This window comes from Carya illinoinensis, chromosome 5, assembly GCF_018687715.1.
Source record: "Carya illinoinensis cultivar Pawnee chromosome 5, C.illinoinensisPawnee_v1, whole genome shotgun sequence".
NCBI classification, from domain to species: Eukaryota; Viridiplantae; Streptophyta; class Magnoliopsida; order Fagales; family Juglandaceae; genus Carya; species Carya illinoinensis.
Genome location: NC_056756.1, coordinates 38,950,501 through 39,022,589, shown reverse-complemented (window position 1 = coordinate 39,022,589; position 72,089 = coordinate 38,950,501). Strand labels below are relative to the sequence as shown.

General features: G+C 33.3%; 4 protein-coding genes across 4 annotated transcripts; all 4 read left to right on the top strand.

Annotated features, from left to right (window-relative positions):
- The first annotated feature begins 33,569 nt into the window (after positions 1 to 33,569).
- On the top strand, positions 33,570 to 34,296 carry LOC122311406 (RING-H2 finger protein ATL1-like). Its single transcript, XM_043125956.1, has one exon. The coding sequence runs from the start codon at positions 33,596 to 33,598 to the stop codon at positions 34,139 to 34,141; it is 546 nt and encodes a 181-aa protein (XP_042981890.1). The 5' UTR covers positions 33,570 to 33,595; the 3' UTR covers positions 34,142 to 34,296.
- A 4,372-nt stretch (positions 34,297 to 38,668) lies between these two features.
- LOC122310332 (RING-H2 finger protein ATL58-like) lies at positions 38,669 to 39,205 on the top strand. Its single transcript, XM_043124227.1, has one exon. The coding sequence runs from the start codon at positions 38,669 to 38,671 to the stop codon at positions 39,203 to 39,205; it is 537 nt and encodes a 178-aa protein (XP_042980161.1).
- A 23,702-nt stretch (positions 39,206 to 62,907) lies between these two features.
- Positions 62,908 to 63,660, top strand: LOC122311629 (RING-H2 finger protein ATL1-like). The gene has a single exon (XM_043126248.1). The coding sequence runs from the start codon at positions 62,958 to 62,960 to the stop codon at positions 63,501 to 63,503; it is 546 nt and encodes a 181-aa protein (XP_042982182.1). The 5' UTR covers positions 62,908 to 62,957; the 3' UTR covers positions 63,504 to 63,660.
- Positions 63,661 to 67,772: 4,112 nt separating this feature from the next.
- Positions 67,773 to 68,306, top strand: LOC122310331 (RING-H2 finger protein ATL38-like). Its single transcript, XM_043124226.1, has one exon. The coding sequence runs from the start codon at positions 67,773 to 67,775 to the stop codon at positions 68,304 to 68,306; it is 534 nt and encodes a 177-aa protein (XP_042980160.1).
- Positions 68,307 to 72,089: the final 3,783 nt, after the last annotated feature.

Sequence of the window (72,089 nt, the reverse complement as noted above, 5' to 3'; positions counted from 1 at the left end):
ATAATTTACGTGTCTTATGCACATGAGATGCATGGCATAATATGTACATAATTATAATTTCTGAATCTGAACATAATGGAGAATGACATGATCGTGTGCTATGTTTGCATAATCATGACATTCGAGATACATAAACATTGGCTTTCAAAAAATGGCTTTAATAATAATTTATCTAAGCTAACATGTGATGGTCCTAATTCAAAATCAAATGATTTACCTCGTCACGCTGCTTCCTTAATCTCACTTTTTAACTCGTCACCTATACACGGTATTAAATGTCACTAAATCTGTCAATGAAACGTGTCCTAATATCTCACTTAATTAAATACATACTAGGAAATTTAATCTAACAAAATATTTAGTTATATATTAAAATTAATAACTACTAATATCATATAATTATTTAAACAAGAATATCATATCTAGTCTTTCAGATATAATCTAGTAAGGAATATATTTTTATCTAAATCTATAAAATAACGGTCAGATTATTTAGTTCATAAAATAGACTTAATAACACTTCATATGAAAAATTCTTGGAAACAATTATTATAGTCTAATAATAATTTTTCTCAAAAATATAATCTATCTCAAGTTAAAATTCACATTTAACTTAATATTCACTTACCTAACTCAAAACACAATTTCAATTAAAGACCAAGCCCAGCCCAACGACAAAGGCCCATGTAAATCACAGGCTGATCATATAATCAAACCCAACCTAAATACAAGGCCCACATATAAACCAAAATTAAACATAAGGTATTGGAAAAGAAACGTACTCAATTTCAAAAGAAACGTACTCTATTTGGCAATTAACTAAGGGCATCATTGTAGTTACAGTAGAAAAACCTACCCTTCTGCAAGTGTAACCGACTAATTAGAAAATTTGTTTCTTTAAAAACAACTGGCATTTTCTTGAGGGAACGAAGGCTGAGCGACAGATCCTTATATAATTGGTCCGAGGCAAGAACCATGGCGGCGCTACTTGGCTTCCCACATGTGGGGTGGACGATCTCTGCAGAGAGAGAGAGAGAAGTTGTTTTGTGCGGTTAACAGAGGTAACTGTGGAGTAAAGGGATGAGCAAGGAGATCTCGGCGTGGGCGTACCGCAGAAGCGCGAGACTGACGGAGAGTGAACCGGCAGCGCTTTCTGTGACTTTCTCGATGGTTTCCGGCGAGGTGGTGGTCGAACCGAGCTTCGACTACAAGGCTCCCCAACGAGAACTGCCGAGCGTTAGGGGTTGGCAACGTTACAGTGATTTGTTGTGGCGTGCTTGGAGGCTTGCGATTTTTTTTGCCGTGTAGCTTGCTGGACATGGAGGATGAGAGTCAGCATACGTGCAACGGAGGGACAATATTTATATAGATATACGTGTGTGCAAGCTTGCGGTTTGGGGTTTGGCATGGCGGCGCGAGTGCCATGTTTCGTGGTGGTTGAAGCTTGAACGTGGAGGAGCATTCGGACGTGGGGGAGAAATCCTCGAGCTGCTCGGGTGGTGCCGGTCGTGCGTGTATGGGTCTGTTGTGTTTGTATATTTCGTATATGTATATGGTGCGTATATATGTGTGTGTACTGCAGCTACCCAGGTCGAAAGGAAATTCTGTGCACGGGTTTTTACATGGGTTGGTATCTTATTGGGCCGTGAACTATTTTATATTGTCCAATAAATTGTAATTGGACTTTTTGAAATGGTCCATTAAATTTAATTTAGATCTATTAAAATTATTTATATCCCGATTTTAAAAGTATTGGGCCGGGTTGTTATAGCGTTCAAGTTCACTGCTACATTAGGTACTTTGGTAGAAGAAGTAAAATGTCTTTCGCAGTGACAGTCAGTGAATGCCTTGCATACCACTGTCAAACTTTTGAGGATATTGTCAAATTGTGTAGTATTAATTGTCCAATTGTTTATTCTCTGCACCAATATCTGTCACATAATATTCAATGTCTCGTAAAATGAAAGTTAAGGAAAATTCATAAATTTAGCAATGATTTTCGATTTTAAAAATTAAATTCTAATTTTCAATTTCCCCTTGGCAAAAGAAGTAAAATGTCTTTTGTAGTCGGGGTGGGCAGTGAGACCCCGCTGCACAACTTAGTTCACACCGTCTCGACCCATGTGGGGTGGGGGCTCCGTATCGTATGGGCGGGGGATGGCAGCCCCTATCTGCACAAAAGGATGTAGAGCGGAGTTGAGGGACGGAGGGGGCTAAGCCTCGCTTCGCATATAATATATATATTTTTATATATAATTGTATAAATTAAAATCCCTTAATAATTATATATATATATATTCATTTAGTTAGCTAAGTCTCCCTGTCCCCCCCTCCCAAATCCCCATTCTTCTCGAACACTCAACACTCTCTTTGTCTCTGCTCTTTCAAACTCCTCTCTAGTCTCTCTGTCTCTCTCAAACTCTCTCTTAGTCTTGCTCTCATTCTCTCCTCTCTTTTGTTGCTGCTTCGTACAATACACGAATCACAAACTAGTTCCAGTATCCTCTCTAGCCGTCTCAAAGGTAAGACTCCTTCACCAAGTTTCTCCATTTATTTTTATGAGTTTTAATCAAAAATTAGAGGAACGATGGGTTGAATCGGAGATTGAGGATGGAAATTTGTGAATTTGTGTACTGTGGATTCTTGGATTGTGATTTGGATGTGTATTGTATAATGTATTTGTGAATTTGTTCGAATTTTATTTTATTTTGGTAGTTTTTAGGGTTTTGGAATTGAAACCCTAAATTAGTTTAGGGTTTCAATAATTGAAACCCCTAAATCAATTTAGGATTGGAAACCCTAAATTGATTTAGGGATTGAACCCTAAATTAATTTAGGAATGGAAATCCTAAATTTATTTAGGGGTTTCAATGATTTGAAACCCTTAAATAATCGAAATTTTTCAGTTCAACCTTGTACTATCTTACTTCATTTTCGCAAAAACAGAGCATTATAAAGGACAAGTCATAAACTGCATCTTAAATTTGACAGTGAATTAACAAGAACGAAGCAAACACTAAGATCGATTAAAGGAAGGAGCATGTAGGTAATACCGTGAGGGAAACATTAGAGAGAGAGGGAGAGAGAAGACGAGAAGATGGCCTAGAGGTTGGGACGTCGAGACTGTGAGACAGCTAAGCAGCAAGGTGTCGTGGCCGTGTGGGTTAGCTTGGTTAGGCCCTTAGGGTTTTTTCTAAAATTAGAAAATGGGAGAAGACTGAAGATAGCAAGAGGAAGAATGCAAAAATGTAGTTTGAGGTAGTGAGGTCACTAAGGTGTGCGGCACAGGACTTGGGTCTTCACTAGGGTTTTTTTTTTGGTTTTTAGATAGAAGGGTAGAAATGTAATTTTAATTTTTTTAACGGGTTGACATGTTATTTACCTGTTAAGCAATCGTGTGTTAAATGGTCAACCCATTTTGATCTAAACTCGATAAGGCTAAACCTAAACCTTCTTTTATCTTATTGTGTTTGTGTTGGATTAACGGGTCGTGTCACATATTGTCACCCCTATAAGTAGACAGAAATAATGAGGAAGTATAACCATCGATATCGAGAACATATTGCATCAAGCACATAGGACTAAATCCCAAAGCAAACCTTGAAAATGATATTGAGAAACCCATAAGGAAGATAAAAAGTGAAGGAGATGACCTACAAAGGAGAAATTTCTGTCATACCTCGCACATCAATAAAGATATTCCTCACTTCCCACAATAGAAAATCAGGAAAGAACAGAATCGAAAAAGAATGGAAGGAAATGATCAATAATAAGAACTTAAGAAAGATCAAGAATTGAAGAAAGAAGCCACAACACTTCTCTTATTACTAAGAGATTTTCGAGGAATTTCTAACCTCCAAAACATGATCAAACTTCTAGAATTCAAAACCCCTTCTCTTTCAAGGCTTGGGCTTTTATACTCATCTAATACAAGACAAGAATGGCGACGTTACACTATACTCCACATATTACATTACGCACTCCATCAAACGTATCATTCCGCTTAACTACAAAACGCACCATTTACACTTCCCTACCGTTAATTCTGTTACAACCCATAAAATGAATAACACTACTTATCTCAACTCATTGTTTTACCTCCCCTACTTATACAAAGTCATCAACACTCCTACATCAAACTTCACAGCAACCCTGTAACTACATAGCCATACTTCACTTTACAATCCTCTTCCCTTAAAGGTCCTTGACCTCAAAGACCCTGTCACGTCCTCTTCATTCAAAGGACCTTACTCACAAGGTGTGGGTAAAGATCCCTTAACTTCCCCAACAATTCCCATGAGCTATCTTCAAGAGGTGTTCCTACCCACTTGACTAAAACTTCTATAGTAGCTTAGTTCCCAACTTTTTTCCTCATTCTCTGCAAGATAGACTCAAGTTCAGGTTGAATTTGACCTCGAGAATCCACAAGATGTAAAGTAGATAGTGGTATGATTTGTTGGCCCAATTTCTTCTTCAAACAAGATACATGAAAAACTGGGTGTATCTTTAAAGGAGATAGATTCATTTTATAAGCTATAGATCCAATTCTTTCAATCACTTGAAAAGGACCACAAAATCTTGGATCAAGTTTTAAGTTGTGGCACATGGCCATTGACTTTTCCCTATAGGGCTGAAACCTAAAAAAGATAATCACCAACTTCAAAGCTTCTGTCAATCCTTCTCCTATCTATATAGAACTTCATTCTTTGTTGCTATGCAATCAAATTCTGCCTTAACAGCTCCATCAACTGCTTCCTTGATCTTAACTGCTAGTCTGCTATTGCATTAGCAATGGTACCTGGAATGTAGGCCAACAACTTAGGAGGTAAATACCCATAAAGGGCCTCAAAGGGTGAAACCTTTAATGTAGAATGGTAAGTGGTGTTATAACATCACTCAGCCATAGGCAGCCAAGTACTCCACTCCTTAGGTCTATCTTTGCCAAAGCATCTTAAGTAACCTTTCAGATATTTGTTTAACATTTCAGTTTACCCATCAAATTATGGGTAATAGGCAGAGCTGAAGTTAAGTGAAGTCCCTTGCAGTTGTAAAATCTCTTTCCAAAATGAGCTTGTAAATATAGGATTCCAATCCGAGACAATGGATTTGGGTATCCCATGCAACTTGAAAACACCAAAAAAAAAAAAATGTTTCATCCATTGTACTTGCTGTAAAATGATAAGCAAGAAGAAAGAAATGGGCAACTTTAGTGAACCTGGCAATCACTATGAAAATAATATAAATTCCCTTTGATTGAGGTAGTCCCTCAATAAAGTCAATTGATATGTCAAACCATTGAGAGTTTGGAACTAGTAAAGGTTGCAAAAAACCAGTTGGAAGCAAGATTTCACGTTTATTGGTTTGATAAACATCACACTCTCGAACCAACCTCCTGATGTCTTTCCTCATGCCTTCCCAAAAAACATCTAGTTTAGCTCTTTGAACATTCTTGTGATACCCTACATGATCAGCTTGTAGACTTTAGTGGATATGGTGAAATATTTTTGTTTTAAAAGGTGACTTAGGAACCACCACTATCTTTCCTTTCCTCAAATGAAGTCCCTGCTGAATGCTGTAATGCTTAAGCACCTCTAAACCTTTCCAGAGCTTAGAACAAATATCACTGATGAAAGGTGAGAGTTGGTAAGATTGTTTCAATTCTTCAATCCATATAGGAGTTGGAAAAGTAATCAAAGTTACAGTTGCCATCTCCTCTTCAAACTTCCTTGAAAGTGCATTTACAACCTTATTGTCCTTACTTCACTTATAATCAATACAGAAATTATAACCAATCAACTTTGATAACCATTTCTGTTGAGTCTCTGCCCCCACTCTCTACCCAACAAATACTTCAATGCTTGCTTATCTTTTTTAACTTTAAAAGCTTACTCCAACAGATAAGGCCTCCATTTATGAACAACTAAAACAAGAGCCAAAAGCTTCTTCTTATACTTGAAGAACAAAAGAGCTTTGCCTTTTAAGGCCTTGCTCTAAAAAGCATTAGGCTGGCCTTCCTGCATAAGCACAACTCCTAGCCCAAACCAGAAGCCTCACATTCAATTGTGAAACTTTTGGTAAAATCTGGTAACCTCAAGACAGGAGTCTCAGTCACTGCCTCTTCAATCTTAGAAAAGCCGTTGTTGTTTCATCACTCCACACAAATGAATTCTTCCTAAACAATGCTGTCAATGGAGCTGCTATACCACTATAATGTTTTATAAACTTTCTATAATAACCCATTAGGCCCAAGAAGCCTCTTAAAGCTGTTAAAAAGTTGGAACTAGCCACTCCAACATGGATGCAATTTTGGACTGATAAGTCCTCACACCCGAACTCGATATCACATGGCCTAAGTAATCGATCTCCTTAAGTCCAAACTTGCACTTGGACATTTTAGCATACAAATTATTCTTTTTTAACACCTCCAATATTGATTTGAGATGATGTACATGCTCACCCACGTTTCTGCTATAAATCAAGATATCATAAAAAAAAAAAAAAACAACACAAACCTTCTAAAAAAAGCTTGAATATATCATTCATTAGGTCTTGAAAAGTAGCAGGGGAATTAGTACAAATTTGGGAGGAAAAAACCTTTTGAATAGGTATAGTACTCTTATGCACATTGGCAGCATCTTCTCCCATATCAAAACTACTCTTAGAACCTTACATTGCACTGCCTCTCCAAGATTTCCTCAAGGCCATTAAGTATTCCTCTTGGATTTTAGCAAGGCCAAAGTCAGCATTTAAATTTATAGAACTGAGCATTCAAATAGGCAATCAGATCTTAAGGCCACTCATAAAACAACTTAGCTTGTGTTTCTTAGACAAACTCTTTAGCCTATTTGACAAAGTTACAAATTGTGCCTTATAAACTGCCATAGAAAACACCTACTTTAAACAAGTTAAAGTCTCCATAGGGTCATCATAGGCAATAGGGCCAAATCTCACATAAAGGGTCTTCACAAAAGAATTCTAATTTGTAAAAATACCACAATCAATGGCATCTTGATACCACACAAGAGCTTCACCCTCCATGTGATATAAGGCCATCAAGAGCCTCTGATTCATTGAAGTCTAATGAAACTCAAAGTATTGGTGGCTTTAAAAATCTATGAAGTAAGATTAGACCCAAGTGTGGAAAGTCTAATGTAACCCCTTTAGGTAATGACCCCCTTTCATCATGATGACCTTCTAGGTAATGACCCTCTCATCAAGATTTTCATCCTTACCCCCAACAGAAAGAGTAGTGCAGAATTTACTTGCTGACATTCAACTAAAGAACGTAACATGTCAATAAGTTGGTCTAACCTACCTGTAATGCCATTGATAGCATGATGGTGTTCTTCCAACTGCTTCAAAATGCCCTTTTGCTATCTCAAGGTGCCTTCTTTACGTGCTTTTAAAGCTACTACATGTGTGTTCTCTGCCACGAGAGGATCGTCATCTCTGATACCAATTGTAAAGGTATTCCTCACTTCCCATGATAGAAAATAAGAAAAGAACAAAATGGAACAAGAACTAAAGAAAAGGATCAAGATCAAAAACTTAAGAAAGATCAAGAATAGAAGAAAGAAGCCACAATACTTCTATTATTGCTCAAAGATTTTCAAAGAATCTTAAACCTTCAAAAAACAATCAAACTTCCAGAATCCAGAATCCCTTCTCCTTTAAGGCTCGGGCTTTTATACTCATCTAATATAAGATAAGAATAATGACGTTACACTATACTTCACACACTACATTACGCCCTCCATCAAATGCACTGTTTACACTTCTCTACCATTAATTTTGTTACAACCCATAAAATGCATACCACTACTTATCTCAAAGTACCGTTTTACCTCCCCTACTTATACAAAATCATCAACATGATCAACACTCTTACATTAAACTTCAAAACAATCCTGCAATTACACAGCTAGACTTCACCTTACACGATCCCAAATAAACCAAGCTGAGATTGAGTTGTCCGTTATATCTTCCAATCGATTTGGGTTGGAACCGAAGAATAAGAAGACAACAATCTATAAGGTAATCTCCATTGTTGTAGGGGTTGAGAGTAGTGAGATTGAGGTAGGAAGAGGTTGTGGTCTTAACAGTGGTGTAATGCCGAAGCTTTTCTCTATTTGTATGGGGTTTTTAGTTGTCAAACAATAAAGCTGAGGATGGAAGGGCAAAATCCCCTCACAGACTTAATAGGCCCAATTACACGGTCCATGAGCCTCTTGGCTTAGAAAGGTGGGCCTTAGGCAAACGCCTCAAATAGGTTGTGGATGTTTATAATGATTTACATCACCCATAAGAGAAGACCTTATCAAATTCGTACTAGCTAAGATCTTCCAATATTCTCCCAAGACTAGATAAGGTTCAGATAACGAGAAAAATTCAAATAATGAAACTCAGACTTGATTTAAACTAAGATATCAGGTTGTTATGAGGCTCAAAGAGGTCCCTCCTCACTCTATATACACTCATCGATGTCCACCCATCAGGTACACAAACATCACCTCTATCTTTTATTGAAAGGATTGAGCAACTCATTTGACTTAGGCATCGAAGGAATTTCTATACCCTTCAACCCTTTTCAATGCTTTGGATGCAAGCTCGTGACTAGGAGTGTAAAACACATCCAAAACAAAGGAAGACTACAAGAATCAATACACTTGACACCATAGCAATACAAATTTAATAGCACCACATACTCAACAACAACAAATAGCAGCATACAAGATATTACGAGTCAAAAAAGCTGAGAAACCATTGATAAGTAAAGAAGTAGCAGAACATTATATCGCAATTATAATACATCAAATGAGATTATATGTTTGTATTTGAATAATATTTGGAAAAGAAATGAAATTAGATAAAGCCATCTCTATTCTAAAAAAACCCCTTAGTAAAACCACTCCAGACATTCTTTTCGCAACATAATTTTATTGCATGTGCCGAGAATTGTTAATTGTTTGTGTATCCCGCTTTACTCACATAATCCCTAAAACTTTTTAGACAAGTACTCATAACCCCAATTTGTTCGTAGAATTTTTAATCTCTCTCTCTCTCTCTCTCTCTCTCTCTCTCTCTCTCTCTCTCTCTCTCTCTCTCTCTCTCTCTCTCTCTCTCTGTGGTTCTCAACCTCAATAACAAAACACTTGAAGCAATCCGATACTTCAAAGTGATGAGAGATCAGATAGATATAACTGAAATGTAAGTAATTGAAGATAGAGATGAGAAAATAAAAGGCTTCATGACGTGCCTTCAAATTCATACATCCAAAATTTCAAAATGGACTAACTCCAAAGGATAAGATGTCCTAAAAGTCTTTCCAAAATGATTTTGACATGCTTTCCTTGCGAAGTAGGGCTCAGACGCAGGTAAGCTTACATTAGCTAGAGAAGACCTATAGCGAGAGCCCCCAATAGGTCTTCTCTAGCTAGTCTATCCATTCTATTTTTTCCTAGTGACCTAGTCTATCATGCCATGAATTAGAAACAATATCATCATCGTTTGAAGCCATAAAATAAAATGAGGAACTATCTAAATCCAACGTAAATAAAAATTTCAAAAGAAAATCCATGTCTATACAAAGCCACATCCAAATAAAAGTTCCATTGAGGGCCCAAAGTGAAAAGTAAAACCAAGTTCTAATATAGAAATAATAGAAAATAGATTACATTAAACACCAGGTAAAACACATCATGAAGAAGCCATAAATGCATCATGAGTTGGTAGGTGCCAACTTCAAGCAGTTCCTCTCGAGTTTTGTTATCCAATATAAGGTACTGTTTGTCATCTGGTATTATTTTATAATCTATTAACCCAACTGGATCTTGAGCTATATGTTTGGTTGCTCCTGTCTCTACAATCTATTCAGGGATGTAGTGATTAACAAAAATATGTGAACAAACATAACTAATGAGAGAATTATGTTTAGTGGATTCCTTCTTTACCTCAGTGCTTCACAAGCAAAACGTCTCACTTTTTCATAGTTACAACACTTTAGTTTTGATTTTTTTCTCGCCAGTGAGCTTGTTTCTACAATGCTTTTCTACTTCTGATCCCAATGTCCAAAACTATTTGCCACTTCAGAATATCTCCTACATTATTTGAGTTGAGGCTTGGATGCCTTGCACTTCCCAACTTGGGCAACAATAAGAGTACCATGGTGCACATCTATGCGCTCTGCCTTTAACTCCAAATAAAAAGATATATAAGCAAAAGTTTTAATATTCTCACTATTTGTAAAAGCAAGTTACATTTGCCGCCATGTTGACTAGGTGAAAGATTGTATCATAGTAGTAACTTGTTATTCATTAGGGAAATTATTGCTAGTTGCCTTTAGATCCGAATCGAGGCACACATCGATATCAAATACTTAGTCATTGTATGTTTAGGGTCCATAACATACTATTCAAATCTTAAATTAAGAGCACAAAGCCTAGTAGCTAATGTCCTCCCCAATAGGCAAAATTTAGCTGGTTTCACGTATCTTAGGTAGTTGGACAGTTTTCGAACTCTCCAATATGATCATTTTGTATTCTTCTGAGCATCGTAAAGCATGCGCAATGATATATCTTTCTTTGCCCAAGCCTAATAGGCTTTCATATCACAATGATATTGGGAAATATTTCCTTCCTAAGGTTGTATCATAAAGTGTGATAGATTTTCTAGAATCTCTTGTTCATTAAGAAGATATTGGAATTTTATATACCACGAGGCATAGTTAGTTCCATCAAGTTTCTCTCTTTTAGTAAGGTTAGCAACTACATTTTTAGTGACCATTATCACTACATTCATTGCATGAAATTAACATTAACACACATTTAATTTTATTCCAAAATCTAACTATATCATGCAATTCCTTCCTACATAGTGAAATCGAAAACTTTACAAAAAACCAGTAATCATCTCCCACTATATAAGTTAAAATACCATATCTAACTAATTTTGAATAAAATTTATAGAAAAGTTTTAAAAGCTCATAATTTATTCAACAAGTAGGAAAGATCTATATTGTTGCACTAAACACATTGCACATAGGCACCTCACGAAACCTCATTGGTAATTTGGCACATTATATTAAGGTGGCCTTAAACTTTATCTATAGACGTGAAACACAATTATTTATATAGTCTCGATAATAAAATTATATTCTTAATATTACATTTTTATAGAAAATTCTACTACAAATCTTATAAAAAAACAAATAAATAAATAGAGATGTCACATCACTGATATACTTATAAGCTATATCTTTTCCATCCACATAAAAATAAATATATGCATTACACATTAGCACAACAACTTATCAATGTCAACTCTATCCAATATAATTAAAAAGAAACTACCAATAAATTGAAACATACAATCAAAATGGTATGCATGATGGTTCAATGGATAAATGTCCCACATTCTCAACAAATGAGAAGGATTTAATAGGTCATCAAATCTATGGACATATATTCAATATATACATGCATTTAACCATATCAATTCAATACACACATACACATTTAATAAAAATGAAATAGTCTGTCTAAATGTTCATGTAACTCAAAATTTTGGATTTGAGAAAAAATAACAAGTGTCTCAAAATAATTTTTATTATAATCATTTTTGTAAAGATTTTACCTTAGCGTAATTTATAAAATTATTTTCGGGACTTAAACTAAAAAAGAATAAATATGTATGAATTTAGTAGAACAACCCAACCTGACACTTGCCAAAGTTGTCGAAAGAATGTTCATGTAAACCACTCCACGCTCCTACATGCGCCCCTTGCGCATGTGGGCTTTTTTTCCTACAACTAAACATTGTTCCTTTTATACTTGCCTCACGGAGAGAGTACATCGCCTCTGCCATTTTTGATATTTCTAGATATCCAAAAACAGTTTCTTTATCCAAATATGTATCTATGTCCATGCTAGGGGTAAAAATGGACCATAAGTTCAAGGGTGGACCACACTTTATAGGACTGAGAGTGGGTTTTACCAAAATGGTATTGTTCATCATCTTCTTCCTCAATCCAGTTTTCATTTTTTATTTTCAATTGTTACAACTTGATTTCAATTGGTCATAACTTATTTTAAGTCCAAATCAAGTGTATGATATATAAATTTTAAGTCTAAATCAAGCGTAAGTTACAAACTTAGAAAATAACATATGGTCAGTTAAAAGCAGGCTCAAAATGTTGGTCCAAACATTAACTCAAAAAATTGGGGTTTCAGATTTCTCATTCTATATACAATGAAATTTCACTTTTAAGGGATATATTTATAACATTATAAGGAATACATGATTTCGTTAAAAAACTTAATCTAAACATATCATAGTATAGCCTCTAATAAAAAATTTGAAACTCAAATAATCATGGCATATTATCAAATCATATGTTTTTAAACTCATTCCCAAATATTAACAACATGTAATCATATTCATAGGGAGCGAAAAAAAAAAAAAAACAACATAAGGTTTGATATAAATGTTATATAAGATTAATTAGAATGACCTCAAGTGGAGCGGAATTCCTACAAGCTCGAATTTTTACTCGTCTTATACATCAAATTGTTGTGATTGCACATCTACGTCACTTAGAATGCTATTAGAATCTCCTAAAATAATTTCACGCTTAAAGTTTAAGAGTTTAAAATGGTTGTTCTGGGAATTGTAGAGAGGGGAGTGGCCTTTCTTGGTACATTCACTTTTTCCACACTCACCATAAAAATAATTAAAACTCTTATTTTAAAAAGTCTCCCAATGGAGTGGTTGATTAACTTATTTAGAAGTTAATTAACTGCTTATAGTGGGTAGTTAATTAATTGCTTATAACTTCCACACCTATGTGGACACTACATGGCTTATGGGGTACCTATTTACTAACAAATCCAAATTCAAACAATGTTGCTTGAACTTGATTAACATATTTACTCATTTCAACCTAGTTCAAACTCAAATATCCTTACTCGAACTCGTTAAAAGTTTGACTACAAATATAATAATATGCAACTATAAGTAATAAGTAATGGTTATAAATTAAAATGTCTTATCATTACTTTTAATATAATCAAGAAAACCATATTGGATATAAAGTTAATAATATGATTCCTTAATGAAATACTATCAGCTTATATTGTACCTACGACAAATATGGCTTGTACTGGCAACTTATTTTCGGCAAGAAAAAGTTTGTTGCAAAAATTGACATTTCCTGCATAATCGACATTTTTCTACAAATATCATGCAACAAAAAGTAATTTATATTTTTTGCCATTTCATTTGCGGCCAACCAAAATAGGGAGGCAAATGAAATATAGTGTCTTATTTTTTTCTTCTTTTTATGGCCTCATTGCCTTATATATATATATATATATATATATATATATATATAAATTCAACTAATTGATGCATGCTGTTATATTTAGTACTATAGTGTCTAGAACTTGGACTGATACTTCCTATGGAACTTTAGCTTTAGTGTGGCCTTGAAAGTGATAGTTAGATGTCCTTTTTTTAGTAACTTATCACTTAAAAGGCTTGGTTGTTATGGTTACCCTGCACAATTTATTTTTATATGTTTCAATTCTAATTGTACCTTGAACATTAGGTGTTGTGTGATGTAGAAATAATAGCGCTTTACACACTAAATCACCCTATTGAACAAAATAGAGAGGCAGACTTCACTTTAGTCTCATAGAAAGCATATATTTCATCCTTTTTACTCTAAAATGATGACACCGGCTTTAAATTTTATCACATTTTAACCATTTTAATAATCTAGTGTTCTTTTTTTGTTAGTTGTAGTTGCTAGTGTCAGGACTTACATGCTACCAAATTTTTTTAATACACACCAAGTCAGAAATGTTTGTTATTTGAGAAATTCATCTTAGTTTATTTGATTTTCATAGCTTTTAGGTACTATAAATTTATGTTCTTATGTAGGGGATACTTATGTTATCTACTTTTTAATATGATTTGACTGGTATGCTGTCTACAGGAAAAGTCCCCTTAATCAAGTAAAGGTATTTCCCACCGGACTCTTTCTTTATAATTATATTCTAACTTTTCAAGAAGAAGTTATTTTCTAATTTTCATTTTTTATAATTACCTAGAAGCTATTTTCTTTGTTAGCTTGCAAGAAGCATTTGTTTATAGCCTGTGTTAGGGATTTAAATTGTCAACTCTTTCAACAACAAAAGTTCACCAAACAAAGTTAATGATTTTTATGGGATTGACATCTTTTAATATTGTATGAATTTGCTTACAGCACCAACAGCTATAGCATCTATCACTACAACTTATGCTATTCAATCATTAGTTAAATTTATTCAAAAAGCTTGCAGCGTACAGATGTTGTTTGGGTAGGCATAATGAACAAATGAGATTTCTATGTATATTGGTTATGATTTTGAGCTTGAGAATGGACCAACTGTGCATAGTTGTGCCGGTAGAATCTATTTTTTTCAATTGGGTGATGTAATATCTAATGTTTCTCATATCCATTTCGGCATGAGTAATTGGAATATAGTTAACATACTAGTATCTTATGTTTCTCATATCAAATTTTACATCAATAATTGAAATCTAGTACAACATGACAAAGAGCATAACTGCAATCTATACAGAGTTACAACTTGTATTTAGCTGTTCAATTAACAGAACTTTGGAGCATTTTTAGGAAACTTGATTTAGGCTTTCTTTGCACAAGAGGGATATATATATATATATGTTGGTCAAGAATAATGACTATAGAGTATATATGCATGTTGCTTTTGTCTTTACTCCAAATGCTTATTCTTCAATGACTTCATGTAGAAATTAAGTATGTCTCGATTTAGTAATTGATTCTCTTTGTTTGCAGATTTTTGGAGGTCATGTTTTGCCATGCAAAGTGACGTTATGTTAATTGTGTTGTGAAGATGCCAATACAAAATATAAACACAAGTTCTGGCAAGAGCAACACACCAAGGGAATATCACAAGATTACTAATAGCTATAGAATTTTTTGAAGATCGTTACCCTATCATGTTCTTTAATCTACGTAACTAATAGTGTTATTTTAGTTTCTATTTTTTATTTGGTTGAATTATAGTTGTTTTGATAATATTGAGTTGGTGAAATTGGTAGCACAATTTGTAGATGTTTATTTGAAATTGTTATATGATATTTTGTTGAATTTGGATCTTCATTGCATACAATTTATGTTTTTTGGCTTATATTAGGCCATTCTTTTCTACTCTTGGACTTGTTCTAATTTCATCGGTTCTATAGTCTATCATTTTTTATTTGGAATATTTTTTTCTATTTGCGGCAACAGGTTGTGGTTGCAAATATTTTTTTCTACCAGAGTAGGTTATTTCTGGCGATAACATATTGTTGCAAATAAATTTATTTTTGAGAGAGCCTTTCAATGTATGATGCTAGTATAGTAATTTGCAGCCATTGCTATTTATAGAGAAAAGGAATTATTGACAAAACATTTTGTCACTAAAAATATTTTGTATCAATATGTCAACACGGCCAATAAGTATTCCCAACAATGATGAAGGATTAGAACGATTTATTTTTGACAATTTTTGTTCATATTAACAACATATAGAGTTGCTCGAATAAGTACATTTTGCGACAAACTGTAATTTTGCATAAGATATTTAAATTGCCATTTTATTTTCTACAAACTTGCCGTCGATTTTTTACCCAAAAAAAGGTTTTGCGGCAGTTTTTTATGCCTTTTGTGGCAAAACTAGTCCCCGCAAAAAGCCATATTGGTTGTAGCTTGTGATATGTACTATTTATATATATATATATATATATATATTATAGTTAATCACTTGAACTTAATTTGGTAGCTGTTTCATGTTATAATCTATATAACAGTTAGAAAATTGATGTATAATACTAATGTTATACTATATAATACATAGTAAACTCAATTTGTAAAATAGTTTGTGTTACAAACATAAAATAGGTTGATATATTATACAACAGATTGTAATTATAAAATATACAAGTAATTACATAAAATATCTTCTATAAAAAGAATTATACAAAATATCCTATACACACTTTGGAAACATATTAAATATATTAAATAAAGTAACCTATAAATAAAATAATTACATATATAAAATACAACTAACATGTAATAAATATAACACATATATATATAATACATTTTACGAGTTTCAAAATGAGTTCAATGAGCTAAATAGAGTTTATACAAGTTTTGTTCATGAGCCTAATTAATCGAGTCAAGCAGAGTTTATAAGGGTTTTATCCATTTAATATTTAATTTAATATTAATTTTTACAAACATTTTATTTATTAAATAAACCGAGCCCAAGCATAGAGTTGAGCACAAAATGTTCAAGATCTCTAAGACCCTAGTTTGCACTTTTTATGGACTAGTACATGGTACATATATATGATTTAAAAAGTTTTGAAATCCCTCGGTTCGTTAGAGCTCTCTTTATTTAGAGATGGAAAATGCTAGTGTACGTGCGTTGTTACGTCGTCATAGCCAATCTTAAGAGAATATTTTAAATAGAGTTTTGTTATATATAAGTACAGTCACGTATTAATCTGTATACTAATACTGATTCATTCATACTTAAAATTTAAATTAATACTATTTTCAATAAAATCTACTTTTAACTAATCATATTATATTGATATATAGATTAATGCATAATTATGCTTGTAACTATATTTTTTCTTTTAAATATTTTTAAACATGCATATGCATGCAGTACTCAGCTTATGAATTCTTTTAAAAATGCACAATCCGCATGTTACGTCAGCATATATAAATAAAATAAAATAAAATATTTATATCTTCAAATTACGAAAAATATTTGAAAAATGAACTCGATCACTACATACCTTTCACCCAAACCAAGTGATTCTTATAATTTTATGTTCTAAATAATATTCTTATAAGTGAAATATAAATACATGTAATATTTTGGTTCCACGTGTTATATAAATATATATATAAATATATATATATTCAAATTATAAAATAAGTTTGTCACAATTAAAAAAATCGGCCCCATTCACTCAATCCAATATTCTAACGGTGAGGCAAAATTGAAAGACAAGTCGTGTACGGTTGTTAGGCAACAAATCATTTAAGTTACGTACGTGTCAATATTAACACCACTTACTAGAAATGTCAAAACGACAAATTTTAGCCTTTTTTGTTGAAGTCGTTGCATGGAGTTAGAAACAAGGTGGCAATGACGTGGAAGGAAGTGGGTATATATAGGGACAGATCAACTGCATTCTTTTGTTAAAGTCGTGGTAGTTGAGAACAAAGAAAATTCATGGACATTGTACATATGGACACATTTATTGTGGGGGCCACCTTATCACAAAATTTATGTACAAGAACGTACGTAATGACGGTGATGGAACGGTGAGGTGATTAATTTCACGTATAAGGGCATCTTTAATGGATTAATTAAAAGTAAATCAGACTTTTAATAAATATGAGATAATTTAATTTTTAACTATTTTACTTATATAAATCTTCATATTAAATTATTTATTTATTTTTTATATAATAATAAAATAATACTAATTTAATATATTTATTTATATCATATTTTATCATTATATTAATTATATATTAATTAATAATTATATTCTAACTAAATTATTGGTTAAAATATCATATTTTTAATAGTCATTTAATATTAATAACTATAAATATCTAATTAAATTTATCTAAAATTTAATATAAATGTCAAAGAATAAATTCAATATAATACTAATAACTCTTATTGACATTAATTGCTACAGTAAAAATTAAAGAAATTGAGAGTTTTCTAAAAAAATATTGAGGAAAGAGAGAGAGTGTTACAGAAAAAATAATAAACTAAACATTTGATCATTGAATAATTTATATCAAATTTGATTTTATTTTTACAAATACTATAACTAAAAGTCAAATTTTTTGATTTTACATAATCCATTGCAATCAATTTTTGGTCTAAAATAGCTTAAAATAGCATATTCAATTAAGAGTGCTCTAAAAATCTAAAATTATGTCCTTATAGCTTGTCTCTTGTCAGTTGTGTACACAGTGCATCATCTCACTAATTTGTAAATATTATTTTTTTTTAAATTTTTTTATAGATTTATGAATATATACTTCTACGTATATGCAAGTTATTAGAAAAAAAAATATTATTCATATTATTGACATGATATAATTAATTTATATAAAAACGTTGATTTAAACTTCTCCTATAAATTAAGTTTTGTGATATGTGGTGAAGATATAAGATTTGAATAGTTTAATTTAGAAAAATGGTTAGAATTTCAAACAATTACTAGTTTAAATCGAGAGTTCAAACAAACTTCACAGGGATCTCCATCTCTTAAATCGTGATGATCACAATCAAATGTAGACTTTCTACTTGCCACTAGGTAATCGAGTCAAGCTTTATGGATCTTTTAGTTCTTTCTAAGCACGTGGCAAGGCTCAAAATAATAACAGTGTTTAAGATCAAGGATTTAAAGAAATTTTCGAGGTTCCGTTTAGATATTAAGATAGTTTTTGATGATATATAAATAATAATAATAAAATAATAAATAATAATAAATAATTTGTAGATAATAATGAAATATTTAGAGAGATTTAGATAATGAGTTAAGTTGAAATAAAATGAAATGAAAATTAAAAGTTGAATAAAATATTATTAGAATATTATTTTTTAATATTATTTTTATTTTTTGATTTTAAAAAGTTAAATAATTTATTATATTTTATTTAAAAATTTAATAAAATTATAATAATTAAATAAAATAAATTAAAAATATTTTTTAATTTAAATAAGAGTTTTATAAATAATAATAAAATAATTTTTCTTGTTTATTTTTAAATAAAAATCCAGGATTATTATCTCAACTTTTTGGAATGCTTCTGATGTAATTAATGCTTTTGTCATATATTATATAAATATATATATTACATGTTAATTCTTATGTCAACGCTTCAATGTGTACTTTTGAAAACAGTACTGCCAACTTTTGACTCGAAAATAGTCTCTGATTTTGAGTGCTAGAATATAATATGCAATATTTATTTATTTATTTGCTATTTTCAATTCAAAATTATTGCCAACTAATAGTATTTATGTAAAAAAAAATAATAATAATATTTATAGTCATAATTATATAAGTATTTTTTTTATCAGAAAATAAACATAATTATATAAGTATTGTACAGTCTTTTTTAAAAAAATAAATTAATATGGGATCTATATAAAAAAAATTTTAACTTTTTAATCGTGGACTTCACTATTTTTTAAAATGATTACGCGATATTTATATACTATACAACTGTATGTAGCATTATTCTATATCAAAACCTTTCGATACAAGTACAAGAATTTGTACAAAAGGAAATGATTTATGTCCCAAGACATTCTTTCGAAAAAGTTATTTAACATATGTTTTTAATTATTTTTATTTAATAATTAATAAATTATTTTTTAATAATTTATAATTATTTTTAAAAAATATTTAAATAAGTTTTACTACATACAAGTAAAGTTGCGTACTAATCTGCATACTAATACTGATTCATTCGTTTTCAAAATTTACATTAGTATTGTTTTTAATAAAATCTATTTTTTGATCAATCACATTAAATTAATACACATATTAGTACACAGTTGTATTTACAACTAGATTTATATACTTGCTCTATTATTTCCTTGCCGTTATATAATGTGTACTTCATCAATTTAATAATCTAAAGCTCTCTAGTACTTCTCCAATAAATCATCCAACTTAATTACTTTGAGTCTTTTTTAAATTAACTCTGCCTCATCCCTAACGCTTTTCCAATTTTAAGAAATATTTCAAAAGGCGGACTTAATATATATATCTTCTATATATAAAAAGTGTGTATGAAACGGAAAATCTTGTTTTTCCGTTAAAGTTAACACCGTTTGTTTTAACGGTTTGACACATAAAATGAAGACATAAATGTTGAGAGAGATAACATTTAATGTTGTTATATGATTTATTAATCTCAATAATTATAATATTAATAGTTTATATAATAATAAGTAATTAAAAATTAGTTATTATATTTTTCTCTTTCTCCTTAACATATACACGTGTATTAGGTGCATAAGACGTGAATCCCTAAATATAATATACGTATATTATACGTTTCATTAACTCAAATTATTGAGTATTTCAAATTTAAAAATCTCATATAATATATAATATAAGTGTGTTTAATCAAAGTGTTTTTTTTTCCCATGGTAGTAGGGCATAGCTTCCGCTAAGTTATATTCCATACGTGGGCTTGCTATGATAGGCACGTGACAAAGGCCGTGATCCTTGAGCTAATCAAGAAAGAGTAAATTCGGCCAACAATTTCAAAATATATTTTATGATTTATATATATGCTATATATAGAAAATATTATACCACAAATTTTATAAAAAGATTATGTTTTAACTTTATGTTGTCCCTGATCGACTCAACCAACAACAAAATAAGAATTTCAATGTTGTCTCTATTGATTGTCTACAGGATGACATAAATTGATGAAATATAATACAAACATCAAACGACACATATTTTGAACTACCGTTTGTGTTAGACTTTTATTAAATTTTTCATATACATCTTTGCTAAAATTATAGATGTTATAAACATGTATTGGATTATATGATACTTTGAACTAATTTTTTTATTTTCTCCAATATGTCTTAAATTATTAAGTGACATCAATAATTTTTATAAAATATATATTATTTTTTACAAATAATTATTTCATAAAATTAGACAAACGTGCTTTGCACGTTACTCCCACCTAGTATATATATATATATTGATCATCCAATACCAGATTCCTTGTAATCTTATGCTCCGAATTTTTTCATAATTAAAAAAAAAAAACCATATAATATTTTGGTTCCATGTGCAGTACTCATATATAAGTTTAACACAGAAAGTATGAATTAAAAAATTTTGGTCACTTTGATCTCATCTTATATATAAGTTTAACATTTCAGAAAGCGTTTCATTTTATCTCATCTCCTCATTATAAATTTTTTAAATTATCACATAAAATATAATATTAATTTATTGTTCATTGATTATTAGGCCACGTTGATAACATTGTTTAGAAAAAAACAAAAGGAAGCACCTCGACCTTCTTCACAGAATTTGTGGAGAACAATAATATAATGACGGTAATATTGATAAAGCCACTAATTTCAATCACAAAAACTTAAACCACGCATCTACTTTTTTGTATTTGGATGGATACATCTAGACAAAATAACGCACCTACGATAATTACCATTCGACACAAATATAAAATTATACAAATAAAAAAGCATATTTTATTTTTTCCATTTGTTAATATAGATTTAAAATATTAATTATTTACATGTTAATGCAAAGAATATTATGTCATTCACATTGTTAACATGGGGTAAATGATTTGTAAGAGAAATTATTTTACATCTTTTGCGTATTAAATTATTTCATGCAAGAAGTTTAGGCATTTTGTTCACTCTTTATCTTGTCAACATTACATAATTAATTTGTAAGAGAATGTAATTTTAAATTTCTTTTACAAATTAAATCACATCATGCATGTTAATAGTATAGACATTCACCAATGCGGCTTTTCCTAGAATGTGGCAATGACAAATGTTCCTTGCAAATGGTTTTTTACAATGAAAATTTGACTTTTTGCAACACTATATGTTCCTTGCAAAAAGTCTTTTCCATTGTAGTGGAGTCTACAAAGTTGTCATTGCAGTTTGATACTTATTGTTGTGAAAACCAATAATAAAAAAAAAATAAAGTAAAAAAATAAATCAATCACACACAACACAAAATTTACGTAATTCAGCAACGTGTCTATATCTACGAAGATGCATAAAATCCTATTCCCTTGATGAATGTCAAAATATACTGAGGTGAAAATACAATGATCTTATGTCTGTATTATTCACAATGTACATATATAGGTTATGTGGCAGAAACCTTAGTAGATTCAATTATCAGATTATTTGCTCAATAAAGCATCAAGCGAAGTCTCTGTCTTAGCCCCACTCAAGCCAACTAACAAGCGAGTATTGAGTGAACTCTCTGTCTGAGATTTGTTCAAGTGCTATGTTGAGCAAAAGTCAAAACAAACTTTCGGCTTGCCTCCTCTTAGTCATAAACCAAGCTCCACAGCCCAACATTTAATTGATGCTGGCATTATTTTCTCACCTCTTAGGGGTTTGGGCAATGAATATGATCGTATGGTCCTCGAAGATCACTAGTCATCTTCTCACCCATAAGCTCCCATTTAAATTGAAATACGGTAATATTTGAGTCCTAATTCTTGTTGAAAAGGTTCTTAGAAGAGATTTTGGGTTTGGATTTGGGTTCTACCAAGAATGTTAACACTTGAGTAGGGGATATGATAGGTCAGAGTCCAGAAATAGGAATAAGAGAAAGTCAAGGTCTAGGCAGCAATCAACTTGCTGGTATTGTGGCAAGACGGGCCACATCTAAAGAGACTATCGGGATTTGAAGAAGACTGAGGATGATGCTGTGAACGTGGTGAAATATGTAAGCCTGGGGAAATCTCCTGAGGTTAGGGAAGCATAAAGGAGTCAGTTTTTCATTTCTTTATGAATTAAAATATGCAAGCATAGGGAAATCTCCTGAGACCATAGTGCAAAGCAAAGGTGAGAGAGATGGAGTGAGTAGGTCTGGTGATTTAGGGTTGTCTACAGCTACAGTTGTTGCTTGCAAGGCTTCCAGGATGCCCAGACCTCTACACATTTATTCACCCACCTTGAATTATATCTTTTTGACTGAAGGTGGTAAACCGTGGAACCATGTTAAAATCTTTTGAGATGGGAGTTCAAGTAAGTGGGAGTCAGGTGTAAAGAAGTTTACTAACATGGTTGCTTGTATTAATATTTTGCTAATTACAATGACCGAATTCTCCTTTTTTATGTGATATCCTCTTTAAAGATATAACACCTATATCTATATTAATCATATGTCTACTGTCATGATTATAGAAATCAATATAAACTCATTGTGCTCTGTGAAATTCTTGAATGTAGGTCACAAAGGTGTGTATTTATTTCTAAACTACATTGCCAAGGTTTGATGAATTCATGAACTAACATTGAACTTCAACCTTTGTTACTTCATTCAACATCTTAAACATGCAATTCATGGCCAGTAAATTGCAAGAATGAAAACTGAAATCATCAAATTGCAACTAATAAAGGATATTCAATACAACCATATTCACATCATATTAAAAATCCAAGGACTACATCCTATCTCTAGAATAAGAAAACTAGCAAGTCATAATTGATAAAACAATCCAATTATTTCTCAAATATAAATTCGAATTCAACATTCTTAATAACAATTTAGCAACTAAAAATTATAGAAAAAAAAATTTCATAATTATAGAAATCGTGAGCTTTGCTTCTCCTATTAGAATTATAGCTACTCCTTTCAATTCTCCTCCCCCAATTTCGTATCAATAATATGTTTATATATGGTAGAAAAGAAACCCTAAGTTTTTCCTGATTTCCCTTAAAAAATGACCTGACTTTTTAGACTTATTTTGGCATCAGGGTACAGGTTTTAGAAGTTCAAATTTTAGAATTATTATTAGAGACAAAGTTGTAGCCCTTTACAATAGATTCCCAAATCATTAAGAATCAAATCAATTGGATATGTGAGTAGGAAGTTATGGTCAAAATATTAAAATATATTCAGACTATCTCCTAACGTATTTTGAATTTGAATTTCTTGTGAATTCCTTTTGTAATTTCTTTTCTCTTTCTTCCTTTTTTTTTTTCTAGAAGTCTATTTATTTTTATAAAAAAAAAAAAAAAAAAGAAAGAAAACCTCCTTCCATATCTTCAGGCCATCTAATCCATTCAAAATCGATTCTATTTTTTCAATTTTAAATCAAAAGATACTCCTCATATATGCTGTTGAAAATTTAGAATTCTTGGCTTTCCGACTTCTAGCTAAATTTAGAACATCATAATGACATATTTTTGAGCTAGAACCTTCATGAATGTTTTAGATCTACTTCTCAGATTTTCAACGCACCTAAACTTGCTTTATTCTAACTTCTAGAACTCTAGATACAAGTTGAAAACTGAAGCAGGGTTTGGGCTGTAATAAACTTTCAGACAGATTCTAACTTCTTCATTTTTGCTAAATTTTGAACTACAAAACGGTAGAACCGGTTTTTTAGCTCTACATAAAAGTTTTAGGTCAATGTCTTAGATTTCTAACTAGCTAAACAAAACCTAAAACCGAGGTATGTTGCTACAGTTAGAACCCAAAAACTTAACAGTGTTATGGTTTAACTAGATCAGACCAACTAGGATTTGCTCTTTGAGCCTAGCCCAATTTCTACCTGTTCACATCATCCAAATTCTAACCTAATTTAATAATTAAACAACTATAAAATATCAAGAATTCTCAACAATTAAATAAATATAAAAGACACCTAAAATTATAAACAAACGAGTTAAGAAACATACAAAACACTCTAAATCAAAACAATTAGGACTAAGAAAATGTGTGAAATAAATTCTCACATCAACTTCTAAGGAGGAACATTGCACAAAAGGTGGGCACATCGGCTGAAAACTTAGTAAGATGGCAATAGGAGGAGAGATTAGTCACCTAAGTTAGAAGGGGGCCTCGGCTATTGGTTCTCTGATGTGTGCTAGGGTCTGTACGAGACCAGGTATTACCAGTGCAGTGGGAGATGTGAGCTACCCTACAGATATGTTGATTGAGGGAACTACATGTGACGAACTAGAGTCATGCACGACTTCAATTGGTCTTCTAGCTTGAATACAGGAGCTACAAAGGTGAAGGGCATTTGTTGGAGAGTGGTTGACATGTGGTTGAACTAGTCTCCTAGTGGGAGATTGTTGGGTTTATGGAGCTTGGTTTGTGAGCTGAGAAAACACCAAATAGAAAGTTTGCACGACGTCACTCAACAGGTCGCTCGATTGAAACTTAGGCAGAGAGTTTAATCAAGGCTCATTCAACACTTTGCTTAAGTGAATAATTCCAAAATGTTGCCTTAGATTTTTCACCACATCGTACATATATATATATGTTTTGAAACATAATTGTGAGGCATTTTTTAACATAGAAAGAAATAGAAGCACTAGGGAGAGAGTGAGAAAGTGTAAGGAGTGAAAATTTTCTTGTATTCTCACAATGTATTTCAAACTTCCCTCTCACAATGTAGACATATTATTGAAGCACATAAATTTTGTGTCGTATATGATTGATTTCTATTTTTCACTTTACTATTTCTTCCTATCATTCCAACACATCCTCTTTGTTTTTATTATATCAAAGGATCGATCCAAAGGGAGTGTCCGCATCGATCAGACTAAAGATGGTCTGTACCCGTGCCAATCAACTACATGATGTATGGCTACTTTTGTTTGTGAACAGGCTTTCATTAATTGGTTGCTAGCATGATTGCTTGGATCATCCAGTTCTTCATCTTGTTCATCAAGTTCTTATAAACCGCTTTCAACTTCTAATTTTGTACAATAAGGAGCCCTAGGTCCGCCTTTTATGTCAACTAGCCAAACGCCATTGCCATCATTTTCTAGCTGCCACTAGCTTTACTGCCAAGTCTCCTTTTTGATTAGGTTTTATTGATGTATAGAGTCCTACACCTATGATTCCAATTAATGACTTCAAGTACTATATTTCGTTTGTTAGTTCTTGTAGTCCTTATACTTGGTTATATCCAATCAAGTTGAAATTTGATGTAGATCAAGTTTTTCTTTTATTTCAAAAACAAGCAGAAATTTTTCTTGATGTCAAGATCAAATCTATACAAAGTGACCGGGGAGGTGACACTCTTGTCTCTTGATGCATTGTCCACACTTTTGAGTGCAAGTACTACTTGCCTGCCTTCTTGTTGAGACTAATTGATTCACTAGGATAACGCTTCACTAGGTAAACCTGTGTGATCTACTATATGGGCTGGTTTGGATTCAAAGATAAGATGAAACGCTTTCTGAATCCAAATGAGGCCTATATGTCAACTAGGCCTGCAACCTGGCCTTTTAAATCTGGTTTTGAACTCGACCCAACCCGAGGGATCTTATTTAGGGAGTCATCCCGAATTGACTCGATCAGAACAAAAGCAAATCGGGTTGAACCCCTATGACCTGACTTTAAAAACATGGTCGTTATCCATGCTTCCAGAAACATAAATTGGTTTAAATCATTCAAAGATTTACAGACCATGGGAGAGGAAGAGAGAGAAGTTTTCTTGGGATCGAAGGAGGATAAGATCTCAAGCTGAGAAGGTGAGGCATCCTCAAGCCTCGACCTGCCCAACACTAGCAGCAATGGCAGAGGCAGCATATCTATAAACAGTGGCGTTTAGCCTCTTCTCTTCTCTTCTTTGCATAGCAAACTCAGAAAAGCTATGCTTTTTGGCTTCTCTCTCAGCTTGTGGGCTCAGATCTGACTCTGATTTTGGAAATGAGGGTGGCTATACTAATGGTGGACAAGTGGTAAGGAATTTAATTTATGGTGGTTGTTGCAAGATGATTTTGGTAGGAAGAGGTGATGGCAAAAATTAATGGAAGAATTCTCTACAAGCAGTATATATAGGCTATTTTCCATTTTTGTGTTTTCCTCTTCTCTTCTCTTCTTTGCATGGCAAATCTAAAATTTTTTGCTCACCATTTTCTATTTCGTTATATTTTCTTTTTTGTGAATTTCTTCTTTTTGTTCATGCTTACTGATGTCACGCACCAGGTATTAGCCAAATAGGGAATTTGGTGCTCATATTGGGCAAGATGGCCTGTATGAGTTTGTTGAACTCGACGATGTCATTGTCGTTGGCGTCCATGTTGGCCAGAAGGACATGGAGCTGGTTGCCAGAGGACTTAAGGCTAAGTGAGCATAGAAGGCTGAGTGGGCGGCTACTGGCTAGGGTTTGAGGAATTTTGGATTGCTTGACACCAATTAATAAACCCGTTACTTAGTTGGATTGGAAACCCACTCAATAATACCTGATAAAATACATGTTAGCTCAGGTCAGCCTAATTGGATCCAGCGGGTGCTCGGGTCACATGAACACCCCTAATGTCAACTTCCTATGTTCCTTAACCCGCGTGCATGCATAATGTTTCCTCTATTAACAGTGTGCATGTGCATCTCAATACATGTATCGACCAACAGATCACCAACACCGGGCTAGTACTATAAGGCTCATCTTGCGCTATCCAAAACATATATATGCTCACCATGGGTCTTCAAATACGCCGAAATAGTAAATACCTCAATACAAATCTCAGCATATTTAGACTCTGTTGGGCAAAGTCTGAATTATTATCAAATAATTAAGCGAATATTCCATCTTTTACTATTCATTTAATTAAATTCGATTTGTTTATAATAGCCTTATTGTTGTGAATCAATCAGAAAAGAGAGAGTTTCAAAGATAAAGAGAGAATGAAAGAGAGCCATTCTAATTGATTGTGTGATATAACATCAATATACCCATATATATATGGTTACAAAAGTCTTAATTGACGACTACGACTTGGTCAATTATGAAGGCTAAATGTAATCATACAATATAAGATAGTTTATAACACTTCCCCTTTGGATGACCATATTTAAAGAATATGCCTCGTTAAAACCTTGCCAAGAAAAAAACCCTGTGGAAAAAAATCAATGGTGAAGGAAAAAGAGTACAATATTCATGTATACCACCGAGTACTTTAGGATTGCCCCATTAAAACCTTGCAAAGGAAAATCCAGTGGGGTAAAACCTTAACGAAGGAAAAAGAGTACAATCAGCACAAGTCTTCAAGACATTATTTCTCCTGAAAAGTGCATGATAATAGGTCTTAAAGTCTCCGCATTCCAATATTCTGCACAATCTTCTTAAATGTTGCAGTTAGTAATGTTTTAGTGAATAAATCTGCCAAATTATTATTTGACCGTATCTTCTTGATATCAATTTTAACTTTCTTCTCATGAATTGCAATAATCTTCTTGTGTGGATATGAAAAATAACCCGCATCTGTATATCCAACTAACTGTGGAATTGATTCATGTTGATAAAATAATCAAATATTTAGGATTTCAATTGCACTGAGATAAGGTACTTCAGGACTAAAAATTTCTTCATCGTCTTCACAGGGACGAAATGGATCTTTCTGCTCATCAAATTATCGAGCAACTATTGAAGTACTCAGAGGATGAGTTTTGTTTATATAAAAGTGCTTCAAGACTTTATAGTGAAATTCACAATATTGATTCAAGATCATTTTAACATTGAATTCACTACTCTTCTAGAGTTATGCTTTACTGAAGTTCTTGTAAATAACATAGTTAGTGAAGAATTTATCAATATTAAACCGCTAACCTCCTTTTTCAACAAAAACGGTGGCCAACTTTTTAGATCAGATGAGCACCGCAGGATTTTCAGCTCTTCTGTAGCTGTCAGGCGCCGTAGAGCTATAATGCTACATCTTCTTATCGCTTGTAGAAAGATGCTTCACGAGAAATGTTGTGAAATAATTTGTCATAATTTTCTCTATAAAAGAGATATTCAGCTCATCTTTATTCACATCTCATCTTCTTCACTTTTCTGTAATCATACTGCATTTTTACTCTGCAATCTCTTTCTACATTCTTACTCTACAATCTCTTTCTGCATTCTTACTCTACAATGGCTCAGCAATCTTCTCATGGCCAATACATGAGGTATTCTGCACTTCATTTATTAGTTGTTCCTACTTCTAGCACAGGTGCTATAATGCAATATAATAATGATCTGACTAATAAGTCAGATAATGAAGCTATCTATGAGCTTGTGAGTTTCGGTACCCGATATTCATCATCCATTGTCGCATTTTCTCAGTGACTGCAATAAAAAACTTGTGGGGTTGACAAACTCCATGAGAACATTTCTATCCTTCAGTGACTTCTTCTGGAGTCCAACATGAAGATAGAATCAATAAAGTAAGAGAATAGGAATTTAAAATCCTTGCTTAAATCTTCTTTTTGATTACCTACTCCTTTAGATAAGGATGCCATGCAGATTCTTAAAGAGCAAGAGCGTTTAAACAATGAGACAAAATGCTTCAAATTTCTGTAATTTTTCTTCGATATAATAAAATAATATTACACAAATATTCACATTTGTGTTTCTATCTTCTGATAGATGTTCTATGTGCTCTATTTTATTTCTCATTTTAATAATGCACACTTCTTATTAAACCCGTAATATGAATCTGAAATACTAATTATTTTTAAAAGATGGTATTTTAGAACTAATAATATCATTCATCTTCCCCTTGAAGCCGCAAGGGTTTCAGATTTATATTTCAAATATGTGCAGTTTTCATGAGCTCTTCTGGAGCCTCAATGACATTTAAATCATATATATAAACTGCAATAATAACTTGTTTCCATTTACGTTTAGATTGCTTTAAATCATATAAGGATTTTTGAAACTTGATAAAATACATATTTCTAGATGTATTCAGATTATAAGTTTCAGGCATTTTCTATCCTTCAAGGATTTATATATATATATCATGATCCAATGATCCATATAAATATGCAGTTAATCATGTATATCCAAACTCTCTGTAACTTTCAAGTTAATAAAAATCTCAATATGATTTCAACCACTTTAAAAGCATATCAATATTGTTTTTCGAGAAACTAACTTGTGATTTCTATATCACATTTTCTGATTAAAAGCTTCAGGCATTTTATATCATGTATATAAATATCCACTAATATTTAACAAAAATCACATCTTTAGGTGTTTGGACTTCAAGTCCATATTTATCACATTTTACTAGTGATATCAATTTTGCAGGAATTGTTTATGAGAAACTAACTCGTGATTTATATATCATATTTTTATTTCTTTTCTATAAATACCCACTGATATTCAACAAGCATCACCTCTTTAGGTGTTTGGACTACAAGTCCCGATGCATCATATTTTACTAGTGATATCAATTCTGCAGAAATTATTTTTTTCAAATTTGGCCAATATTTTACGTCGGTATTCTTCGACGGTTCTTAATTCACTTTTTCCATTACTTCTAGTAATGTCAATTGCCATCTTATATGGAAATACGTTGTCGACAACAATTTTATTTCTATCAATAATTTCTCCAATATTCATGAAATGTATCGAGATCTCGTTATTTTCAGATACCTGTCCCTCTTCAAGGGAAGACATTTTCATGAAAAACCTCTTCAGGAGGCACTCTTCAGGAGATTTATACTCTTCAAGAGTTTGTATAGGAGAATTTTATACAGAAAATTTGGATGGACTTTATTGCTTGTTTTGTGGGTATGGCCTCTTTAGGAGCACCAATTATTTGTACTTTTCTCTTTCGAGATGTTTTATCTTTTGTATCAATAAGTCTCACATGCTTTTAGAAATGTCTTTAGACTACTGAATTTCTTAATTTTCCTACAGGGACTTCAATCCTCGCTGGGATTTTAGCAGCTAGAATATGAGACATTTTTATCTTATTGCATCCATAATTTAATTATCATTTGAACTTTCAGTTCACATATGATAATCAAGATAACGTCGAATTATTTCATCTTATTTACTTCTAGCAAATTTTTCTTTCCACTTATGGTGTTAAGACTTTATAGTAAAATAATCTTCTGGTTCTTTATGGACATCCATATAAAAATCATTCGACTTATCGTAATTAATTTTGGATGATCAAGATAATAATGAAAGATACAAATATTTTTAAATCATATCACTTTGATGCATCATAATATTTAATTCAATAATTGTATAATATCATCTCAAAGAGAAAGCTAGTACCTTTTCCAATACGAGCTTCTGGTTCGAATTGATAAAAGTATTCTAAACATATTCATTACCATGTCCAATCTCTTAATTTCTTTAAATAAAACGCATCATTCTTTTCACTTCAGGGAATAAAATAATATAAATCCAATATCATTCACTTCAGGGAATGATACAGAACTATTAGGATGTGACTAATGATTCCTTAACAAAAACTTATTATTTTGCTTAACCACTAAAAGACCATAAATTTAGAATATATTGTGAACTTTTATACTTGATATTGCTATTTCAGGAGCATACTCGATATTACTACTTCAAGAGCACATTCGAGACGTTCATTTAAACATATATTCTTTAGTGACTTTCCTCTACACAATTTTAATTATGCAACTTCAGGTGCATTAATCATAATGAGCTTTTGGTATACGGATTACTCATTTAAACTATGAGATACTCAATAAAATTATTGATTTAGGGCGATCCTTCAGGGATGCTCAATTTCTATTTCAATATAAAATTTGATATCAATAATTTATAACAAGTATAAAAAGAATAAATAAAACTTGTATCTTAGAAATTTCAAATAATATATTAAAAAACTTACTTGAAATAGAAGACTACTATCTTTAGTGTCATTTCAACCTTCGTGTACTGTAAAAATTAATAAGATTGAAAAAGATCACAGTACATAGCTCCTGTCTGAAAAACTAAAATTATTAGTTAAACAGGTCAAGCTAATCATAAAAAAAATTTACCTCTATCTCTTATAAAGAGGAGACCAGTTAACTATTATTACAATAATAGTCGTAATCACTTACCGAACCCAAAATCTCGTGACTCAGATTCATCCCCCCATAAGTACCCACCAACCTTTTTATTTTATTTTATTTTATTTTATTGTAAAGATAATGAATTGAAACACAAGCAACAGACAATTCATGTTTAAAGTTGAAAAGTGGTTGCAATGGGTGACCGTTTGGTAGGCGAGAGTGTGCGCATGGTTCTAGTGCTGTGCAGGGAAGACTTGGCGAGTATTGCAGCAGTCGTGAAGCCAGATCAATTGCTTCTGGAGGCATCGTTTTATGGAAAAACCGTGTGCCAAAGAAATCTGAGGCAACTCTGGCCCGTTTGTTTCGATCAGAACCTGGAAACCTCTCGAATCTGATCTCCCACCGAGATCTCAAAGTGAAATTTTTCTCCTAAAGGTTCTGATGCTTCAAATCGCCAGTTCAGAGCACAACACCTTGGGGCTTTTGTTGATCTTGAGCCTCTCGGTGTTGGGGTTCATGATGGACTAGTTCTTGGTGAATGGAGGCATCGCAATAGTGGTGGGTCAGAGTTCGATGGTGCATGGGGGGCAATAGGGCAGTCACTGGAACATCACTGTGACATAAGGATTACGAGTAGCTGCTTGAGACTTCATCGAAGAAGGAGGTGCAGGGATGGCTACGGCAGAGAGGGAAGATAGCTGCAGCTCAACGAACCCCCTATGATGGTAAGGTGGTGACACCAACGGCAACACTCATGGGTTGCAGAGAGAGAGAACCCAAAATTAAAGAGGCAAGGGAGATGACTATCAATTGCTTGCTGGAAAGCATGGGTGGCTGGTGGAACGGGCCAAAGACAAACTTGGTCTTTAATTCGATGAGCTCAGACATCGATTCAGCGAGCCTGGAGAAGTCTCCTTGGTCCATCTGATGGGATTCTTTGGTTTTGGTGCGGAGCTCTGAGGCGGATTTGAGGGAGGGCATTGACACCGAAGAGGCCAAAGTTGGATTGTGACTCTTTGAATTCGAGGTCGCAGAAGAAAAGCTTGCCATGGGAAGGTGACTCGAGGTCCTAGCTTCCTTTCGCGAACTTTCGAGTCTCCTCCTCTTATTGGCCGTGTTTTCCCTCGTCCTCTTATCGGTCTCAGCCGATTCAGATTCTCAACGGGTTGTAGCCATCGACTAGATCTACCAAATATCTGGCTAGAAACCCAGAACCCAATTTTGACGAGGATTAGAGAAACCAGAGAGAGAGAGAAATGGTGGCTGGAAGGAGGAAGAATTTTTCTCGCATCGTGTTGATAACGTGTTGTGAATCAATCAGAAAAGAGAGAGCTTCAAAGATAGAGAGAGAATGAAAGAGAGCCATTCTAATTGATTGTGTGATATAACATCAATATACCCATATATATAGGGTTATAAAAGTCTTAATTGACGACTACGACTTGGTCAATTATGACAACTAAATGTAGTCATATAATACAAGATGGTTTATAACACTTATATATATGTTGAAAATTTGAAATGGTAGGAAGTCAAACTCATTCATTCCATTAATATTAAATCCAGCTCCATTATTTTAGGACTTCTAAAAGATGTAATATTTGTTGAAATCTAAAGAAAACTATTTGTGTATATTTGAGACGTGCAAGTTTCGTATATTAATCTTTTAATAGTAAGTTTCGCACTTAAACTTCATCCTTTTTTCATTGGAAACTATTGCAATCATTTGACCCGCCATGTCCATGCGAGTGTCTGAACTCCAAAAAGTCAAAGACGCGGACGTCTCGGTCGGCGCGGTACTTTGAATTATCAAGCAAGCAGTGGCTATCTTCTCTGCCAACTCATGAACTGGCCGGTAGACTTTCGCCATATAATACCCCATTTAAGATCCATCTGCTCACTCACTGCTCGTCCTTACATTTTTGCCTTCTTTACTTGCTTCATGGGTTTACCATGCGTTAACACTAAGTTTCCAAAGCTCACTCTGAATGTAATCACCTCTCAAAACCTTTTTCCGGGCAACCTCGTAAAAGAATGCATCCTTGTTTTGCTATTCTCGTGCCTGTCCCTTCTCAGGCAACTCTTCTTCTTCAGAGATAGCGAGGATATTCGGCCATCTCCATCATTGGTGCCCGTCCCTTTCCACTTCATAGGCGAATCCATCAAGAGGCATCTTCCTTCTGTTCAATATGGAGATATTCTCAAAAGAAGAGGAGTTTGTATAGCCAAGGAATGTATCTGCGTTGTGTGCATGAATTCCATAGAAGCCGGCGAGGGCGTTAGAGAGCTCTGCAATTGCTGCCACGTGTTCCACAAGCAGTGCCTTGATGTTTGGATTGGTCAGGGCCAGGCAACATGTCCTTTGTGCAGGGCCAAGCTATTTCCATTAATCCAAAGAGAAGAGCTTGAAACATTGGGAGGTGATCCATGGAGAATGGAGAGAATGGTTTACTTGTTTGGTGAGGATTATGTAATGGGTACTTCTTGATTTTGATATCGATCTTAGATAAGTGTAAATGACACCATCCCAACTTCTTGTTGTTCTTCCTTTCTAGGCAGGAAATGCTGATTACTCTGTTGTTTCACTCATATTTTCTAGACATGATTCCTCATAATAAAGGGAAGTAAAAGGTTTTTGTCAAATATATAAATTTTTATTGTTATGATCAACATATATAGTTTCTAATTTAATGCTTCCATTTCTTCATATATATGTACTTGTTCTATATAGATGATGTATAGATGCTTGAATTTCTGGGCCAAGTAGTGAAAAGAGTACTTATTCGGTCAATTTGACCAATCTTTGATCACCAGGTAAATATCGCGGCGGTGAGCAAGAAACATCAAAACTTTCAGATTCAGACAAACAATTAAAGCGACGGCGTTATTTTAATTTATTGATCATGTCAACTAATTTTGAACAACTGCATTATAATATATATAATTTATATATATATATTTATATATAAATATATATATATATATATATATTTATTGTAGCTGCATTTTATTTTTAATTGAAACTTAGAACTCGTTTGGATATTGAGAAATCTCGTCTTATCTCAATATTTAAACTCATTTAAATATAAATATTTTTTAAATTTAAATCTTTAATTTTTTTTCTAATTATTATCTAATCACTATCATTTTTTCAAACTTTTAAACAAAATCTAAAAAATAATTTAACTTTTTCAAATCTTTAAAATAAAAATAATATTAAAAAATTATATTAGAATAATATTTAAATTTTATAATATTTTTATTCAACTTTTTCTTCCTCATTTTTTAAAATCTTATAAAATATTTTAACTTAAATTATTTTATTATTATTCATAAATTTTTCATTTCATCACAACCTCCTAACATGAACTTAGTGACGTTACATTAATATGTTAGCACGTTACATTATATATATCAATACCTATTGACGGAAGTACAAGAATTAACTTTGTCAAACTAACAGCAATTAAGTATCGGAGTACTTGCCCGTACCTCTTGGTCATCGGCATACTAGTTTTTCTCTTATATTATATGGATTCTTGGATCACAAGTAAAAGGCAAAGACGCGCTTGCTTTATTTATTTTCGTGAGGCCGTTATACTCTTCAACCCATCTTTGATCTCATTTATTTTATATAATTATTATAAATTTTAAAAATATTTATTTAAGATATAATAAATAATTTAAATTTTTTAAATTTTAAAATAAAAATAATATTAAAAATTTTATTCAAATAATATATTTTTAAATTTTTATTTCATTCCATATCATTTATATAACAAATGAGACTTTGTCGAATTATGTAGTGGTCATATTATTAGGACCCCTTCAATTAAGTTTTTTATTCTAGTTAATGTCAAAATTAGTTGTCAATTCAGCAGCATATTCGATGCGTTAAACGTTAAAATAAATATAAATAATTAAATTTACTTTCACTTAATCTTGTAAATTAGTGTTCATTTTAAATGATATTAGAGTAAATATCTTGAGTTCAAATTTTATTAAACTCACTTTTTAAGAAAGAGACGGACTAATATGTACGTGAGAGAGAGTGTTAAATTAACTATAAATAATTAAACTGTAATGTTATTAATTATCTTAATTTTTATCATCTTTTTATGATGTAATATTAGATGATTAGAGATTAGTTTCTCAAATAATATATAATAAATAATTTATTATCATTTAATATCGCATCATATGATAATAACAGAATGATGAAAAAAGAAATGATGAATAAATTTTTTGATACGATTTTTATCTATTAATTCGAATGAAGACCGGCTTGGTGTATGCCCTTGAAAATTAGCTAATTAAAAGTTGTACAATTTTGGTCGGTCAAGCGAAAGTGATCTATTCCAAAAGTTTTGATATATATAGAATGGACCAAGCTGAATTTTCTTGGTCCCCAAGCAGTTAAAAAAAAAAAAAAAAGGCTATTGCGTTCATACTTGGACGTACCACTTTTGAAACAGGCTAGCTCGCTATTTTTTCAAGACGAAATTCCTTAAATATATAATATTTGGATCTTATATATAATATTAAATGTTGTCACGAAATGATATATGCATACTATATTTCTTTCTTTGAATTGTGAAAAATATTTTAGAGAAAATTTGAAAGATGGATTTGCCTTTATTTATTTATTTATTTATTTTCAGTACTTAGATATTCATGATGAGGCTAACTCCTTGAATTTTATATTCTAAATATCTTTCAAAATTCAAATAAAGATAAATGTTATGATTGTTTTTTTTACTACTTGGATCAAACTCCTTTAATTTAATTTTCTGCTCCTTTAATAAAGATATATATAATACATATATATATATGTAAATATATATCTCAAGAATATTTATATATTACTGGGATCAATATCGTGATTGTGAGGCAACAAGATAGAAGATATTATATATATATATATACAGGTACTCAAAGTGTACGATTGTCAACTTATCTTCGTAGACTTACTAAAAAAAAAAAAAAAACATATTCAAGTTGCAGACTTATCTTCGTTGAAATGTCTTTTAAATGGGCCGTGGGCTAAAGCATATGAACTGTGTCTAATTTTTTAGGATAAGCCTAATTTTGAAAGGTGCCAATTAAATATCTTTTCATTTTATTAATTAAAAAATAAATAAATAAATAAAACTATTCTTGTCCCATCAGTCGACAGTCATCAAGGGAGAGAGAGAGAGAGAGGAGAAAATCCCTTTTTTGAAATTTTGAATGTTTCCAAGGCCACTTGTCTAACCTTTATAATTGGTGACATAACGCGCGGCATGGTTGACAAATTAGAGTATATATTTCGGAACCGAGCTATCCAAAAATCAAAAAATAAAATCTAAGAAAAGAAGAGAAATATTTTATATATTTGAGTGATGAGAATACATTAAAATTTATTTAGATAGTCAAATAAGATAAGATTATTTTATATAAAAATTAAAAGTTAAATAAAATATTATTTTTTAATATTATTATTATTTTAAAATTTAAAAAAATTGAATTTAGATTTAAAAAAATTAAATTATTTATTATATTTTATATAAGAATTTATAAAAATTATAATAATAAAATATGATAAAATAAGATTGGTTGAAAGTATTTTTTAATCCAAATCGCTTTATCTCTTATTGATGAACATATGCATCAGAATTATTCCAAGTATGGGTTCTTAATTTTAAATGTCCTTCCTTCTATATATCATGTGACTTGCTATATATATAAATATATATATATATTCAATTAGGAAAACTCTATTTATAAGCCAGTATGGATAACGTATCTAATAAATTTTTTAATATAATTTAATTTTAAAGAGAAATTTTAAATTTAAATATTATAAATCAAATCTTACTGAATAAGCAATATAAAATATATGTTTCACACACTTGCTTGTAAATAGAATAAATAATATACTCAGTTAAGCAATTAATTTAATTCCAAAAAGTCAATATCAAGCTAGGGATTCTTCTGTAGCTCTGTTTATAATATTGTTGCCACAGGATCATCAGAGCATTATAATGAACATCGATCTAGATAACGATAAAGATATACATATTATATACCGTTTGTTTATGTTAGATTAGAGACTCAACCATGGCAGTTGATAGCATTATATAAATTTTAATATAGTCATGATTTTTAATCAATCATTTAACACTCTCTCATGAAAAATTAAAAAAAATATATATTTCCTTTCAACTACTTTACCAACAAATAAATTATTTACTAATGGCACACCCATTTATTTATTTGACTGGATTTAGATATAAAGATAGTTTTAACTCATCTTATCTCATCATTATAATTTTTTTAAATTTCTACACAAAATACATTAATACACAATTCAACCTTTTAAAATCTCAAAACTATAATAATATTAAAAGAATAATATCCTAACAATATTTCATTCAAATTTCAACTTCCATCTAAGGTTACGTTTCGATATTGAGTTGAATTGAGTTCTTTATAAACAGTAGTGAGTTGAATAGATAGAGTGAGTTATGTGAGATCCATCTAAAATCAGTTTAAATGTGTTTGGACGTTATGATGAGTTTAGTACTATTTATGAAAAATTGAATGAGATTGTGGGTCTCATGTATAAAAATGTATTGAATTGAAAAAGGTTGTGGATCCTACATGTAAGGAGGTTTTGAGTTTAGATAAATTTAATAATTTGAGAATTTAGTGTTGGAATGTTAGACTCAGTTTAAAATTAAAATGAATTGAGTTGATCTTTGTTGACTCTTGCAACCAAACGGAGCTTAAAACTATATCATCCCATCTTATTATCTGTTCCATGATGCCGATATGTATAGACACCCCCTTTTTTTTAACATGAACAATCAATAGTGACCAATCTTCTATGCATGCCAACTCAACTGGCCATGAGTTGACTTTCTGCAAGCAAATTCCATTTAAGATCATCTGATCTGCTCCTCCCAATTGGTAAGTACTGCTTCTCCTTCATTTTTGGCTTCAATGCTTCGTGGGTTTGTATTGTCTTATTAGCATGACTAAGTTTCCAAAGCTCACTGGCTTAACCTCACAAAACCTTTTGCCGGGCCGCCTTGTGAAAGAAGTTCTCCTCTTGCTACTCTCATACCTGTCTCTTCTTAAGCAACTCTTCTCCTTTCGACATGATCATCATCGGCCGACCGAGGATATTCGGCCATCTCCTTCAATGGTACCCGTCCCTTTCCACCTCATAGGCGAATCCATCAAGAATCGACTTCCTTGTGTTCAATATGACGATATTCTCGAAAGAAGAGGAGCTTCTACAGTCAAGGACTGCGTGTGCGTTGTGTGCATCAGTTCCATAGAGGCCAACGATGGGGTTAGAGAGCTATGCAACTGCTGTCATCTGTTCCACAAGGAGTGCCTTGATACTTGGATTGGTCAGGGCCAGGCGACATGTCCTTTGTGCAGATCCAAGCTATTTCCATTAATCCAAAGAGAAGAGCTTGGAATAATATCGGAAGATGATCCATGGAGAATGGAGAGAATGATTTACTTGTTTGGTGAGGATTATTTTATAAATACTCCTTGACAATCATGTCTAAATATTACCACCTTACAAACGATATCATTATTGATACTAGCATTAATCTACCTTCCTCATGTTTTAGAAGAGTGTCAATGGCACCATCCCAAGTACTTCTTGTTGGGAAGACTGTTATTTCTTTCTTGGCAGGAAACAATGAATGTGTACTTTCACCGATCGAGATTCTACACATTCCTCACGATAAAGAAAAGCAAAATTAGGTTTACAACATAGTTTCTTATTTCCTACATCAAATTTTGTTTCCTATTTCTCTGAATTTCGTACAGAAATATATAGTAGCTAGTTGAAAATAATTAAGGCCACAGATTACAGCAAGTGGCATGCATGCACATGATCATCTCTTAATCCATGAATTAGCTAGCTGCTAGGATGCTTGGATTTCTGGTCCAAGTAGTGAAAAGACCTGTTTTGTCTAGTTGGCCACATGCACGGGATCAAAGTCGTGGGTGAAAAGGAGAAAAACCCTTTTAGATCCAGAGAAACGATTTGGTTGCTTTCCTTGGAAGCTTGTTTAGGCGGACTTCACCATCAATTTTTTAATACAAGCTGTTTCAGTACTGTGGTTATTGAGCTGTCATTTCGAATTGAAAATTATGGCCACCCAACAATATTATATATTTTGTCTAAATTTCCTCAACAGCAAGTCGTCGCTCTCTACAATAATTCTCGTGATAACAAAAATTTTATTGATCATTCTCACCAACTATATATTATATTTTTTTCTATTTTTTTAATTTTTTTTCTTTTATCAAAGATATAGATGATGAATTGAAAATTTTAATATATATATATACATATGGTTTGTAAAAACTAAAATGATGAATAGTAAACCTCATCTCTTAATTATTCTGAGATATATGATTTGCATATAGAGATTGATGGATCATAGCATGCGGTCAATGTCGTGACCGTGGGGCAAAATATATCCGAAAGATTTGGTGTGTTTTTTTTTTATTGCTCTGCTAGTATTTATTATTAATAATTATTAATTCATTAATATTTAATTATATGAATAATGCTGATATCACCACTCCTGCTACGAGTCACTATTGGTTTTGTTTTATTTTATTTTTATTTTTTTTACTTCTTAATTAAGGAAATATTTTTTTATGATGTTGTATTTTTTAATATATATATATATATATTTAAAAGTGTTAAAAAAATACATGTAAAAAAAATACATGAAAATAACTAGCGGAGCTCCCCCAGCAACTACCAGCGGTGGCTGTAGCATTGTCCATATAGTATAAATAGTATTTAACGTATTAGTGAGATTAATGAACTTGAATAATAAGACTAAAATAATATAGTTAGTGTCTAATTATACTAGTATATTAATTTTATATTATAATATTAATAGACTTGAATAATAAGATTAGATTTTTATGTTATATTAATTATTATTATTATTATTATTATTATTATTATAAGAAAATCGTAACCTTCATTAATCATTGCTTGGAATCAAAACTTCAATACATGTAGAAATAGAATTGAAAGTTGTGGAATAACCACTGATGCCAAGAGCATCCTTACTTAAAGGCACGAGCAACACAGTTATTTACTTTTACAGTATGCCTAGTTGACCAAGTAGTAAAGGAGTTGAGGGTGGTTTTAGTGCTTGAGATCAATTGACCTGCGTAGGTGTGGGAATCTGAGTTTGAATTGAGGCCCTTTACCACTTGTAGGGAGTCCCCTTCCATTATGACCTCTTGATAGCCATTTGATTTACAAAAGATGGAGGCTTATAGTGTCGCGTAAGCTTCTGCCTGGAGGGGATCTGGGAATAGGTCGTGCTGCATCCTTAGAGTAGCTAGCACCCTCCCCTCATGGTCCCTGATAAAAGTAACCACACCCACCTTACATTTGACTTTGTTAAGAGTTGTGTCCCAATTTAGTTTAAGCCTATCTCTGGGGGGTGCAACCCAGGCAACATACTGTTGCATTTTGTCTATAGAGCACTTGCCCTGCTGCTGAATTTGTTGCAGTTCCTTCATGAAATGTTTTGAGCTCTGAGCAATGGTACTTGGGTGCAAAAAGGACTTTTTGAAGACCATGTCATTCCTCCTCTTCCAAATTAACCAAGTGGTTATCGCCAATTACTTTAGCATAGGGGCTAGCCCTCTTGATCGCAATGTACAGATGGTTGACCCAGTTTTTGATTATATAGCTCAGTGATCAAGTGATAAGCACTTTTGACACTGAAATTACTTGAGGTTGTGCATCTCCATATCAACCTATCTGGTTTAGCATAGGGGCTTAGATGGATTTCTTTTATTATAGCAGCTCCTTCCTTGGTAAAAATGGCATCAACTAGATCTCGCTTCCACTCCTTAGCAGTTTTGTCAATGAGGAAAGAGACCTTTGTGTCAGCATGCATGAATCTAATGGAGGTTTGGGGTTTGAAAGTTGATTGCCTTGGTAGCCACATATCATTTCATATTTTTGCTGACTCTCCATCCCTCACTCTCCAAATCAAACCCTCGTGTAGGATAGGCCTAGCAGCCAAGAAACTCTACCATAGAAAGGAGTTGTTTTGGCCTACTTTAGCTTAAAGGAATGAGTTTTTGTGGAAGTACTTTTCCTTTAACACCTAGGTAGCAAAGGAGTCTGGATTAGAGACAACCCTCCAGCACTGCTTGGCTAGAATGGCCAAGTTAAAATTTTCAAAATCTCTAAGTCTCAGGTCACCATTGCACTTTGCTCTCTTCATCTTATCCTAGTGTACCCAGTAAATCTTGTTTTCTTGATGTTGCTGCACCCCACCAGAAATTTCTTATCATTTTGTTTAGCTCTTGGACTAGTTGCTTAGGGAGTTTGAAGATGCCCATGTTGTAGGTAGGAATGGACTGTATAACAACTTTGATGAGTATCTCTTTCCCTACTTGTGAAAGAAACTTTGTCTTCCAGGTGCTAATTTTAGTCTGCACTTTGTCCAGGATGCTTCTGAAGGATTTAGTTCTAGACCTACAAATAAGGGTTGGTAGTCCAAGATATTTCTCGTAGGAGTTGGTCTCTCTGATTCCTGCTATGCTGTTGATAAATTCCTTGGCTTCTCCTTTGTATTCTTGCTGAAATAAATGGAGGTTTTCTTCTTATTTAAGTGCTGGCCTGAAGTTGTTTCATAAGATTCTAGCATGGATAGGAGTCTGCTCTGCTCCATTGGATTTGCCTTGTAAAAAGAAGGCTGTCATATGCAAAAAATAAATGGTTAACGGAAAATTTGTTTCTCCTAATAGGCAATCCAGTAATGAGACCAGATTGCTTAGCTTTGTTCAGTATATAGTTGAAAGCTTCTGTGCAGAGGATCAAGAGGTAGGGAGACAGGGAGTCCCCTTGTCTAATCCCTCTAGTTGGGTGAAAACTTGTTTGAGGCACACCATGATGAGTACGAAACTGAGCATACACACTTCATGATGAGGTCAATCCAGCCTTCTGCAAAGCCGAGTTCCTACATGACAGATTTCAGAAAGTCCTATTTTATTCTATCATATGCCTTCCTCACGTTCAACTTAAGTGCCATAAACCCATCACTTCCCTTCAATTTACCCTTCATGGTGTGTAGAGATTCGAAAGCCACAATGATGTTATCTATGATGAGCCTTCCAGGCACAAAGGCAGTTTTAGTTTGGGAGATAATTTCAAATATTTTTTTTTTAAAGAGACGAAGGTCACCTGTCCATGAGTGACCTCCTTCCAATTTTATTAAAAATAACCCTCACTTATGACAGAAGAATACCGTGGAACCAATCAAAAACATCAACACCCTCCCAAAAAAAAGGAGATAATGTCTAATAATACATGCTTCATCCTATTAGCCAAGGTTTTAGCAATGATCTTGTACAAGACATTGCATAGGTTAATGGGCCTAAAATCAATGACCTGAGAAGGGGAGGATTTCTTGGGAATTAGTGCAATGAGGGTCTCAATCATTTGGTTAGACCACTTCCTAGCATTAAGGTTCCAAAACTGCCTTATTTATCCTTGGTCCTACTATCTTCCAATTCTCCTGATAAAAAAGGTCAGGGAACCCATCGAGTCTAGGTGATCCCAATGGGTTCATGTTGTTGATAGCCTCATTGACCTCGGCTTCAGTGAAAGGTTTTAAGAGTGTGGCATTCAGGTCCTCAGTTACTTTCTTTGGCATGTTAGCTATGTAAGCCTCTATGCCAACAGGCCTTGATGTAGTGAACAAGCCCTAGAAAATTTCTTGAAAGACTTGGTTAATGGCTTGAGGGCCCTTAAACTCCTAGCCAGCATCATCCCTTATCTTCTGGATGTGGTTATGTTGTCTTATTTGGCTAGCACACTTATGAAAGTAATTCGTGTTCCTGTCTCCATTCTTTAACTAGTGCTACAAGGTCGTCTATTGCCATTTGGTATTTTCAGCATCAAGCATGGAGTCTATCTCTTTCTGCACAACTTTAATATCCTTATACAAGTGGCCTTCATTGGTTTTTTTTTAGGGAATCCAACCAACCAAGTTTGGATTTCAGTAGCTTTCCTTGACTCCTATTCATGTCCTGGCTCCAAGCTTTTAAGCCCACCTAACAGTTTTTCAAGCCTAAGATGGAGTTTTGTAGGTCATCAGGTTGCCTTCGGGAATTTTCCCAAGCTTTTTGAATTAAAACCTCACATCCAGCCTTTTTTATCTAGGTTGCTTAATACCTGAAAACCCTTCCCTTTTTCTGTTCCTCTTCCTTGCCATGAGCATGGACAAAGATTGGCCTATGGTCTGAGGCAATTGCTGACAAATGGTGAACTGAGTGGTCCTCAAACATAGCAATACAGGCAGTATTACCAAAGGCTTTATCAATTCTCTCTTTAGTAAAGGATTGCCCTTTTCGATTGTTTGCCCAGGTATATCTATCTCCATTGTAACCTAGATCATTAAGGTCACAGGATTCCAGTACCTTTCTAAAGTCCACAATCTGCCTATGTGGTCTAGGTGTAGCCCCAGATTTTTCCTTATGGCTCAAAATTTCATTGAAGTCCTTGAGGCATAACTAAGGGGTATTAGCCTGAGGTGTTAGCTCTTTGAAGAGGTGCCAAGACTCGCCTCTTTTTGCAGTATTTGAGTGGCCATAAAAACCAGTCATCACCCAAGGGAGTTCATCAGTCGATAGCTTGACAGAGGCAAAGATGTGCCAAGTTGTGTAAGAAATCACAGTTAACTTAACTGGAGGATTCCAAATGAGAGCTAATCATCCACTTCTTCCCTTGTTGTTCACACTGAAGCAGAATTCGAAACCCAGTTTGATGTGAATTCTCTCCAATTTGTCACTACCACATTTGGTTTCTATGTAGAAAATCAAGGTTGGTGTGACACCCCCAGATTTCGCTTAGGATTGAACAGACATCTGAAGCGTCGAGACATGCAACACAAGATTACCTGCCCCCATTCATGACATATAAGATGAAATATTTCTAACATGCATCTAGCATTATACAATATTCACAGTAGATAAATTTGTTTCTTTAGCAATATTATGCACTAAACTAAAAATATCTCAAATACTTGAAATATATTTCATACATAAAGGCATACTAAACAGCCATGATCAAAAGAGTACTGGAGATACAACAACATAAGTACAAGTAGGAACCTAAGTTAATTACTATGCCATCATCGACATCGCACTGTAACTTAGTCGATCGTGTTCAATTAGTCAGATTCGGATTCTCCTTCGGGTCTTATAACAAGATCTACCATTCAGGGAAGAATGGTAGTTGGGACTACCATAATGAGATTTGATTACAAATATCAGTAAGTTAACAGAAAACTCCCACACAGGTTAATGATGTATGCATGACAGTAAAAGTATGAATGCATAATTAAAATCGTAAGTAAGCATAGTATAACTTGACATATAGTATGGTATAACTGATATAACCTGAACTGAAACGTGAACTGAACTTTACTTAACATGATATGAACTTGAGCTTAAAACATAACATGGACTAGCAATATAACATGAACGTGAACTTGAAACATAACATGGACTTGAAATATAGCATGAACGTAAATATATATAACATAAACATGAACTTGAACTTAACATAAACCTAAGCATAACATGACATAAACGTGAAGTTGAGATCTAATGTAAATGTGAACATAACATAATATGAATGTGAACTTGAACTTAAATATAACATGTACGTGAACATAACATGATATAAACGTGAATTTGAACATAACATAAACGTGAACATAGCATGATATGAACACGAACTTGAAACTTAACGTGAATATGAACATAACATAACATGAACGTGAGCTTGAACATAACATAAATGTAAACATGAACTTGAAAAACTTAACGTGAACGTGAACATAACATAACATAACATAACATGAACTTGATATGAAACTTGACTTGACATGCACTTGATCTGAAACTTGACTTAACATAAACTTGAAATTTTAGTTCTTTAACTGCTTAAACTCAACTTCTTGACATGAACTTAAACTTCAACTAAAACTTAACTTAGCATAAACTTGATCCGAGTACTTTACTTAACATGAACTTGGACTTGAATTATAATAATAAAAATGATTCCACCAGCCGTTTGGTCAAGAATAGTGAACAATCAGAATGATTTTGCCTAATATATTCCATCAGAGATACTCAGATAATCATAATGATTCCATCATGAGTATTTTAAATGAACTGCCCTAAAAATTAGAATGATTACGATAGGAATATTTACATAACTAAACTTGAACTGCATTCTAACAATCAAAATAGTTTCGCCAAAAGTACCTTATGTGAATTACAAATGGAGATGCTCGGACAATCATAATGATTACATCACAAGTATCCTAGATATAACTAATTTGAACGTAACTCGAAAGATATGTCTTACTTGAGATGAAAACATTTTATAACATCACCTAACATATAATAGATATCATACTTAACATGACATACTTGAAATAGTAAATATTACATGATATGACATACATGTAATATATGACATACTTAACATGACATATAGCAATATGTGACAGAATAGATTGTGTAACAAATAAATATTCATGATAGAATAAATCATGCATAACAGATAAACATGTAATGACGTGGCATGGCATGAAATAGATGGTAACATACATATATAAACTGTAGTTTCCTTATCCATCATACATACATAGTAAACTGATAGTAAGTTAAGAGCTAACTTACCTTGTTTGTCGCGTTCTATAGAAATAAAGCACGAAACATGAGGAATTGTAAGAAAATATTTTAAAAGTTAGAAATTTAATTACTTATAATTAGAAATGTGTAAAAGAGACAAACTAGAGTAAAATTACCATTTTACCCTCTACATATAGAAAAATGACATTTTTACCACTAACTTAAGGATTTCACATCTTAATTTCAAAACTTTTTAAAATTTACATTCCTCATATAAATTTTGTCCTAAACGCAAATATTAACTCAGAAAAATTTAAAATAAATCACATTTATGGAAAACACATTATGGCCAAAACATCCATAAGCCATTTCTCTTGATTTTTGTTGCAATTCCTTCCAACTTCAAAACTCATGCTTAAACCAAAATTTTACAACAATGATCTTCCTATCCTAAATTTAAAACCATACTTAAAACATCCATTTAGGAAAAACTAATAATCAACACCAAACATTTTTGTAAAAATATCCAAATACTTGAATCACAAATTTTGACCCTAAATCAAAACATCTCCAAGAATTCCAAAAATATTAATTTTACTTCTAACATATTCATAACCTCATACTAAGATCAATCATGCTTTAAATCATCAAATTAAAGTTATCAAAATCACAAAATAACACTTGGAGTTTTTGGTTTTACACTTAGTCTAAAAACATAAACTTTTTTATTAATTAGCTTCGATAAATCTCTTGATTAAAGGCTTAAGAAGGTAAGATCTTCAAAATAAAGCACCAAATGGTTTAAAAATGTGTCCTAAATAATGTCCAACTATCAAACTTAAAATCACATGAATAAAAATTAATAAAATATGGATCTAATCCAAAAATATCAAATCTTAAGCCTAACCGAAATCCTCTTACATAGAAAAATCATATCTTTGAAACTAATACTAAATATCTTCAAAATAATATTTTAACATGAAAATAAGATACTTAGGATCATCATATAAAAATATCAAAACCTTTAGAGTAAAATCAAATCATAAAATATTCATACTTTCTCCAAATAAAAACTGTTTTTCCCCTTCCAATTTTCAAGTTTTTAGATATACAAAAATCTATCATCAAAAGCTTTATTTATGCAATAAAACCTCAATGAACACCCTTAAACACATGCTAAAAACACCCCATAAAACTTTCGGACCAAGATATGTCCATTAGCTTGGTCAAAAATTTCAAAACATAACATACTCTCTAGTTTCACTCCTAGAATGACCTTTCCATCGTTAAAAATACTTTTTACCAACCAATAACCATGGAATGATACGAATAATATGTATACGGAAACTATACTCAAATAAAAACAACTTTTATGAAGGAGTAATCGTGTGAAAATACTTACAAGTGGTTGAAAATCTCCACGCAAAAAGCCCTAGAAATCTGCCCGAGAGAGCTCTTTTGTATTTCTCTCTAAGAACGAAGTGAAGAAGTGATTAAAGGGAAAGAAGTGTGTCTTGCACGACTCTAAAATTCTAGAGGGGAAAGATATGGGCTTAAATGACCCTTGATTGGAGGTGGCTATGTGACATAAAGTGGAGAATAGTGAAGGACAAAGGACTACCTGCAGAAGTTGTGAAGTAAGGAGGTTGATAAGGTGGGTTTCTCCATCACATCAAACCACTATTGTATGCAGCCAAGGGCAGTGGATAGTCTGCTATGTTGGGGAGGAAACTTCTTCAAGAATCTTTGCCTAGGTGGCCAAATTCGTGGGCCTTGGTGAGCCTTAACCAAGTGGGATTCAATTTAGGGTTTAAAGGAGGTTTGGTTAGGTTTTGAGATGCTATCAAGTCTAAATCCAATTTTTCTTAGCCCAATCAAATTTTCAAATTTTAAAAAGTTGGATAATGATGTCTTAACAAGGATTTGATGAATTAATAGCATGTGAAAGTGATTTGATCAAGTGATTAAACACAATGCTATAAATCGGATAAAAAGGGGTTTGGAGTCCAACTTTAGGGTTTAGTGAAACCATTTAGGCTTTTGGTTTTCAACCAAGTTTTTGGAGTTTCAATTGAATTTCAACCATTTAGGATCTTACTAGGGTTGAAACCCTCTTTGGTCTGACACAATTTGGTTGATCAGATGAAAAAAAGTTTTGCTTAGGTGGCATGATCTCACACATTGATTTCTTTCACAAAACCATCTACTGGTTCCTCCTTATGCCAAGTGTCTAATACTATTCACTATATATGGTTAAGATCTTGCCAAATGTCCACATAAAACTTCTCTAACCTAATTTGGATATTCCACATTGTGATTTTGAAGACACTGCACTTAGTACTCTTATCGAGATTTTTATTCACTCCGAAAAAATACGTAATAAACTTAATACTGAAGATTCAATATTCATATTAACATACAGTAAAATTTTTTTTACCAAAACTCAACCCTAAAGTGCTCTTAAAAAATAATTTCACAATTTTGAACAGGCTTTTCGTCCAAAATTATGAAAATGAGTTATTGAGCCATAAAATCCTAAATAATCAACTGAGTCTAGTGGGACATGCCATAACGTATTCTAACACTTTTAACTACCTCAAATAATTAAAATCACAATTCTATCACCACAGTGAGTGATAACACTGATTATGTTAACTGACTAAAACCTGTAAGATTTATCAATTTGTGAAAATTTATGAAGTTTTCACAAGGTTTTTAAAGTATATAGAAATTCCACCATTGAATTTCTAACAGACTGTTACAGTTGGAGTCTTTACTTTCACCAAGAGGTGAAGTTCATAAACTATCCGAAGGTTCCCAATCCCTTGGCAGTTCCAACTCAAACAATTCATTAGTGATGGTGGGGCTGCGAAGGTCTTTGCTTTCACCAGGAGTTGAAGTTCATAAACTACTTGAGGGTTCCTAAGCTTTTGGCAGTTCCAACTAAAACAGTTTATTGGTGATAGTGGGGCTGCTCCATGAAGGGCACCTGATTTTGACTCTTTCCAGGTTTGAGTTTAGTCTTCCTTTTCTTCAAAGTTGGGTTACTACATGGGGGTTCAACTTCAGTTGTTGGCCTTTTGTAGCTAATGGCTTGAGAGAGATCACTTGAGAGGTTGGTGATATCACTTAAGGCAGGGGCCCTCCCTCTAGCCTTCCTTTTCCACATGTTGCCTCTGGAGGCTGGGTTGGTGGTTGTCTTAAGAGTTATGTTGTCAGAATCAGTGTTGAGGTGAGCTATCTTCCCAGCAAACAGAGGTTTGCAACTTGATTGCTGAGGCTTAGGTTGGAAATTCTCACTTTCCATATTAGGAAATCCTAGGTCTTGGGATTAATTCAAGTTGACTTGAGCTTCAACGTGCTTGCTTGAGGGATAACATAGGTCGGCAATCTCCATTGTAATATCCATAACTGGCTATTCTAATGAGTTGGGTTGGTCCGTGCTAACTTCCTTGGGTGTTGAAACTATTCTTGTTTTTGGTAACACTCCCCCAGCATTTGAACTGGGTCGTCCTCTAGTATCATTTCCTTCATCTTGCTCCTCAGAGGAATTCCCTGAAGGAGAATCTTGAGTGTGCTACTCAGGAGTTCCTCCATTCTTTTTCGATGACATGAAGGATGAGGGTACAGCAACTGCCCATAGCCACTACCCATATTGCTCTGAATCCTGGAGTTCAAGTTTGGTGCATTCCCATTCACATGCTGTAGGAAGCCACATTTGAAACAAAAGTTGGGAAGCCTCTCGTACTTGAATTGAACCCACACTGTCTTTCTCCATGATTAAGCATGTGACGCCGAGTCAAGGGCTTGGTTGCATTGACTTCCACTCTAATCCTTAGAAAACTACCCCATCCATATCCTTGGTCATCCATTTGAACTGTGTGAACATTCCTGATGGCTGCACCAATCTCTTCTCCCAGCTTCCTAGCTATTCCTACAAACAGGAGGTTATGTAGTTGAACCCAAAATGGTTCTGGGGTAAACTTCACCTCGTTGGGCGACAAAACCCCTTCGAACTCCTTCAAACAGATAAGATGATGATTAAACGACCATGGTCTACCTTGTAATACCTTGTTAACATCGACTAAGAGCTGGAACTCAAGAAGGAATCTGTTGTTGCCCAACTCTTTGAAAGTTATCTAGCCTGCTGTGTTCCATACTTTCCCCATAGTGGATTTAAAAGCTCCTTTGTTTGTTATTCTGTCATTGAGAATCATGGCAAGTAGACAATAGCTCCCTCTTACTTTAGAAGATAAAACGTCATCTTCAGATAGGGTTACTTCTTGCTTTTCTTCATCAGTTAGCTTCAAAGACTCCCATCGTTTTGTGATTTCATCCGCCATAATATGAGTTCTCGATGGGCAATACGCCTAAAAAAACTTGCTAGTCTAAATAGCAAAGCACAAACCCCACCCACTGAAATGGAGGGAACCTTGGGGAAAACTCAACCTAGAAAGGGAGAGTGCCGCCGTCAAACCCTAGCAGAAGTTGAGGGACTATGTTAATATGTTATATTAATTAGAAATTTAGCATAATATAATAAAAATATAAAAGTTCTATACAATATAAAAATTTTAAATATATATATATACCAGTCTAATTCGGTTTAAACCAATATCGCACTGATTTCAAGTTCTAAGAACTAATACTACAAATTCGGTCTAATTCAGTTCAACCAATTACCCACTTTTTTCTTATACCCCTAATTTTGCGTATAAATAAACCAGCTCGTAAGTAGAAATTATTAGCTTTTAAACACATTATTTATTTACGATCATCTATATATTGGACCACATTAACTATATTAAAACAAAATTAGAACACAAATATTATCTTGTGCATGAAGTTGATGTGAACGCGCACCGGCTTCCATGTCAAATGTGTATTTGATGTGTTAATTAATAGGCTTGTCGTACCATAAGTTTTACGTATTTATTAATTTCGTCGGGATCTAGGACTTGTCCTTAGTAAATTAGTTATAGAGTGAGTACTTCATCCTTAGTTAATTAGTTATGGGGTGAGTACTTCATCAATCAATTTAATTATCTAAACTCTCACTTGACTCAGAATATACTAAGCGGTACTTTAATTCACGTACGGTATCACTAACGGTTTTTATTGAGAGGTGCTTTCAATCTATTTCATCTTATTATTATAATTTTTATAAATTATCACATAAAATATAATAATTAATTATCTTTTTTAAATTTTATAATAATAATAATATTAAAAAATAATATTTTATTTAACTTTCATCTTATTTCATCTCAATTTTTAACTTCTATTTTAATTCAATACTGTCCAAACCAAACAAATTACCAAGCTTGGTTACGCATTCGCTGCGGCGCGCATGATTATATTGTACCCTGTCAAATTTCATATTATTTATGAAATGGAATAGAAACAAAGTACTTAAAAATATAAACACAAAAACACTGACGTTGGCTAAACAAAACACCTGGCCCAGTCTAAATACATGGCTTAAGTAAACAACAAAACACATAGGCCTGGTCCATTTGCAAGTGGAGCTTTTAGGGCTTCATCATAATCTTTATGCAGCCGCCTCCCTTTCCTCCCCGAGTCCACCAAGGCACGAGCACCAACTTCCACAAGAAGCTCACTGAAGCTGCAACCCAAGCCTGTTTGCCTCTGCGAGTCCGCCAAAGCACGAGATTCATTGAAGATGTGCCTCGCCCATACAATACCCTAATGCTGCCATCTCTTGCCCAGCCTTGACCCAGATGCCTCACTGAATCTCGGACCACCATTGCATAGGAAGCCCAACCCTTCCAGTCCAACCTGCGTTCTCTTGGTCCACTACGCAGGCGCCCCTTGTTTGGTAGTAGCTACTCTGTTTTCCTTGCCGAAAACATATCTCCTCTATCCATCTCAACTAAGGACTCGCAAATGACTAGGCCACAAAACCAGAGGAGCCGAGGCTCATGCCACCACATCTTAGCCCGCTGCGAAGGCCAACCACACGGCCACCACATCTTATGAATGCATGCTTATGCAATTTTCTTTAATCACAAATAATTACTATAGTCTTTAACAAAATGATAAGAGCAAATTATTGGGTGAGTTTATCCCAACACTTAATCATGGCTAAAAATTTTAATCTTCATTAATCCTTCATAAATCAAGCATGATGCTCTTAGCTTAAATTATAAAGGCATGCTTTTCAAAATTCACCCAAAAACATGTATTTTCATTCTTATCCCAATCACAAGGCTTTCTAAATGCTCATAGATCAACCCTAGGTGAAATAAATCAAAATTTCATGCCTTAATCATAACTAAATTAAAAAACCATGCATGGTTGATGATCAACACAAAGTAGAATTAAAATCTATCATAGCATGCTTCTAATCTCAAAATCAAACCTTCAATGATTATTCTAAGACATTAATAAATCATATCAAAATATGCTAAGACATGCCATAGCTAAAATTTCCACTTAAAACAATTTAAATACTTAATCTATTCTTAATGAACCCGATTTTGAATTAAGCATGGTAACATTATTCTAAACTCAACTAAAATTGATCACTTCCATATTTAAAAACAAGACTTGGCATATAAACTAAGATCTAGGGTAAGAATAATTACAATTTTCGTGACTCACTCAAGCTTCCAGTACAAGAACTCACAAGAACACTAAGAACACTCAAACACTGACACATTTTAGCCTCTCACTAAACTTTAAGGGGGAAGAAGGCTCTCAATACTCAAGAGGAGCTTGGAGATGAGGTGTGAAGAAAATGAGGAGATGGAGGGGTTTTTAATATGCAACAATGGGGGAGGAGACGTTGGTATTAATATAGACAATATTCCAGTTTCTAATAAGGAACTGTAGATATTGTACAGAGCATTGTAAACTTTATTTTTCCTCATGTTTTATAACCATTTTTTATTCTTTTCTAGTCTCTAGAATATTGTACTCACTATGTATAAATATCCATGCAAATGCAATACAACGACATACAAAATTTTAGAGGAAATGGTATTCTGTTATGGTATTAGAGAGTTTTGACTAACATCTCTTGATCCATGGATCTCTCTTCACACCCACATCCCCCACCTCTCACATCTCTTACATCGACTCTTACTGTCATGCCATCATTCTCTCATACTATCTCTATTAAACTTACTGCCGAAATTTACCCTTTCTGGCATATTCAGATTTCGGCTTATCTCCGGGGCCAAGTGCTATCCACTACATCGATGGCTCTTTCCCTCCTTCCCTTGAGTATCTTCCAAACACAACCCAACCCAACCCTGCTTATTCCTCCTGGCGACGCATTGACCAACTCGTCTTGAGTATCCTATTTTCCTCCCTTTCAAATTATGTTCTTAACCATGTCCTCTCCTCCAAAACTACTCAAGCTCTCTGGTCATCCCTTTCCTCCTTGTTTGCTTCTCATTCCCATGCCAAATTATTTTAGGTTCGCTTTCAGTTTGCTAACTTAACCCATGGTGATCAAAGCATCATTGAATTATTCAACAAAGTTCGGTAATTATATGATCCTCACTGCCTCTAGCAACCCAATCTCATACATTGATTTTGCGACTTGCCTCCTCACAGGTCTTGGTTCTGCCTATGATACTTTTGTCACCTCAGTTCCTACTAGGAAAGAGCCTATTTCCTCACATGAGTTGTTCCAACTCTTGTTGGTTCATGAAAGCAGAATTGGGCATAGTGCTCATGGTTCTCTCTCTATTGAACCCTCAGCAAACTTCACCAACACTTCTGGTCAAGGATGTCGTAATCAATCCTATGAGGTTGCAATGGTCGTACTGGACGTGGTGGCCATTCCAACTACAAAAACAGAGGAGGACGAAGCTTCTCCCCTACTACCCCTCAGCAACCAACCTGTCAAGTCTGTCAGAAATCCGGCCATGTTGCACTCCAGTGCCACTATCGCTTCGATCACAGCTATCAATTTTAGGCTCCAACCTCTTTCTCGGCAAACTTCACTCAACCCATCAACTTCCAGGACTCTATATGGTATCCGGATTTAGCAGCAACCCACCACATCACCCACGACTTCAACAATCTCAATCTCAGCTCCGAAACTTATTGTGGTAGTGAACAGATCTAAGTAGGGGATGGTTTAGGCCTCCCTATTCAAAATACTGGTGACTCAACTCTAACCTCTCATCTTCCTCTTTCTTACTTCAAAATCTTCTCCATATCCCTAACATTACCAAGAATCTTATCTCTGTCTCAAAATTTTGTAGTGATAACTTTTGTTATTTTGAATTTCATGCTTCTTTCTTTTCTGTGAAGGACATCTCAACTGAGAGGACCCTCCTCACAGGGCCAATTCATGATGGCTTATATGTCTTCTCTCTGGCATCTCATTCAAGTTTCACTCCATCTCCTTCTACTCATCTCAGTGCAAACTCCTCTATGGATCAATGGCATCGTTGGTTTGGACATCCCCATTACTCTACTCTCTCTCGTGTCTTGCACACCACATGTTTGAAGAATTTTCCCTCTATCTCCAGCCACAAGTTTACTGATTGCCCATTACCTAAAAGCCATCAACGTCCTTTTGAACCCAGTTCGGCCCAGTATAATAAGCCTTTAGTTCTAGTCTATGCAAACCGTTTAGGGCTTGGCCCACACTATATCTAGGCAAGGTTATAAATACTATGTCTCATTTGTGGATCAATATACTCTGTTTACATGGTTTTTCCCATTAAAACTGAAATATGATGCTCGTCATGTATACTCTACTTTTTTACCATTTGTTGAACGCTTGTTTAATTCCAAACTCATTACCATTCAAACCGACGGGTGTGGTGAATTTAAATCATTAACACCTCTTTGTCAAAAATTGGGCATTCATCATAGGTTTTTGTGTCCACATACCCATCAACAAAATGAGCTTGTGGAAAGAAAAAACTGTCACATCGTTGAGACTATGCTTGCTCTATTAGCCCATGCCTCACTTCCTTTCACCTTTTGGGCCGATGCATTTGAAACGGGCATCTATCTCATAAATTATTTACTATCTCCCGCTACTAATCATAAATAACCCTATTATCATGTTCATCATCATGATCCCGATTACCTTTTTTTCAAAGTTTTTGGGTGTGAGTGTTTTCCCAACTTGAGGCCCTATAACTCCCATAAATTAAATTTTTGATCCACTTCATGTATCTTTCTTGGGTATAGTTCGGCCCATAAGGGGTATAAGTGTTTGGACCCCAAAACAGATAGGCTTTATGTTTCCAGAGATGTCATCTTTCATGAAGATTCCTTTCCTTTCTCTCTCACTCGGCCCAAGCCCATTCCACCTACTCCATCTGGGTCTCCCACGTCTGTTGCTCTCCCCTTACTTCAACCACAATCCTCTATTCTTGGCCCAGGCCTAGCCCCAAGCCAAGTCTGATACCCTTTACTCCTCTTGACTCTAACCTGATCCCTCGTCCCTTTCCAATCTCTCAATCCCCCCAATTCTTCCAATTCCTAATTCCCCTCATTCTTCCTTGTAACCCTTTCTTAGTCTCACCCCAATTCTTATTCCCCCCAGATCACCAATCATCACCAGGTCTCAGACAAACTCTTCAAGACCATGTATTCGAACTAATGGCACGATTCCTTTCCCGTCTTAGCAATGCTTCACTACCACAATCATCCCCAATATCCCTTTCAACTACTCTATTACCTCTAAACACCCTGAATGGTGTGATGCCATGACAAAGGAGTATCATGCTCTTGTTCAGAACCGCACTTGGCTCTTGTACCTCCTAACCCAAACTCTAATGTTCTTGGTTGCAAATGGGTCTACAAGACCAAAGTTCATGCCGCCGGCTCTATTGAGAGGAGAAAAGCACGTCTGGTAGCCAAGGGCTATCATCAACAATATGGGCTCGACTTCCATGAAATGTTCAACCCTGTCATCCAAGCTTCTACTATACGGATCATCTTGTCTCTTGCTGTGATTCGTGGATGGCCCCTCAAGCAACTTGATATTCAGAAAGCATTTCTACATGGTACCCTCACTGACCAGGTATACATGCACCAACCCCAGGGATTTATTAATCCCCAATTTCCTAATTATGTATGCAAATTGCAAAATGCCATTTATGGGCTTAAACAAGCCCCTAGAGTCTGGTTTGCTCAATTGAGCTCATGGTTGCTTGATTATGGCTTTTGTGTCTCTCAATTTGATGCGTCTCTATTTGTACTTGCTCATGGTGACCTACAGCTTTACCTCCATATGTGGATGATTTTATAATCACTGGTTCTCAAGCCTCTGCTATTGATCAATTTATTCATGACCTTGCCATAGCATTTCCTGGAAAGGATCTTGGCACTTTGTCCTATTTTATTGGCTTGGAGGTAACTCACCTCAATGATGATTTATTGCTCTCTCAACGGAAATACATACAAGATTTACTTACTAGGAGTAACATGTTGCATGCAAAACCTGTTTCCTCGCCTATGACTGCATCTTTGAAATTGTCCAAATTTGTTGCTCCAAGTTTTGATGATGTTACACTCTTTAGAAGCATTGTTGGGGGTTACAATATTTATCATTCACACAACCTAATATTTCTTATGCGGTAAATAAGATGTGTCAGTTTATGCACACTCCAAAATTACCACATTGGGTTGCTGCTAAATGCATATTGTGTTATTTGCAAGCCACTATAAATCATGGCTTGTTTTTCTCCTCCAAGTCGTCTCTTAATTTGCATGCATACTTAGATGCAGATTAGGCTAGGTGCCCAAATGATCATCGATCTACTGGTAGCTACTGTGTATTTTTGGGGCACAATCTAGTATCCTGGAGTTCTAAAAAGCATAAAACTATTGCAAGGTCGAGTATCGAGGTTGAATACAAGTCTGTAACTTCCTTAACAACCATGATAATCTAGCTTTAGACTATCTTATCCGAGCTTGGTGTTCCTCTTCATCCACACCAACCCTATGGTGTGATAATATTAGGGCCACATATTTGGTTACCAGTCTAGTGTTTCACTCACGGACGAAGCATATGGATATCAATTTTCATTTTGTTAGATATTGCATTGCTGCAAAATCTTTACATGTTTCTTTCATCATCTCCAAAGATCAACTAGCTGATATATTCACCAAACCTTTGGTTGTAGATAGATTCTTTACATTGAGGTCTCATCTCAAAGTTGTTGACATCCCTTTGGACTCGCAGGGGCATGTTAATATAGACAGACAATATTCTAGTTTCTAATAAGGAACCGTAGACTTTGTACAGAGCATCATAAACTTTATTTTTCCCCAGGATTTATAACCATTTTTTATTCTTTTCTAGTTTCTAGGATATTGTACTCACACTGTAGAAATATCCATGCAAATGCAATACAATGACATATAGAATTTTAGAGGAAATGGTATTCTGTTAGTTGGCCTAAGCTCAAGGGGATTGGGTGAAGTGAGCGGTGTTGCAAGGGTTGAAGTTTCAGCTTGCATGCATCATCTTGTGTAACTTGTGCAAAGTGAATAGTACCCTAAAACCATCATGATTTCATTAATTCAGGTGCTACAATGACCCTAAGGGTGCTGGTTAGGCCATGGTGCAAAAGGAAGAAGAGAAAAAAAATTTTAAAAATAAGCATGAAGGTGATGCGTTCAAGGATGATAACTTTAGACAATTTTGATCGTGGCCTTGACTCATTCTCTTGTCCTCTCTTCATGACTGATTTGTGTAGGTCATTAATCACTCTTGGAAGGCTTTTCCAGGTGAGAGAATTGTTCTTGGTTGGCTGCCAAGTGATCATGAACTAGTAGCTCAAAAGAAAGGGGTGAAGGGAAGTGGGTTGCCGAGTGAGGGTGGCTTGATGCCATCGGCTTGGAGCCTTCTTTGTATAGGGAAAGTTAGTCAAATGTTTCTGATGATCATGAGGGCCTCTTGGGGATTGGTTGGTGATGGAGGTGGCATGTGGTGGTGGCTCAGCCAAGGGTAGGAATGGGGTTGAAACTCAACCAACCCAGTTTCCATCCAACTAGTACTTGGGGTGCAATCGGTTTGGGGTTTTGGTTTGGTTCTTGAAACCAAATTCATCCAAGGCTTGGTATAGTTCTAAAGAGATCATATGAGGTGTTTAAAGGCCATAATGCCCTTGAGAAAAAGGCACAAAAAGATTGGACTAAGAGAAGTCAGTCCATTGCACACAAAGATACACACGAGTGCCAATTAGTGTAGTTTTGGGGTCTTGATATCATTTCTCTTAATGACATGTGTGGAGGCTTATCTAAGATTTTCATATGATCTAAGAATGATGCAATTGAATAATGAAATAAAAAAATTTCATATCAAAAAGGCTAAAAATATTAAGAAAGAAAATTAAGCTTCAAAACATTGTTTAAAGATACTAATCATGGGTACATTGATTAATGGTCTTAACCCAATTTCAAAACCTAATTTGAGTTCAAAGAATCACATAGGGTATGATATGGGCTTGAGGAAACCAATGGTATGGTGTATTGGGCTTCAAATGAAAGAGTGAATAGAAGCAAAACAAGGCTTAGGGCCTTGTTGGGCTTAAAAAGGCCATGAGTGTGAGTGGGGGGTTTATGGACTTTGGATGTGAGTGGATGGAAGGCCTTATTTCTAGATTTTGAGGGATTAAGAGAGACTTCAAGATCCACAAAGATGGGGGGCTTGAAAGGTTTACTGTGACATAATTGGACCATGGACCATGGGTCAAGCCTCCACTAAGTTAGGCCTAATGCCTTCCTCATACTTGGGCCAACCCTAACCAAGGCTATCCTTCCAAAACTTGTATTCCTATGAGACCTGGTTTAAGGTTTCTAAGGCTTGGCCCATTAATGTCCTAAAGTTCTAAGGGCCTTAATAGAATCACTAATGGGCTTGCTTCTCTTAACCTTCAAACTTAAAATTAATGACACTAAGTACCATAATCTAAATAAGTCTAACTATTTCTAATAGAATAAATAATCAAACATAATAATATAATAATAAAAACTTTAAAGCCCAAAATCACAAGCTTAAACTAAGGGCATTTAAAGATTAATCCTAATGATTAATTAGGAAGGGTGTCACACACGTTTAATAAGGAAATTGTAAGTGAGTGGCTAAAATATTCACAGAAGATGTGTTTTATGGATCATCGACAGTATTTGTACGCAAATCATGAATAGTGAAGGGAAGGCGCTAAATTTGATGGGGAAGTGGAGAACAAAATTGCATAAAAGGAGTTGTCTGGAGATGAGATAGTGGAACAAGTAATGGAACTTGGAGTGAACAATTTTGAAAAAGGTTGGGGAAAGGACAATAGAAAAAGAGACGCAACGGAATTAAATTTGACAAAACATAGTATTTTTTTTTTTAACTTGTCATATTGGTCGTCATGCATGTTGCGACATAGTTTGGATCTAATACATATGGAGAAGAATATTTATGATATTGTGATAATATACTGGGGATATTGATGAGCATTAATAAAAAGTCAAAGGATACGATTAAGACGAAGAAAGATTTTGAAAGAATGATAATTCAACATAATCTTCATTTGCAGATGGAATGCATTAAGGTAATTATGCTGCATACATATTTTACGATGACATGGGATAAGAAGATTGACTTTTGCAAATGGTTGCAAGGTGTTTTCCAGATGGTTATGCTTCAAATTTTGGTAGATGTGTGAGCCCTGATGAAAGGAAAATGAGTGAATTGGAAAGTCATGATTATTACGTATTTTTGTAAAAATTGTTACCGTAGAAATTTGTGGGAAGCTGACTTCTTATGTACGTGTCGTCATAACTTAATTATGCATATTTTTCAAGGATTTGTGCTCTCATGTAGTAAATCGAGATGTGTTGTGGAAGATGGAAAAATTATTGCAATAACACTATGTAAATTCGAGCATATCTTTCCACCATCATTTTTTAACGTAATGGTCCATTTAGCAATGCATTTACCTCGAGAGGTACTGTTAGGTGGACCAGTGTAGTTTTGTTAGGCGTATCTAGTTGAGAGATTTTTAGGTAGACTAAAGGGCATTGTTGAGAATAAATCCCAAGTTGAGGGGTTAATAGCATAGGCCTATATACATGATGAATGGTTGACATTTTTCTCTCTATATCTCCGTGGACTTGAGACATGCTCTAATCTAAAAGAGCCAAATGTTAATTTTGGTACCCCTCACCCTTGTGAGCTATCTGTGTTTTCTCAGAATGTACGACCCTTGTTCATCAAGTTCTTATAAACCGCTTTCAACTTCTAATTTTGTACAATAAGGAGCCTTTAGTCTACCTTTTATGTCAACTAGCCAAATGCCATTGTCTTCATTTTCCAGCTGCTACTAGCTTTACTACCAAGTCTCCTTTTTAATTAGGTTTTGTTGATGTAAGGAGTCTTGCACCCATGATTTCTAGTAACAATTTCTAGTAACGATTTCAAGTACTATAATTCGTTTGTTAGTTCCTTTAGTCCTTATACTTAGTTGTATCCAGTCAAGCTGAAATTTGACGTAGATCAAGTTTTTCTTTTATTTCAAAAATAAGCAGAAATCTTTCTTGATGCTAAGATCAAATCTGTACAAAGTGATCGAGGAGGTGACAATCTTGTCTCTTGATGTATTGTCCACACTTTTGAGCACAAGTACTACTTGCCTGCCTTTTTGTTGAAACTGATCGACTCAATAGGATAATGCTTCACCAGGTAAACCTATGTGATCTACTATAGGGCTAGTTTGGATTCAAAGATGAGATGAAATGCTTTCTGAATCCAAACAGGGCCTATATGTCAACTAAGCTAGCAACCTAGCCTTGTAAATCTAGTTTTGCAAGGAGCCAACCCAAACCGACTCAACTTGAACAAAAGCAAACTTGGTCGAACCCATATGACCTGACTTTAAAAACATGGTCACTATCCATGCTTCCATAAACATAAATTGATTTAAATCATTCAAAGATTTACAGACCATGGGAGAGGAAGAGAGAGAAGTGGTATTGGGATCAAAGGAGGAGAAGATCTCGAGCTGAGAAGGTGAGGCGTCCCCAAGCCTCGACCTGCCCAGCACCAGCAGTAGTGGTGGCGGCAACAGATCTGTAACCAACGACATCTAGCTAGAGCAATGCTATACTAAAGATAGAGAAGCAGATCTATAAACGGCAGCGTCTAGCCTATCCTCTTCTCTTCTCTGAATAGCAAACTCAAAAGAGCTCTGCTTTTTGGTTTCTCTCTTAACTCGAGGGCTTCGATCTGACTCTAATTTTGGAAAAGAGGGTGGCTATACTAATGGTGGACAGCTGCTAAGGAATTTAATTTATGGTGGTTGTTGCAAGATGATTTTGGGAGGAAGAGGTGATAGCAAAAATTAATGAAAGAATTCTCTGCAAGCAGTATATATAGGCTATTTTCCATTTTTTTCATTTTCCTCTTCTCTTCTCTTCTCTGCATAGCAAACCCAAAATTTTTTTGTTCACCATTTTCTATTTCATTGCATTTTCCTTTTTGTGAATTTCTTCTTTTTGTTCATGCTTGCTGGTGTCACGCACAAGGTATTAGCCACATAGGGAATTTGGTGCTCATATTGGGCAAGATGGCTTGGATGAGTTTGTCAAACATGACAATGCCATTGACGTTGGCGTCCATGTTGGCCAGAAGGAGATGGAGTTGGTCGCCAGAGGGCTTAAGGCTGAGTGAATGAAAAAGATTGAGTGGGCGGCTACTCGTTAGAGTTTGAGGAATTCCGGACGGGTTGACACCAATTAATAAACCCGTTATTTTGTCGGGTTGGAGACCCGCTCAAGTAATAGCCGATAAAATACGGGTCAGTTTGGGTCAGCCTAATTGGGTCCAGTGGGTGCTTGGGTCATTGTCAACTTCCTGTGTTCCTTGACCCGCCTGCATGCATAATGTTCCTGTATTAACAATGTGCATGTGCATGCGCATGTCAATACATGTATCGACCAACAGACCAAGACCGGGCTAGTACTGTAAGGCTCATCTTGTGCTATCCAAAACATATATATGCTCACCACGGGTCTTCATATACGCCTAAATAGTAAATACCTCAGTGCAAATCTCAGCATATGTAGACTCTGTTGGGCAATGTCTGAATTATTATCAAATAATTAAGCGAATATTCCATCTTTTACTATTCATTTAAATTCGACTTGCTTTTAATAGCCTTATATATATGTTGAAATTTGAAATGGTAGGAAGTCAAACTCATTCATTCCATTAATATTAAAACCAGCTCCATTATTTTAGGACTTCTAAAAGAAGTAATATTTGTTGAAATCTAAAGAAAACTATTTGTGTATTTTCGAGACGTGCAAGTTACGTATAATAATCTTTTAATAGTAAGTTTCGCCTTGAACTTTATCCTTTTTTCGTTGGAAACTATTGCAATCATTTTACCCGCCATGGCGTCCATGCGAGTGTCTGAACTCTAAAAACTCAAAGACGTAGATGTCTCGGTCGGCGCGGTACTTTGAATTATCAAGCAAGCAGTGGCTATCTTCTCTGCCAACTCATGAACTGGCCGGTAGACTTTCGCCATCTAATACCCCATTTAAGATCCATCTGCTCATTCACTGCTCGTCCTTACATTTTTGCCTTCTTTACTTGCTTCATGGGTTTACCATTCGTTAGCACTAAGTTTCCAAAGCTCACTCTGCATGTAATCACCTCTCAAAACCTTTTTCCGGGCAACCTCGTAAAAGAATTCATCCTTGTTTTGCTATTCTCGTGCCTGTCCCTTCTCAGGCAACTCTTCTTCTTCAGAGATGGCGAGGATATTCGGCCATCTCCATCATTGGTGCCTGTCCCTTTCCACTTCATAGTCGAATCCATCAAGAGGCATCTTCCTTCTGTTCAATATGGAGATATTCTCAAAAGAAGAGGAATTTGTATAGCCAAGGAATGTATCTGCATTGTTTGCATGAATTCCATAGAGGCAAGCGACGGCGTTAGAGAGCTCTGCAATTGCTGCCACGTGTTCCACAAGGAGTGCCTTGATGTTTGGATTGGTCAGGGCCATGCAACATGTCCTTTGTGCAGAGCCAAGTTATTTCCATTAATCCAAAGAGAAGAGCTTGGAACATTGGGAGGTGATCCATGGAGAATGGAGAGAATGGTTTACTTGTTTGGTGAGGATTATGTAATGGGTACTTCTTGATTTTGATATCGATCTTAGACGAGTGTAAATGACACCATCCCAACTTCTTGTTGTTCTTCCTTTCTAGGCAGGAAATGCTGATTACTCTGTTGTTTCGCTCATATTTTCTAGACATGATTCCTCATAATAAAGGGAAGTAAAAGGTTTTTGTCAAATATATCAATTTTTATTGTTATGATCAACATATATAGTTTCTAATTTAATGCTTCCATTTCTTCCCATATATATACGTGTTCTATATAGATGATATATAGAATCATAGATGCTTGAATTTCTGGGCCAACTAATGAAAAGAGTACTTGTTCCGTCAATTTGACCAATCTTTGATCACCGGGTAAATATCGCGGCGGTGAGGAAGAAACATCAAAACTTTGATCAGATTCAGACAAGTAATTAAACAAATGACTGCGTTATTTTAATTTATTGATCATGTCAACTAATTTTGAATGACTGTATTCTCATATATATAATTTATATATATATATATATATATGTGTGTGTGTGTGTGTGTGTGTGTATATATCTATATATATGTATGTATTGTAGCTACATGTCATTTTTAATTGAAACTTAGGACTCGTTTGGATGTTGAGAAATCTTGTCTCATCACAATATTCAAACTCATTCAAATATAAAAATAAAAAATAAAAAAAATTTTGAATTTAAATCTTCAATTTTTTATCTAATTATTATCTAATCATTACAATTTTTTCAAACTTTCAAACAAAATTTAAAAAATAATTTAACTTTTTCAAATCTTTAAAATAAAAATAATATTAAAAAATTATATTTGAATAATATTTGAATTTTAGAATATTTTAATTCAACTTTTTCTTTCTCATTTTTTAAAATCTTATAAAATATTTTAATTTAAATTATTTTATATTATTCATGAATTTTTCATTTCATCACAATTACCTCCTAACATGAACTTAGTGACGTTACATTATGTTAACACGTTACATTACATATGTCAAACCTATTGACGGAAGTACAAGAATTAACTTTGTCAAACTAACAGCAATTAAGTATCGGAGTACTTGTCCGTACCTTGCATACTAATGTTTCTCTTATATTATATGGATCACAAGTAAAAGTCAAAGATGCGCTTGCTTTATTTATTTTCGTGAGGCCGTTATACTCTTCAAATATCTTTATCTCATTTTATTTTATATAATTATTATAAATTTTATAAATTTTTATTTAAAATATAATAGATAATTTAAATTTTTAAATTTTTAAATATAAATAATATTAAAAATTTTATTCTAATACTATATTTTTTAATTTTTAATTTTTATCTCATTTCTTTTTATTTATACGAGACTTTGTCGAGTTGTATAGTCATCATATTATTAGGACCCCTTCACTTAAGTTTTTTATTCTAGTTAATGTTAAAAATTAGTTTTCAATTCAGCAACATATTCGATGTGTTAATTGTTAAAATAAATATAAATAATTAAATTTACTTTCACTTAATCTTGTAAATTAGTGTTCATTTCTTGGTCCCCAAGCTGTTAAAAAAAAAAAAAAGGGCAAATCCATTGGGCTATTGCATTGATATATGCATACTATATTTCTTTCTTTGAATTGTGAAAAATATTTTAGAGAAAATTTGAAATATCTTTTTTTTTCAGTACTTGAATTTTATATTCTAAATATTTTTCAAAATTTAAATAAAGATAAATATTATAATTGTTTTTTTACCACTTGGATCAAATTCCTTTAATTTAATTTTCTGCTCCTTTAATAAAGATAGATATAATATATACATACATGTAAATATATATCTCAAGAATTATTGAAAGTCTTTGACAAAAATTATAAAAAAATCTTAGCCTCTTTATCACTGGGTCAATATCGTGATGGTGAGGCAACAAGCTGGGAGATATTATATAAATATATATATATATATATATATGTGTGTGTGTGTGTGTACTCAATGTGTACGATTGTCAACTTATCTTCGTAGAATTATTAAAAAATAAAAATAAAATACATTCAAGTTACAGACTTATCTTCGTAGAAATGTCTTTTATATGGGCCGTGGGCTACAGATCTTCGTAGAAATGTCTTTTATATGGGTCGTGGGCTAAAGATCTTCGTAGAAATGTCTTTTATATGGGCCGTGGGCTAAAGCATATGACTTGTGTCTAATTTTATAGGATAAGCCTAATTTTGAAAGGCGCCAAGTAAATATCTTTTCATTTTATTAATTAAAAAAAAAAAAAAAAACTATTCTCCTACCAATTATGATGGGGAGAGAGGAGAAAATCCCTTTTTTGAAATTTTGAACGTTTCCAAGGCCACTTGTCTAACCTCTATAATTGGTGACATAATGCGGCATGGTTGACAAACGAGAGTGGTCTAGGTTTTGCTTGGCTAGTGAGAATTTTCAGATGAGAATTTTAAATTTTAAGATTAAATATTAAAATATTATATTTTAATATTATTATTGTATTGAAATTTAAAAAATTTAAGAAAAAATTAAATTGTTTATTATATTTTGTATAGGAATTTGAGAAAGTTGTAATGATGAGATGAAAATTTTATGTTTGAGATAAAAATTTCTTGGAGCCAAGCAGAACAGACTCCAATATTTTATGGAACCGAGCTATCCAAAAATTTAAAAATAAAATCTAAGAAAAAAAGAGAAATATTTTATATATTTGAGTGATGAGAATCCACTAAAATTTATTTGAACAGTGAAATAAGATGAGATTATTTTATATAAAAATTAAAAGTTAAATAAATTATTATTATAATATTATTTTTTAATATTATTATTATTTTAATATTTGAAAAAATTGAATTTAGATTTAAAAAGATTAAATTATTTATTACATTTTGTGTGATAATTTCTAAAAATTTTAATAATAAAATATAAGATTAGTTGAAAGTATTTCTTAATCCGAACGGCTTTATCTCTTATTGATGAACATATGCATCAGAATTATTTCAAGTATGGGTTCTTAATTTTAAATGTCCCTCCTTCTATATATCTTGTGACTTGTTATATATACTCAATTAGGAAAACTCTATTTATAAGCCATTATGGATAACGTATCTAATAAAGCTTTTGACATAATTTGATTTTGAAGAGAAATTTTAAATTTAAATATTATAAATCAAATCTTACTCAATAAGCAATATAAAATGTATGTTTCACACACTTGCTTGTAAATAGAATAAATAATATACTTGGTTAAGCAATTAATTTTGTTTTCCAAAAAGTCAATATCAAGCTAGGGATTCTTCTGTAGCTCTGTTTATAATATTGTTGCCACAGGATCATCAAAGCATTATAATTAACATCAATATAGAGATCTAGATAACGATAAAGATATACATATATACCGTTTGTTTATGTTAGATTAGAGACTCAACCATGGCACCTGATAGCATTATATAAATTTTAATATAATCATGATTTTTAATCAATCATTTAACACTCTATCACGAAAAATTAAAAAAATATATATATATTTCCTTTCAACTACTTTACCAACAAATAAATTATTTACTAATAGATATAAAGATGATTTTAACTCATCTTATCTCATCATTATAATTTTTTTAAATTTTCAAACAAAATACATTAATACACAATTTAATATTTTTAAATTCAAAACAACAATAATATTAAAAAATAATATTCTAACAATATTTTATTCAAATTTTAACTTCTATCTAAGGCTGCATTTGGATGTTGAGCTGATCTGAGTTCTTTATAAATAGTAGTGAGTTAAATAGGTGGAGTGAGTTATGTGAGATCCATCTAAAATGAGTTTAGATGTGTTTGGATGTTATGATGAGTTTAGTACTATTTATGAAAAATTGAAAAAAGTTATAGGTCCCACGTATAAAGATGTGTTAAATTGAAAAAAATTATAGGTCTCAGATGGTTTGAGTTAAAATGAATTTAATAATTTGAGAGTTTGGTGTTTTGATATTAGAATCAGCTTAAAATTAGACTGAACTGAGTTAATCTCAGTTGACTCTTGCAACTAAGTGAAATCTAAAACTATATCATCTCATCTTACTATCCGTTATATGATGCCGATATATATAGACATCTTTTTTTTTTTTAACACGAACAATCAATAGTGACCAATCTTCTATGCATGCCAACTCAACTGGCCATGAGTTGACTTTCTGCAATTAAATTCCATTTAATATCATCTGATCTGCTCCTCCCAATTGGTAAGTACTGCTTCTCCTTCATTTTTTGGCTTCAATGCTTCATGGGTTTGGTATTGTCTTATTAGTATGACTAAGTTTCCAAAGCTCACTGGCTTAACCTCACAAAACCTTTTGCCAGGCCGCCTTGTGAAAGAAGCTTTCCTCTTGCTACTCTCATACCTGTCTCTTCTTAAGCAACTCTTCTCCTTTCGACATGATCATCATCGGCCGACCGAGGATATTCGGCCATCTCCTTCATTGGTACCCGTCCCTTTCCACCTCATAGGCGAATCCATCAAGAATCGACTTCCTTGTGTTCAATATGACGATATTCTCGAAAGAAGAGGAGTTTCTATGGTCGAGGACTGCGTGTGCGTTGTGTGCATGAGTTCGATAGAGGCCAGCGATGAGGTTAGAGAGCTATGCAACTGCTGTCATGTGTTCCACAAGGAGTGCCTTGATACTTGGATTGGTCAGGGCCAGGCGACATGTCCTTTGTGCAGATCCAAGCTATTTCCATTAATCCAAAGAGAAGAGCTTGGAATATCGGGAGATGATCCATGGAGAATGGAAAGAACGATTTACTTGTTTGGTGAGGATTATTTTATGAATACTCCTTGATAATCATGTCTAAATATTACCACCTTCCAGACGAAATCATATTTTTCAAATATAGGTTATATATAAGCTACTAGCATTAATCTACGTACGTACCTTCCTTATGTTTTAGAAGAGTGTCAATGGCACCATCCCAAGTACTTCTTGTTGGGGAGACTGTTCTTTCTTTCTTGGCAGGAAACAGTGAATGTGTAATTTCACCGATCGAGATTCTACACATTCCTGATTACGATAAAGATCAAAAGCAAAATTAGGTTTACAACATAGTTTCTTATTTCCTACATCAAGTTTTGTTTCCTATTTCTCTGAATTTCTTACAGAAATATATAGTAGCTAGTTGAAAATAAATAAGGCCACAGATTACAGCAAGTGGCCCGTGCTGTAATCTCTTAATCGGTGATCAATTAGCTACCTGCTATGATGCTTGGATTTTTGCTGGTCCAAGTAGTGAAAAGACCTGTTTTGTCTATTTGGCTACATGCACGGGATCAAAGTCGTGGAGGGTGGGAAAAAGAAGGATCCAGACAAGCGGTTTGGTTGGTTTCCTTGGAAGCTTGTTTTGGCGGACTTCACCGTCAATTTTTATTGAGTTTTGGTTGATATAAGGAAGTTCGTGCATCAACGTACCGATAATTTTTTTATTTAAAGAAAAAATATAAGAAAAGTTCAAAAAAGAAGAAAATTTCATATTTTATAAAAATTATTTTCATCTTCGATTCATATCATTTTCATCAAATATATTCCTTAAATATTAATATCGGTGCACGAATTTTACTTGCAAGAATATTTTTCTATTTTATAATAAATTTTATTATATATAAACAAAATCAAGTATTAATCTATGTATTAATACTGATTCTTTTATATTTAAAATTTAAATTATTAATATTTTTAATAAAATTTACTTTTTAACCAATCATATTAAATTAATATACATATTAATACATAATTATACTCACAACTAAATTTTTCCTTTTCTAATACAGGTTGATTCAGTACTGTGGTTATTAAGCTGTCATTTCGAACTGAAAATTATGGCCACCCAACAATATTATATATTTTGTCAAAATTACCTCCTAGCGAAGGTACAAGAATTTTTAAAACTCAACGGCAAGTCTTCGCCCTCTACAATATATTTCTCATAACAAAAGTTTTATTGACCATTCTCACAAATTATATATTATATTTTTTTCATTTTTTTTTTCTTATCAAATGTGTAGTATATAGATGATGAATTGAAAATTTCAATTAATTTTAAAAAATAAAATTAAAAAAATTAAAAAATATATGTACGTATATATGATTTGTAAAAATTAAAATGATGAATAGTAAAGCTTATCTCTTAATTATTCTGAGGTGATTGCATATAGAGATTGATGGACCATAGCATGCAGTCACTGTCGTGACCGTGATGCAAAATATATCCAAAGGATTTGGTGTGGTTTTTTTTATTGCTCTGCTAGTATTTATTATTAATAATTAATAATTCATTAGTCATGTCTAATCATACTAGTATATTAATTTTATATTATAATATTAATAGACTTGAATAATATGATTGAATTTTTATGTTATATTAATTAGAAATTTAGCATAATATATATAAGTTCTATCTAATATAAAAATTTAAAAATATATATATGCCTGTCTAATTCGGTTTGAACTAGTTTTCAAAATATAAAAACCAGTACCGTACCGATTTCAAGTTTTAAGTATTAATAGTACTATGAATTCAAACTGATTCGGTTTAACCAATTTTTCAATTTTTTCTTACACTCCTAATTTTGTGCATAAATAAACCAGCTCGCAAATAGAAATTATTAGCTTTTAAACACATTATTTATTTATGATCATCTATATATTGGACCATATGAACTATATTAAAACAAAATTAGAACACAAATATTATCTTATACATGAAGTTCCTGTGACCGCGCACCGGCTTCCATGTCAAATGTGTATTTGATGTGTTAATTAATAGGCTTGTACTATAAGTTTTAGTTATTTATTAATTTCGTCGGGAACTAGGACTTGTCCTTAGTTAATTAGTTATAGGGTGATTACTTCATCGATCAATTTAATTATCTAAACTCTCACGTGACCCAGAATATACTAAGAGATACTTTAATTCACGTACGATATCACTAACGGTTTCTCTTCGATTGAGAGGGGCTTTCAATCTATTTTATTTTATTATTATAATTTTTATAAATTATTATACAAAATATAATAATTAATTTAAATTTTTCAAATTTTAATATAATAATTATATTAAAAAATAATACACTACAAGAAAATTACTTATTTACGACTAATTAATTTAAGTAAAACAACTATTTTCAGTTAAAATTAGTTACAAATAGTCTCTTAGTTGTAATAGATTGGTCACAAGAACCCGATTTTCTTATAGTACTGATATTTTAATAATATTTTATTTAACTTTAGACTTTTATCTCAATTCATCTCATCTCATTTCAATTTTTAACTTTCATCTTAACTCATTACTGTCCAAACCAAACAAATTAATAAGCTTGGTTACGCATGTTGCAGCGCGCCTGATTGTACCCTATCAATTGTCAAATGGGTGGCACAACAGCCACAGATTTAGGAACCCAAAATTGAGTTCGGAAAAATGTATTTTTTTTCATGTATTTTTTAAAACTTTTAAATATTTATATTTTAAAAAAATTCGAAATATCATTAAAATATAATTCTTTAATAATTAAGTAACAAAAAAAATAAGCATTGGGATGCACTATTGGATCCAATATTGGTGGATTTAGGGTTGGTTTAGGTGGTGAAGTAAACTCTATTACTATTTATTATTTTATCAGTACTTTTAATTTATTTTTTACTTTTTTGAACTACTATTCATTATTATTCAATATTTTTTATTATTTTTTTATTACTATTTATATAGTATTTGAGCATTTCTCTTGTCGGATTGGATTAATTATAAACAAGTCAAGTCCGATGTTATACGTGCACCGGAGGCCAGCAGGTAGCGCTCATCTGTAAATTAACCATTTCTTTATTAATTTGTTCCATTAGTTCTCGGACGTGCATGGGACAGATTGAAGAATAATTAAGATCGTATTGGTTTTGTCAATTATTATAAAGGGAAGGATTGGCATTAATTTTATCGAAATATTAAAAAAAAATGGCGATTCGATAATATATAAGGACATATGCAGGCCAGCCAGCTGCTGATGATCGACAAAAGGAAGAATATATATATATATATATATATATACACAAGACCGAGCCATTCCAAGTGCACAGCATATATATAATGATAAATTAATGAACCCATTTAATTAATTAGAACTCGTGCGATTAAAAAGTGTTACGTCTTATTTTATGTTCGGAGTTTATATGAAAAATGGGAATATATACATATATATATAGGAATTAATCAGGTTGATCTGCGCCAAAGCAACTGCACTTGCATGCACTCAAAAGTCTTAAAATTTTTATATATTTTTTCATCTTATAATTCGATCGATCCTCGATCCTGAAGAACATAATGATCATCAGCTTTTCTAATTATAGATCATATCTTTTGTACGTACTTATAACCTCGGATAACAATGAAAAATGAATGGCTTCTTGCAAAATTACGATTTCTCAAAGATGAAATTGTAGGTGAAAAGTTCTCTTAAAATTTCTGCGTCGATTTCATTCCCCTCGGATCTGAAGCTACTTTTGTCCATTGAACTACTATTATTTGGACTCAACCTAGGCCCAATTTGGTGCCAGTCCATATATATACAAACTGCAACTCCT

Bases quoted from the DNA above. Each gene is read 5' to 3' on its own strand.
- LOC122311406 (XM_043125956.1), top strand. From the start codon at position 33,596: ATGGGTTTACCATGCGTTAACACTAAGTTTCCAAAGCTCACTCTGAAT.
- LOC122310332 (XM_043124227.1), top strand. From the start codon at position 38,669: ATGACTAAGTTTCCAAAGCTCACTGGCTTAACCTCACAAAACCTTTTG.
- LOC122311629 (XM_043126248.1), top strand. From the start codon at position 62,958: ATGGGTTTACCATTCGTTAGCACTAAGTTTCCAAAGCTCACTCTGCAT.
- LOC122310331 (XM_043124226.1), top strand. From the start codon at position 67,773: ATGACTAAGTTTCCAAAGCTCACTGGCTTAACCTCACAAAACCTTTTG.